The 72089-nt window shown below is 38.3% G+C and overlaps 1 protein-coding gene and 1 long non-coding RNA gene across 3 annotated transcripts; one reads left to right on the top strand and one right to left on the bottom strand.

The window, feature by feature from the left end:
• The first annotated feature begins 12122 nt into the window (after nt 1-12122).
• Nucleotides 12123-13836, top strand: LOC127800455 (uncharacterized). Of its 2 annotated transcripts, none has more exons than XR_008022816.1 (3): nt 12123-12616; nt 12953-13005; nt 13598-13836. It is a non-coding gene; the product is annotated as an uncharacterized LOC127800455 (long non-coding RNA). The 2 variants fall into 2 exon arrangements; XR_008022815.1 differs by having other exon boundaries at nt 12123-12621.
• A 24045-nt stretch (nt 13837-37881) lies between these two features.
• On the bottom strand, nt 37882-65669 carry LOC127799753 (uncharacterized). The gene is given in 3 exon segments (XM_052333983.1): nt 37882-41139; nt 64917-65080; nt 65342-65669. Coding segments are annotated over 3 exon segments (3750 nt in total).
• Between the last annotated feature and the right edge of the window lie 6420 nt (nt 65670-72089).

The raw sequence follows: 72089 nt of genomic DNA, 5'->3' as shown, positions 1-72089 counted from the left end.
GTTAGTAAAGGTGGAGTATGTTCCTCGAGCCATGAATACAAAAGAAGATCTGTTGTCCAGGATTGTTTTGTCCTCTTTTCCTACGAGTTTCAGAGAAATCCAGATTGAATCTTTGCCACAGAAGAGCATCGAGGAGTTAGGTGAACAAATGTGTGTTGAGGCTGAGCCCAGTTGGGTGGATCCCTTGCTCTTATACTTAAAGGAGGGAAAACTTCCCAACGGTGACTCAGAGGCCCAAGAAATTAAAAGAAAGGCCCGAAGTTTCATAATAGTCGATGGGGAGCTTTATAAGAGGTCATTCTCGTAGCCCTTACTCAAGTGTATTCGACCCCGTGAAGAAAACTACATTCTAAGAGAGATCCATGAAGGTGTATGTGGAAGCCACATTGGGGCCCAAACCCTTAGCCAGAAGGCTTTTTGGCAAGGGTATTATTGGCCCACGATGGCAAAGGATTTAGAGCAACTGGTTAGAACTTGTAATAGGTGCCAGCGGACCTCTAACCTGGTTCATGTACCAACTGTCACTTTAACTCATCTGGTTGTACCAGTTAAATCCTTCCTCATTGGGGCATCGACATCTTGGGTCCGTGCCCTCCAGCAGCTAGCTAGGTAAAATACATTATTGCCGCTATAGATTATTTCACGAAGTGGGTCGATGCAGAACCAGTGGCCTCCATTACTGCTCGGCAAGTGAAGCAATTTCTATGGAAGAATGGTGTGCTGTTTTGGAATCCCTCGGGTCCTAGTTTCAGATAATGGCACTCAGTTCACTAACCGATAAGGTGCAGGAATGGTGCCAAGAGCTAAAAATACAATAGCATTTCACTTCGGTGGCTCATCCACAAGCCAATGGCCAGATCGAGCTTGCTAACCGAACCTTATTACATGACTTGAAGGCCCGCATGGATAAAACAAATGTGGGCTGGGTGGATAAGCTACCAAGTATTCTATGGTCTTACTGAACCATGGTAAAGGTATCTACAGGCGAGACTCTGTTCAGCCTATGTTATGGTTCAGAAGCTTTGATCCCAGTTGAAATAGGCGTGCCAACCCTCAGAGTGGAACTCTTCACCCCGGAGTCTAATGAACAAAATCTAAGAGACAACTTAGATTTCCTCGATGAACTTCGTGATCAGATGAAGATTCGACAAGCAACGTACAATTGGCGTATTGAAAGGTACTACAATCGAAGGGTAAAAGCTTGGGGTTTCCTTCTTGGAGATTGGGTATTACGGCGAGCAGATGTTCAAAGTGCTCGAGAAACAAACAAATTGACACCTAAATGGGAAGGTCCCTTTAGAGTAGTGCAAGCCCTTAGTACTGGCGCCTATAAACTCTAAACCGTAGAGGGTATACCCGTTAAAAATACTTGGAATGTGCAAAATTTAAGGAAATTTTATCAGTGATGTTCTTTATTGATTATGATTTCTAAAATAAATCTATTTTTCTCTCCCAATAGTTAAAGCTCCTCACAGCAAAAGATCTCAGGGGACCACCCTTAACCAAAAATAAGGCTAATCTTGAGGGATTAAAACCCCGAGTAAAGAGGAAGGATCAGATGTGATCCTCAGGGGTCCCCAAACCCTCGACCAAAAAGAGGAAGGATCAGATGTGATCCTCGAGGGGCCTCGAATCCTTGACTAAAATGATGAAGGATTAGATGTGATCCTCGGGGCCCCCAGGACCACCACCTAATAGAAAAATGGATCAAATGTAATCCTTGGGGGGGCCCAAATCCCCGATAGAAAAGGATACCAAAGGATCAGATGCGATCCTTGGGAGGCCCTAAGCCTTCCTAAAAAAAAAAAAAAAAAAAAAGAGAAAAAATGGGAAAGAATCAAATCTAATCCCCAGAAGGCTTTTTAAGGGGCAAGGAAAATCCTCCAAGTGTAAGAGGGGTTAGATGTAGCCCCCACCCCAGTAACGGTCCCCATCGAAGAGTTATGGTCTCTTTTAAAGAACAATTAACTAAGATGGGATATGTCCAATATTCGGAAGTGAAGGTGAAAATTTTCTAAGCTCTTGGGAAAGCAAGCAAAGAAAGAACAAGACGTTAAATCAAGAGGTAAAATTTTATTGAAATATTAAATTCAAATACAAAGGCATCTATTCTAAGGAAGATAAAGTTGTCGAGACATCAAAGGGAATGGAGTCCACGTCCAGGTTTGGGAAGCGCTCCTTTGTAAGTTTCTTCATATGCTCAAATCCACCCCAAATGACTGCTTCTAACTCCGCAGCATAAGCCTCAAAGATTCAAAAATCCTCGTGACCATTCTGGAAGGCCACCTAGGCATCCTCGAGGGTAGAATAAAGCTTAGTGTTGGTTATTCAGAAGTTTTCCTTACACCGAGAATAGGACTCCATTGGCTCTACCTTGCCCTTCTTGGCCTCCTTCAACTCCGAGGTGAGTTTTGTTACATTCCCTCAGAGTAGCTCGTTCTTTCCCTCTGTAGCATCTAGCTCCTCCCTGAGCCTGGAGTTGGCCTGATGAGCCTTAAGTATATTCTTCTGAGCCAACTCCAAGTCCTTGCGAGCTTGAGCCTCGGCCTCGTTAGTAAGTTTTGCCTCCTCTTACGCCAACTCAACTGACTTGTTGAGAATATGCACGCTGTGCTTTAGATCTACAAACTTGGAAGAAAGGGCTTCAAGCCCTCGGAGCCTCTCAACTTCAGATTCCAAGAAAGCAATCCAAGCCTGGAACTCTGATTCTCGCCGGGCAACTGAATCTTGAAAGGCTAAAAGGCTCTAGAAAATAACAACAAAATAAAAGTCAAGGCCTGTTCTTATGAAGAGAACTTAAGGGAAAAGTCAAGTGGTAAAGGTTACCCTTAGAATCTCGGCGTAGTAATCTGGTTCGCCGGCAGCCGGCGAGGCATTGGAAATAGCCAAGGTCTTAACAGGGGCCTCGGCTGCTTCAGGAACGAAGGTCGCTTTAGCCGACGACAGAGAGGGGGTAATCTCTACCCTTTGTCACTTCGTCCTTTAGGCCAAAATCTCCTTCGTGGATAGTGTAGAAGCCTCCTCTAACAAAGCTTCTCTTGTTAATCCTGGGTGCCCCTCTAGTGCCAAAGACATTAATATCCGCTTAAAAATAGAAGGGATAGGAATGTTGGAGGTCGTTAGGGTTGACTCCATACCTGCAGGCAGCTGACTTCTCAGAGCCTCCGCCTTAGCCACCTCAAGCGCCTGGGCGATAGTTTCATCATCACCTTCGAACAGATCTTGCAGGGAGGCAGGCGTTGTTGTTGGTCGTTGAGAAGGTTGGGAGTCCCCTTGTTCTTCGGGGTTCGGGATCACGCGGAAGGACTCTTTGAGCAAGCCTCAGGGCCATCCTTGGAGGCCTCCTAGAAGGTCTTGAGGTCCTCCTCGGCCAATTTCTTTGAGCTGGAAGAAGTAAAGGGTCCTTTATTACTAGAGTTCTTTGGAGCTTTCTCGGGTGGCACTGAGAGACCTTTGCCTTCAGGGGGCTTGGGGGCCTTCTCAGATGTTTTCTTGGTTTTGGCTGGGGCCAAAGGTCCTTTGCTCTCAAGAAAATCTAAGATCATCCCCTCGGTGATGGGAGAATAGGTTATCTCCCAGAGATTTTTGACTGTGCAAGAAAAATAATGAAGATCAATATCTGGTAAAAATGAGAAGGTAAGGAAGAAGGTAAAGGGCTAACACTTATAGGTGTCGGATTAAAAAGCCATCCCTCTTCCTAGTTATGGCTGATACCCATGATCCTATTGGTCGATTCTCTGATAGCCTTGACGTTTGGACATTTGTGTTTGGTATCCAAAGTCCACCCATTGCAACACGGACCAAATCTCTTGTGTGGAAAGGGATAGTTTGGGGTTGACAAAGATGAAATGCTCTTTCCAGTCATCTGAGTCTTTAGACCCCCCGAAGAGCATGAGCGTTGAGGCCTTGATCTCAAGTTCAAGACGCTCCTTGGACACGAGGAGGCAGTTATCCTTCATGATTCTGGGTGAGATAGAAATCTAGCCTCTTAGATCGTGGTTGGTGGTAAAGAAGTAATCGAAAAAGATCCCCTAAAGGCTCTACCCAACCAAAACTACAGATAATGAAGAAGCCCATCAGGTATCTCCTCCCAAACGAAGATAGCTGGGCTGGAATGATGGTGAGATGTTGGAGAAGCGACATGACCCTCCCTCGGGGGGGGGGGGGGGGCAGGCGAAATCCCCTATCAAAGGCACACTTATAGACACAGAGATGGCCGATGACAAGCGAAAGCCCCTGTCAAATGCACACTTGGTGTTGAACTTGACCTCCCATTCCTTGGGAATCTTGTATTTTTCCCTAGAACTGATGACACTACGATTCGCTTATCCATTGGCAGGGAATAAAGGAGGCTAAGTGATTCTCCTACTTAACAAGTTTTGCACCAGCCAAGTTAAGCCTTCTAGATCCAATAATCGCCATCGCAGAAAGTTGAGAGAAAAAGAAAGGAAGATGAAGAAAGAGAAGGGAATGCTCACTAACACGACAGTAAGCTAAACAAGAAAAGGGTTGGAAGAAGAAGTAAACGGAAGGATAGGAGTCACCTATTAAAGCCTCGAAGGTGGAGAACCAAAGGGCAGGTAATGATGAGCATTAATTCCCTAGAGATTGCGCAGCTTGAGAGGTGAAAGGTTTGGACAGTGTTTGGGGAACATATATTGACATCAGAACAAATCGGTAGCCACGCCATATGAGTATATGCAAGAAGAAGAAACTCCCTAGCTCCTCAAACCCGATGGATCTTGACCCTCGGGATAAAAGGGAGCATGAACCTTCAAAGACTTCAACACTCCTCGAGCCATTCAAGCTAGGGGGCTTGAGCAGTGGGGGGGGGGGGGGGCGTAAGTGATAAGGGAAAATACCCTCGGGTCCATAATTACTCCAATACCCCAAGAATACAGCTAATGGAAACTATGACACATGCTCATTAAGGAGCCACTCCACCGACGTCATCCTACTCAAGCACAGAGAGGACACGTGGTAGATACGGCTCAACAAACTGGCTAACCTATTACTCAGCGAAGATTTTACAGATTCCTCGAGATCAACCATCGCACCAAGAATCATGGAGATAGGGACAATCCTAAGCCTCTCGGAAGGAATTACCATATCCACATCGTTAGGATCATAACTCCGCAGCGGACGGGATGGGGATCCCGGCGATTTGAAAAGAGAATCCCTATCTCGACAAAAGGATATAAAAGAAAAGCAATAGGGATGGGTAAAGGGTTCTACTTTTTTCTCTAAATTCTAAACTGCATACTTTGAGCTTATGATAAGCCAATGATTTGACTTGAATGTCGAAGTGGTCCCGGGGGAGCAAGTCCCCGACTTCATTGTAGGTACCTAGTCCGAGACAGGGGAAGGTGATCGGCTACCGTATCATCAATACCTTTTCTATGAGGTTAGACAATAGCAGAAAGCAATGTTTCATGTGCTATCGTCGTTATCTTCCAATGAATCACAAATAACGCATTGACAAGAAATCATTTGATGGCACGAAAGAGTATAGATTACAACCAAAACCTCTTATTGGTGAGGATATTCTAAATCTGGTGAAAGATCTTGAAGGAGTCATTTTATCTAAAGATGTTAGTAAAAAGAAAAAAGTTTCACATGATAATAGAGGGGATAATTTGAATAAGAAAAGCTTTTTTTTCAAACTTCCATATTGGAGTAGTCTTTTGTTGCAGCATAATTTGGATGTGATGCATATTGAGAAAAACACATGTGATAATGTGCTTGGAACAATTATGAACATTAAAGGGTAGACCAAAGATACTGTTAAATCTCGTCTTGATTTGGAAGTAATAAATATCAGACCAGAGTTGCACCCAATACAAAAAGGAGACAAGCTTGTGTTGCCAGTTGCAACTTACACATTAACTCTAGAAGAAAAGCATACATTTTGTATGTTTTTAAAGCAATTAAAAGTGTCAGATGGGTTTTCATCTAATATTTCACATTGTGTTAATATTAAAGAACATAAGATTTCTGGCTTGAAGAGTCATGATTGCCATGTTCTCTTATAACACTTACTTCCTCTTGCATTACGTGGTCTTTTTCCCAAGTCAATATGTGAACCACTTTTTGAATTGTCTTTGTTTTTCAAAATTTTGGGTGCAAAGACTTTACGAGTGGATGAGTTGGAGCAGATTGAATCTCAAATTTCCATGACTTTGTAAATTGGAAATGAACTTTCCCCCTTCATTTTTTGATGTGATGGTCCATTTGCCTATTCATTTAGCCCTTGAAGCCAAAATTGCTGGACCTGTCCAATATCGATGGATGTACCCTATTGAGCGAGAGTTGTATGAGTTAAAACAACTCATTCGTAACTTAGCTTGTCTTGAGGGCTCAATTATAGAGGGTTACATTGCAAAAGAATTTATAACACTTTGCTTAAGATACTTCACTAACATTGAGACAAAGTTTAATTGTCTTAATCGAAATCATGATGATGGTTGTCAAGAATAAAAAAGTGAATTATTAATATTTTCACAAGCTAGACGTGCATTGGGATCTGGTATGACTTGGGATCTTCACATGGATGAGTGGGAACAAGCTCATCTTTTTGTTATGAAGAATTGTGATGCAGTTCAACCTTTTTTCGAGTATGTCATCATTAATAAAATAATTTCTTTTATGTATGTTCTTTTATGAAAATATTGTTAATAATTTTGCTTCTTATTGTTCATATGATATAGGGAGTATTTGCAAGTCCAAGCTAGAGCACCACTACAAATGTCAAATGAGGAAAGTGATAGAAGGTTTATTAATTGGTTTAAAATTAGAGTAAGTGAATTCATGTTTATATTTATAATCATCATCAATAAGAATATATTGAAATTGATTTAGTACTTTATTTTGTAATTTGTAGGTTGCAGCGTTACATAAACATGACAATCGTAAAATAACAAAGGAGTTGCTCTCTTTGTCACATGGTCCCTCCTAATCTGTTTGTTGCTTCAATGGTTATGTTGTGAATGGGTATAGGTTTCGTGTAGAATGTCATGACAAAGGATTTAGAACACAAAATTGTGGGGTGGTTGTGAGTGGTGACATTGGGTCTAAAATGGGAAATATAGATTACTATGAAATCTTAACTGAGATTATTGAGTTGCAGTATCTTGGTGGTAGAAGAGTGGTACTCTTTCGTTGTAAATGGTTTGATGTGCATGATAAGGAAAGGGGGGCCAAAGTAGATAAGTATAGTTTCACCACTATAAATTGTGATCGCTTGTTAAAAACAAGTGAGCCATTTATCTTGGCATACCAAGCATTCCAAGTGTTTTATGACATTGACAATATCACTAAAGGTTGGAAGGTTGTTTTGAAAACACAACCACGTGATTCTTATGACTTGCCTTTACAAATGGACGACAATTGTGATGAGATGGATAATGTTAGTGAAACTTATCAATAAGAGGAATCATTCAATTATAAAGAGGCAAACCCCATTTCAACTACAATAAATAATGAAATCAATTGGCTAAGGGAAAATGTGGAGCCAATTGTAATACCCGAGAAATTCTAAAGGACTCAAGCGTAATTTATCTTGGGGTAAAAATAGAATTTAAGGATAAATTGAGGGTATAAGGGAAATTTATTACCGTATGGATGACTTAATCGACTGCCAGGAGCACCCTGGAGCCCAGATGCCAAAGGAAAATGATGTGGTATTAACGAGCACCCCGAGATAGGATTTATGGTGCCGAAAGAAATCAGATCGGGAACAATTTTTGGTACAGCTAAAATACAGCTGCCAATTAGGCTGCAATACCGAATTGTTATAGACGACTTCTTGGAATTCAACGGAAGCTTGAGGAGGCTTTAGTTTTTCATAAGGAACAACCCTTCAGTGGTTTTAGGAATAAATAAAGAGGTTTAGGGCAAAAACGAAGATTTGGGCCTAAGTGTAATTTTTTGAAATTGCTAGAGGGAGGCCGAAATTATATTTTTTCATAATCCTCAGGGGTCAAAATGATGTTTTAGGACTTGAGGGTCTTAAATGCAATTATGGAAAGTTAAGGGGTTAAGTGAAAAGGGTCAAAGTGAGATAGCCCAAAAGTTAAGGGGTTAAACTGTAATTTTTCAAAGTTGGCCAATGACCAGCACATAGTCGGTCAGCCATGGCCGAAATGGACCACGGGGTTGCACGAGGCACTGTCGGGGGAGCATCTTTTGTAAAGGAGGATCCGACAATGGCCATTGGGTTGGCCAGAAAAGCAAGAAAATTCGACCAAAAATTGTCGCGCGATCGAGTGGCTGCAAAATGCTTTTTGTGGTTGGGTAAGGCTCGTTCCAAGGCCATATGAGGGAGGTAGATGCTCTAAGTCTCATGGGCTAACCGATCTGAGGGATTTGAGGCATCGAGGATGCCTATAAATAAGGGTTTCGTGATGGCCGAAAGTTAAGGTTTTTGAGCTTTAAATCGACCCACTTATTGAACGAATTGGCGTTCCATTTTAAGGGGCTTTTGTTGCCCATGAGTAGTAGTGTTATTCTAGAGAATTTTGAGGGTTTTGGGTGAGGTTTGAAGGCCGATCGAGGCTTCACCGGAATCTGGAGCAGATTGCCTGGCCGAGGCTTCGAGCCTCCGGTTGAGGCCCTTCCGCCCATCCTTTCGAGCAACAAGTAGGCCCATCAGGATCAACTCATCAAGAGGAAGAAGGAGGTGGAGAAAACCAGCATCGCCGGCTAACCGGCGCTGGAGAAGACGACTGGTGTGTGAGGTACACGCGCCGGACTTCACTCGTTCTCCCACTCTAGGCGCGTGTGGGCGCATGGCTGGCTGAAAAATTTTGGAAAAGTTTTGTAAAATCTTGATAAATCTAGATCTTGAAGTGTGTGCAATTAGTTTTCAAGTTGGGCTTTCAGTTGCCTCGGTTTTAGCATCAAAGAGCCTCGTTTTGCATGAAAACGCAACATCCGGGTAAGTCCAGTATTTTTCCCTTGAATTTTATAGCCTATAATGAATTGTTTGTTAGAGTTATGCCCCACAAGTCAATTATATTTACATGTAATCGATCATATTTTTTTCATTGTGACTCTTTATCTTCAATCAATTATTATTGTAAGGCATTATGTTTTATTTGTCATTGATGGTTGTCTTTATTATTTCCATTCTTGACAAAGTCCATAGATCAAATAGGCTCATGGAATATGGTCGTGCATAGAGATGACGATCATGAAACATATTCCTTATAAGCCTTGATCTTAAATGTTCCTAGTCATAGAGTTATTAGAATTGGACACTAATAACTCGGATAGACTAGCATATATGATGTATGTATGCTTAATTAGGAGAATGTCTTGTTTCATAGACATTGGTGTGTGGACACTAGTGCATATATGTGGGTGCTTATTACAAGAATAAGTACACTGAACTGACCCGCTACAGAATTCCTAATGGTAATTGTTTATTGTCGAATTGGAATTTCTGTGTTGCAATAGTGTAGATTGGTCCTTAGACTTGAGACATCATGGTAGTCTTATATTTGACTGGTTACGCTTTGGTTCTTTTTTGGATTCCAATGGAGTCATTAACAAATTATCACTGGGCGTAACCTTATCACATATGAAGGCTTGTGGATGTCGAAATAGAATTCATCACTTATCGATAAGATGAGAAGATGTCCTGTGTATTCCGATGATTTCATGACTGAGGAAATCATTGGCCAAGGTGAGGTGGAAATCAAAAGGTGTTTTGATTTCACCTATCAAGTCATAAATCTGGAATGGATACATAGTTATTGAATGATTAGGGTTTCGTCATAAAACCATACCTTAAATTCAATCGGGACAGAGATTGATGAAAGGATTTTACTGCATGGTATTTGCAATTGAAAAGGTCTGTGTTTTTTCATCGTTGGCTAGGTATTCATGGCATGTTGTTAGATGTTAACCATGATATGTAGGGTTTTAGAATTAATTTGATTAATTCTAAAACTATTAATTAAAGAGTTTAATTAAGAAGCCCATAAGATGTGCTAATTAAGAAGCCCATAAGTTTAATTAAAGAGTTTAATTAATCTAATGAGTTGAGCCTTCATATAGCCCAATACAGTTGGCCTACATCTAGCCCAATGGTGGACCTAAGGGGTTACACACTTAGGTCGAGCCCGTTCCATAATTTAAAAGAGAGATACAGCCCAATATGATTATGGGCCAGACCTAAATCGTTTAGGGTTTTTCAAAGGCATAATTAGGGTTTTTACTATATAAAAAGGCCACTTAAGAAGCTGAAAAATAAGAGGAAAAATTCAGATCTCTCTTGGAGGTGCCTAGGGTTTGCTAGTACTACTCGAGGCGTCGTGGAAAAGGGTCGATCGTGTGGACCGACTTGGAGGAGTTTGCGTTTGCAACTCTACGGATCAAAGAAGGCAGAATTGAAGCTACACGGTTGGCCGGTTCCTAACATTGTTGTGAAATTAGATTTGAGAAAATAATCCTGAGGTATTTATTGGAATTTTCGGAGAGGAAAAATGAAAGAAAATGAAGGAAAAATGAAATATTGAGGATATTTAGTGATTAAATATTATTTTATGATTGAGGTGATCGAGATGATGTGATTGGTGCAACTTTTGAGAATTGGCACGAAAATCGAGGTAAGGCACAGAAGGAGTTAAATGATAGCTAGCGACGGTTGATGGAGTTCCTTAAGAACTACGACTGCACTACTTCGTATTATCGGGCGCGTGGCAGAGAGGTGCCCAACACAGGTCCTAGTGGATAGCTGCGAGTGTTAGATAAAGTTAGAGGCTTGTTGGCTTGCCGACTATGATGGTAGTGGGATCGTCTATTTTTATGGCTAGCCTGGTCGTTTAGCTGGATCTGGTGAACAAAATACGGAAGGCGTGTGTGGTTGACAAGTGTACTTGTCTATGGAATGATGATATGGCCAGCCCAAGGTTTATGATTTTTGAAATGCGAGAAGGCATTCTCAAAAGTTTCGGGGGAGAATGTGCGTGCCTAAAATGATTGAAAGATATGTGGTCGTCTGAAAGGAGCCACAACAGGAAATTATGTGAATGACACGGTATGCTTGTAAGCATTAGACGTGTAAGGAACGTAAACCGAGGTGTTTGTAACGGATCAAATAGATGTTTGATTTGAGGTATTCAGGTAATGAGCTATGTTATGTCTTAGTTACCTTAATAGTCTGATAAAAATTTCGAGGATGAAATTTCTTTAAGGAGGGGTGAATGTAATACTCGAGAAATTCTAAAGGACTTAAGGGTAATTTATCTTGGGGCAAAAATGGAATTTAAGGATAAATTGAGGGTATAAGGGAAATTTATTACCATATGGATGATTAAATCGACTGCCGGGAGCACCCTGGAGTCGAGATGCCAAAGGAAAATGATGTGGCATTAACGAGCACCCGAGATAGGATTTATGGTGCCGAAAGAAATCGGATCGGGAACAATTTTTGGTACAGCTAAAATACAGCTGCCAATTAGACTGCAATACCGAATTGTTATAGACAACTTCCCAGAATTCAATGGAAGCTTGAGGGGGCTTCGATTTTTCATAAGGAACAACCCTTTAGTGGTTTCAGGAAGAAACAAAGAGGTTTAGGGCCAAAACGAAGATTCGGGCTTAAGTACAATTTTTTGAAATTGCTAGAGGAAGGCCAAAACGATATTTTTTCAGAATACTCAGGGGTCAAAATGATGTTTTAGGACTTGAGGGTCTTAAATGAAATTATGGAAAGTTAAGGGGTTAAGTGAAAAGGGTCAAAGTGAGATAGCCCAAAAGTTAAGGGGTTAACTGTAATTTTTCAAAGTTGGCCAATGACCAGCACATGGCCGGTCGTATAACACCTTATATTTTCGTGAAATTGCCACGTATTATAAGTGAGTTAAAATACCAAAAAATATGTTTGAAATGGCAACAAGTGACCGAATCAGTCGTAGGGAGTGCCCAAGAGCTTAGATACCTAAGGACAAAGGTATAATTTTAACGAGCGTCTCGAGGTGAGACTTATTGCACTGAAAGAAATCAAATCAGAAATGGTTTTCGGTTAAGCTAAGTTATAACCTAAAAATACTGAATAATGGTAAGGGGCTTCCGAAAAATCGTATATATTGAGTAATTTTGAGTTAATAATTCTGGGATTTTAAGTATCTCGATAAATTTGATGTTTGAGGGTATAATTCTAATTAGAGAAATTATCCAAATGAAAGAATGATGAAATTATGAGCTTAGGTGGTGAAATGTTAAAGTTGAAAACTTGAAATATGGGCCAAAGTGTTATTTGAAAGAAGTTTAGGGTTTTAGCTTGGATTTCAAAAGATGGATTAATTCTAGTTTTGGATTTCAAAAGCCACTCAATTATGGCTTTGAGTCTTTGGAGTCCATGGCTAAGATTGTGACAAGTGGCATAACACCATTGGTTGAAGGATTCTATAAATAGGCACCTTGAGTTGCTCTCAAACCATTCCAAACAAATTTGAGGAGTGAAGCACTCTAAGAGGAGGAGCTTACTCTAGAGAGAGAGAAGGAGGTTCGGCAAGAAGGCGAGAAGAAAGCGGCGAAGAAGCGGCGGAGAACGAGCCTCGTCGGAGTTGCGGGTCTTCGCCGGAATTCGCCAAAATCAGTCAGCAAAAAGGTGAGGTAAGTCCAATTTTTTTTGATAATCTTGTATAGGGGGAAGAGAGGGTTGCGTAGGTTCAAACGGGGGTCGAATCAGAGTTAAAACGAGGGAGATATGGCCGAAATACCAAACCGACACGTTGCTGTTCGGAATCTGGTGCCTGCGCGTGAGTTACACGCGCCGGATAATGGCTGCGCGTGGGGGCGCGTGTCCAGCCTTCTTGGGGCGCGTGATGGCGCGTGAGAGGTCCTTTTTACATGAAAGTTTTCAGTTATACCCCTACTTTAATACCCTTCAACTCTATATAAAAATATTTGAGGTTAGATTTACCAAAACACATATTTTCTGCAGAAACCTAGGCCGTTTGCTGTAAAATTATATCGTCGAAGAGATAACTCAACAAGGTGAGACTCCGTGAGACTCCTATACTCCAAATCCTATTTTTTATTCTCTTATGAGAGACTTCTATTACATGAGACGTGTTTCATGAAGTTCTTACACATAAACGCATGTTATTCTCTTACGTGAAATCATGATGCATATATGAAATGTATTTTTCTAAAAATTATATGCTATTGACTTTTTAACTGTTGCATTTATAAAATTCGTGTGGCCATACTGTTGTACCTATTTGTTGTTGGCTGAGGGCAAAAGTTGGATATCCCCCGAGAGGCGCTATGCGTGCGCCATCGAGAAAGCTCTCGCGGGGAAGACCGTGAGCTTAAGGAACAACGGATGTGGTGCTTGCATGAGTGCTATGAAGTCGGGCCAAAGTGACATGGTTAGGGACCTCCCGAGAGGCGCTATGCGTGCGCCATTGAGAAAGCTCTCGTTGGAGGAGGCTAACGTGTTCACGAGGCACTTCGGAGTAGTTCTCGTTGTTTCCTCATACATTTTATACCTGATCATGCATCGATATAAACTGTTTTTGGAGTTTCTCACTAGAAGATTCATCTTCTAATTGGACTATGTCCCTGGAATATTCAAACATTCCAGGTTCGACGAGCGGCTCTAAAGGAAAGGAGGTAGCTGAAGAATAAGTTTAATTTGCTGTCTATAGCATGTTTAGAATATTTTCATTTATATGCGAACCTATGTATGTCTTGGATATGTTTAAGACGTTCAGTTATATCTTGCGAGAGATGATGTCCATGTAATTCATTTTGTAAACGTCTTGAACAATTTTATGATAAATAAAGTATTATGGTTGTGAACCATATCAGGTTCGATCTATCTTCCGCATTCAAGATTTTAACGCCTGTCTTAGCTATTCGATTATTGCGTTTGTTAAGCTGAGAAGGTGTAAATTTGGATTTTTGGGATATTGTGTGATGTATGACAGCTATTGTTATATGAAAAATTTTTATATTCCTGAAATCCTAAGTTATAACACGCTCAAAAAATTTGGGTTGTTACAGGTCGGCCATGGCCGAAATGGACCACCGGGTTGCATGAGGCACTGTCGGGGGAGCATCTTTTGTAAAGGAGGATCCGACAATGGCCATTGGGTTGGCCAGAAAAGCAAGAAAATCCGATCGAAAATGGTCGCGCGATCGAGTGGCTACAAAACGCTTTTTGTGGTTGATTAAGGCTCGTTCCAGGGCCATATGAGGGAGGTAGATGCTCTAAGGCTCATGGGCTAATCGATCTGAGGCATTTGAGGCATCGGGGATGCCTATAAATAAAGGTTTCGTGATGGTCAAAAGTTAGGGTTTTTGAGCTTCAAATCGACACACTTATTGAACGAATTGGCGTTCCATTTTAAGGGGCTTTTGTTGCCCATGAGTAGTAGTGTTATTCTGGAGAATTTCGAGGGTTTTGGGTGAGGTTTGAAGGCTGATCGAGGCTTCACCAGAATTTGGAGTGGACCGCCTAGTCAAGGCTTCAAGCCTCCGGTTGAGGCCCTTCCGGCCATCCTTTCGAGCAGCAAGTAGGCCCATCAGGATCTACTCATCAAGAGGAAGAAGGAGGTGGAGAAAACCAGCATCGCCGGCTAACCGACGCTGGAGAAGATGACCGGCGCGTGAGGGACACGCGTCGGACTTCACTCGCTCTCCCACTCTCGGCGCATGTGGGTGTGTGGCTGGCTGAAAAATTTTGGAAATATTTTGTAAAATCTTTATAAATCGAGATCTTGAAGTGTGTGCAATTAGTTTTCAAGTTGGGCTTTCGATTACCTCGGTTTTAGCATCAAAGAGCCTCATTTTGCGTGAAAACGCAACATCCAGGTAAGTCCAGTATTTTTCCCTTGAAGTTCATAGCCTATAATGAATTGTTGTGAAATTAGATTTGAGAAAATAATCCCGAGGTATTTATTGGAATTTTCGGAGAGGAAAAATGAAAGAAAATGAAGGAAAAATGAAATATTGAGGATATTTAGTGATTAAATATTATTTTATGATTGAGGTGATCGAGATGATGTGATTGGTGCAACTTTTGAGAATTGGCACAAAAATCGAGGCGATGCACGCTTTTCGAGAAAATGCAAGTTTATCTCAAAAGATGAGTTTTCCTATCGTACATGATATGATTGTTTATTATGCATGATATTCATGAAAGATATGATTGCTTATATATGCATAATATTTACAAAAGATATGATTCATTTTGTCATATTGCATTGAAAGTCGTGTTAATTGCATGGCACGATACTATTGTCACATTGATATTTCTGCATGGGAATGGGATGTTGCCCCCAGAGTGTAGCCGTAATTCTCCAAGGATGTTAAGGGAATAACGTTAGGCTTATCTTGTAGAGGTTCGGAATTTGCCTAGGATTCCTAGCCGAACCTGCGGGCCAGGAAAGTTACACTAAGGGAAAATGTTGTTCATGTTATCGCATCATGCATTCATATATATGTTTTGGATCCTCACTAGAAGTTTCATCTCTTAATGGGTTATGCCCCTGGAACATTCAACGTTCCAGTTTAGACTTGCAGCTTAGGCAAGGAGCAAGTTGAGATATGATGGCACGTGATGGCACGGCCAATGGATTCAGCGAGCTGACTCGGATATGTTTTAGCTGATGCTTTATTGATTATTAGCCTTGTTAGAATATTATGAAATCTCCATGTATTTATGTATTTTAATATTGAGGATATAATATTAACTATGGTACGAATTCTTATGTTATAAATAAAGTGAATTGATTATGTACCATATCAGGTTTCGATTATCGCTTCCACATTTTTAATAATTTGCTAGGGGTTTTGTTTGGATTTTGGTACTTAAGGTTAAGTTATGTACCGAGAAAAAGGAAAAAAAAATAATTTATGTATATTTTGGGCCCCAGCATAGTGACACGCTCAGTAAGAGAAAAGTGAGGTGTTACACCAATGGCGATTGAAGCAGCGACTAAAAGAAAGAAATGAAAAAGAAGATGTTAGAAAATTCATTTTGTCTTTTGTAAAGGTAAGCTATTATATATATATATGCATATATCCTTTAAAATCTCATTTTTTGTTGCACCTTAATCTGTCGTGTGTATTATTTTCAACTGAAAGTTTATTGTTTTCGTCTTACTCCAAGTTTAAGTAAATGATGCAAAAGATCAAAGCTAAAAAAATGTTGTCGTCCATGGCAAACAAGTTTATAGCCCCAGGTGCATTAGGTAAGGGATTCAAATAGGATTAAAACAATTACAGTCAAGAAGACATTTAAATGGTGCTGCAGATTTATGAAGAGGATATTCAAATGGTGCTACTAAAATAAATGCTAGATCAGGTAAATATTATGTAGCTTCTAATTTCTCACAAATGTAAAACTTCTAATGATTGCATTTTATTTTTGTTTTTTTTAGGTGAACTCACATCCCACCATCTTTTTGTTCACTTTGGTGAAATGTATTATTTTGACAATGACTTTCAACGAGATTGTAGCTCTTTCATTGACATTTTGAGTATATGCCAAAAATTCATGGACATATACTCAGTTGGTGTGAAAATCTCCTATGGGGATGGGAAGCAAGTAACTGGGGATCCTGATTATGCTTTGTTTAATGACCATAATGGTATAAGAGACATCCATGTCTATGTTGAGAAAGATACAAAAATGAATGTTGTCCCTTTTAAACTACCACATGATAATCCAAGTTCTGGTATAGTTCTCTATTAATGTCTACATTCTACTATTATATTTACCATGTTATGTAATTTATCAAATGTTTATTGATTGTTTATGTGTTTTATAATTACTAGAACCTCCAAAGGTAACAAATTTGAAGATACAAGGTGATCTCCAAGTGAACAATAAAATAATCATTACTAGCACTATTATTGGAGGGGTTGAAGTTGCTAGTGTAGTTCAGTGGTATAAAACCACTACTACACAATTAAATATTCAGAATGGTTTTGAGGAGATCAGCATATCTAGTACTGAAAAGGCGTGTATATATTATGCAAGGCTATTTATTTTCTAATTCAATTTTGTTGTGCATATATTAACTTGTAATTTTGATCTATAATATTGAACGATATTGCAAAATATTTTAGGAATTTCTCTTAGCAATAGGAGTTGTTGGGTATTACATTGTTACAGAGTATACTCCTATGACTCATGATGGTACATCAGGTGAACTAGTGTTTCTTACCTCATAACAAGTTGTTAAGGGTAAGTATATGCAATTCAAATCTTAATTTGGTTTATATTTAATTATATGTACTTTAATTTTTCTTTATTTTTCAAATTCTTAAAGGTGAATTCATACTCAAAAAAAGAAAGTTCGAGGAAAAAATCAGAACAAGAAAGTAACTGGGCTCAAAAGTGGAGAAAAGCTTCCAATTATATTTTACAATAATCAAGGAGTGGGAGACAATCATCAATTATGGTCAAGGCACTTAGGAAGAATTGTGCGTGATCGAACCATTTGTCCTATATAAGTAAAAGCTTGGAAAGAAATAGGGGAAAATGAAAAAAATCACCTGTGGGAAGTAGTTAAGGTAAATTATCCTTTTTACTCTTATCTTTTAGGGAAATTTATTTTTATGGGAGTAATTTTAACAAGTAGTTGGTGTTTTGACCAGTGGAGTGTGTTGTGACTCGCTATTTTACCTTGACATAGTTGGGGTTCCTTGGCTGTATCTTTGAGGAATTTGAGGAGGCCATTTAGGTCACTTAAAAGCATTGTTGTGGTTATTTTATAATTGTGAGTTGATGTTATTTATTTGTTGTCACTGGACAACATTTGTAGTAGGAATGCTACTTGACAGTGATTTTTGAAAAGAATATTTTATTTAAATTTGATATCATAAGCCTAGCCTTTCTATCAAATTAGTAAATTCTCTAGTTCCCTAATGAAAAGACTGCAATGGCATACAACTCGAATGATATTTGATCTTATGGAAGTTTATTTTTAGTTCCTGATCTACTATAAGAACGTGAATGGTTGCAAAGATGATATTGGTAATTATAGTTTCATTTGTTGTAGATATGTACATGTTATTTATTCTGCTTTACTAATAGATAGTGTAAGGTTTTTAAGCTAAAATCTGATTACAAGACTAATCTTCCTCTAGCTATTGACTTTATTTAGATTCATAAACCAATTTTTCCCTTTTTCTGATGCAAATTGAATGGAATTGTTAGAGAAGTTCTTGGGACTCATAGTAATGGCTGAAATGCACATGTAATTTCAATCCTATAAAGTTGTGCATGATGAATTGGTTAGTTATCTAATTATATTAAATTCTGATTTTAGTGGTTGTGGGTTTTCTTTATGTTTCTTTTTTTTTTTTTTGGGGGGGGGGGGGGGGGGGGATGGTTGGGGTGGGGGGAGTATTTACATGAAACTGTTGAGCATGTTTTAATTTTTATTAGAATACTGATTTGCTTTAACTTACATGAACATAACTTGTATGGTTATCCTAGTATCTAAGGGTGGGCCTTGTGATGAACCATAAACTTAGGTCCATTAGGTTCTGCACTTAGTTTTCTATGGTGACATGGACAACTTATCTCTTGGTTTTTGTATTGTAGATGGGTGAGTGATGGCCCAACCTCATGGGCCATAATAGGCCAACTCAAGTTCCAACTCAGATCACTCTTTCTCTTGCTTACTTTTATCATATATAGCAAATGATGTGGCTTTGTACTTTGATAGAATGAGTTCATCTTATAAAATTAAGATAGTCTTTGATGTCTTATCAATTTTACTAATTATACATCATTTTTAATAGGATAAATTTGATAATCCCGACATAGAGTTGTATCGTGACCACACCTTGGAACATATGAATGTCTTGTGGTCGAATTGGAGATCAAGTTTAAATACTATGTAATGGCCCGCCTCCCGGAGCCCCCATGCACAAGAGGATCCATGAGAGGGTCATTATTTGAATGATATCAAACAATATCACAACCTAACTCACACACAACCCTTATAGATACCACAACCTTTTATCACATAACATTTCATAAGCATTCACAACATGAGCCCACCTGGCTTTCATAAAATACATCCATCTCAAACATATAAAACGTTACTTTAACACAAGCACAATGACACCCAAGACCTAGTCTCGAGAGGACTCTGCATTGGTTATCGTTTGGATCCAAACGCCGCTGAATGAATCTTACAACTCAGACAAATCCCTAACCATGAATGATGGAAAGCAAACGTGAGTCACAAGACTCAGCAAGCTCTAGAAAGGAAGGTTGTAGGTTAAAGATAGAACTATTCCCATAATACTCTATGCAATTCATGTCAATGGAACACCATACCATGCCATGTCCAATACCTGCCCTAACTCTAAATGCATAGCCATAAAGTAAACAGCACATAAGCGATCCTTGGGGCCCATATCAAACACACACTGGTGCCCAAGTCCAATATACAAACCTGTAAGTAGCCCACTATAGGCTATCATAACATCAATCATAACTTGTTGTTACCCCGACATTCCTCCATTGGCTTTTCCTGTCATACCATGCCTTTTCCTATCACTCATCATAACATAACGTCATATCACGCCCTTTTTCCTAATACTCATCATAACATAGCATCATAACCTACTGCGGTTGTGGGCCACTTCCATGGCATACGCTCCGTGGTGGGCCACACCAACCCGTGGGCCACTTGCATGGCATACGTTCCGTGGTGGGTACCACCCATCACCCATACTCATCACTTAAAATCACACCTTCTCACCATGCAATGCAACGACTTTTGTAGCATAAACGTGATGACAAGACCCCATAAACCAAGCACCAGGCCATGCTACGCCCACATAGGAATTCATACGTGCGATATGCCCTAAATGCGTCGGCTCACCTAGGGAACCCAAGTTGGCTCTTAGACCAAGCGAGTCATGGAAATACTCACACATGCCATCACACACGAGGCATGTCCCCCAAATGAATGCAACCCAACCCCCTGCTGCACACATATCATGATATGCACAAAATCAAGGCGGGAATTTAGCAGTACCAGCTCTTCTGGCCTGTCTAGTGCTTATCATAACAGCCAATGACTGGCGCCCATACATCCAGCCATCAACTGCCACGATCCACGGTCGACAGTCAGTGGCTTTGTATCCCATACCATTAAGACACACATAGTTATCATTAAACTCAGCATTTCATAAACTCCCTTTATGACTCATCATGCACTTGCAACACAATTATCAATATACCATTCTTCTTCTCATCTCTTATCATGTTAATGAACCATTCACCTTTCTCATTATATCTCTTAACATAATCCAATAAACCATACCAACTTTTCTAAGAACCTAACCCATTAGGTTTGGCATCATTCCCAAGGAAAGCGAAGCGATACGAAGTTCCATGACGAACGAAATGAACGACACCAAAACATCATTTAATTAACTTATTTAATCACTAATAGACCCATTATTAACATATAAGTTGTGGAATGTTTGCCACGTAGATTACCATTATTAATGCATGGAACCGAGACATGGTAAAGGGGGAATAAAATACGAAAAGCTACGAAGACTTTCACAGGAAACTTAAAACAGGAGGAGAGGGTTAGGAGCTTGCCTGCAAATAGCCGATCCTAGCTTTTCTCGTACTCTCGTTGCGAAGTAATATAGTTAATGTAAAGAATGCATTCTCGGAGCCCAAATAATTAATTTCAACTATGTAAAATTAATATCCCCATGTATACCATGCTCTAATAGTTTATTCAACTTACAGATTAGTGGTCAATTTTGTAAAACTTTTGTTATAATTTCACCCTTATTTTGATCTTAAAATTTGTTTAAATTGATTATTAATATGCATTTTGTGATTGCATGTAGGTTTAAAAATATTAATATAAAAATATATATAAAATATATAAAATAAAAAAAATGAACATAATATATATAATATATGGATTGCATGCTTCAATACAAGGAAGGCCCAAGCCCAACTTATGGAAGCTTCTTAGATATTTTTATTATTAAATTAGATAATTGTATGGTCTCCATTGCATTTTGTGAGCTATAAATAGCTCACTTTGTTGCACTTGTAAATATCCATTTTCCTATAATGAAAGCATAGTTGTGTTCTTAAAATTTCTCTCTCAAATCTTCAACTTTAGTTTCTATATAGTTGTGTTCTTTTATTTTTTCGTCTCTTTATTATCCACTGCCTATATAGCTGGTTAAACATTGTCTTTTAAATACTGTTTTTTAATTTCTGTAATTTTAATTCTCGTCATTTAAATATCAACTGCCTATATGGTCAGTTAAATATTATCTTTTAAATATTGTCTTTTAATTTTTATCATTTAAATTCCTGTCAATTTATTTTCAAATGAAGATGAGTAGCTAAATCTAATCTTGGGTTAAGGCAAGGATAGTGTCCAACACCAATGATTCCCAAAGAAAGCTGCGCTTCAAATGTGTAATATTAATCTGATTTAATTTGAGCAGTGTGCGTATAGTGTATCTTTGAGTTTGGATTGGAGTACAAGCCTAATTTAGAATTTTCATGCCATGTATGGAGATTGCTAGACTTGAAAATGTTTTCATACCCAAACGATTAATCTGTATCTATAAATTCTGTCTGTGGAATAAAATTCAATTTATGGTAATTGCTTAACTTAGAATTTCCATGTCATGTATGGAGATTGCTTAAACAAGAATGATCATTATCTTGAACTAAAATTAGTGACAGATCTGCAAAACTTAATTCAGATGAATATTACTAATCTTTTCTATTAAATCGGGAATTAATTTGTTTTGACACTGAAATTGTCTTGACCCAAACTGCTTAAATTTAGTGTTAGTTTAGTTTTAATTCTTGCCTTTAGATCATCTTAATCACCTCCTAAAATCAAATATTCTGTTATTTTTGTTTTCATCCATAAATAATCTTTCTGTGAACTGACTCAAAGACACCGAAATATAAATTTAAAATTGTACTAGACGCACACTCGCACACTGGAGAGTATAATCGCCCTATACCTGCTTAAATAAGAGGATTAATGTTTGGTGAATTTGAATTGTTGTTTTGATAAATAAATGTGCAGGGTAGCGTAGCAGTCATTTACCTTGTCACTTTAAACACAGATTAAACCAGATTTTTCCCACTTTTTCCTGAACTTTTCTTCTTTCGCGTACTGCTAGCCGAAATATAATAAATTTATTATGCCATTGATATAATATAATAAATTTATATTTGTGACCTAAAGAAATTTATTATATTTCTCCATTCCATTTTTCCTTCTGTTCCTCAGTTGTCGCATGCCTTTTCCTTCTTCTCCCTTATTTCTCTCCTTCCTCCTCTCTTTTCCTCCCTGTTTCACGTGTGCGTTCTAGCCAAAATGGCCTTTAAATTGGCAAGCCAAACCTTGGTGGCCAAGCCATTCCCGGATCCCTAGGCTAATCATCATATTTTGCTTAATTACAAAGAAATTGCATTATGAATTGCAGAAGCTAGACGCGTGGCTCCTCATTTCCCATCTATGAACATATTATATATTATGCCATTGATATAATATATGATAATATTATATATATTTTACCTATTCATATTAAGAGCAAATTATGCACGACAACCTACTCCAGATTGGTATCACTTCTTTTATTTAATTATTTTATTTTATATATAAACATAATAATATTTATAATATTTTATTTACCTTAAACATTTAATAATCTAAGTCCTAGGAATTCTACAAACTTTCGATCACTTTCTCATTCAGAAATATAATAAATTTATTATTCTCTTTTAAACTTCTTTAGGTCACAAATATTCCATAAATCACCAATCACTCTAAAACGTCGAACTTAATAATTATTATTTATCTCCAAAATTCTGGATGTTACATACTATGTATGTTAAACCTTGCAAAACTGTAGCTGAGGCTTTGAAAAATAAGCCACAAAGTATGGATAAGGAGGACTAGGAATGGCTTCTGACTAAGTATTTTTTAACTGAAGATTTTCAGGTATGATCTAATTTTAAAATTCAAATGCAAAATGGTTTTAATGTTGTGATTCTTTATTCTTACATGTCTTTGATGATGTTTATTGTTCAATATAATTTTCCTGATGATTTTATATATAATTTTCAAAAGGGAGGAAAATAAGGTAATCCACTTGATATGGGAAAGATCTTTTTCGAAACTTGAAAGAATAATGGAAAGTTTGTTGGGCTTGAAACTGAAGAAAAACATGTATGTTCTACTAATTTAACTTTGACTAAAGTTTCCTTGAGTAGTATTATCCTATTCTATTTGAAGTCTTTAAATTTTACAGGATCAAATTGTAAAGACCATTCAAGCAGAGCTAACACTTTCTAATATTGAGGTAATTGAAAAATGTTTTGGAGTGCAACGTCACAGGCATGTGTTTGGCTTTGGGGGTGGAATTAAACAGAAGAACTTTAAAGATCGAGGATGGAAAAGCTTCAAACTAAACTTAATGACAAGGATGAATAAAATCGCATCCTAAAGAGGTGCATTGTAGAGTTTGAAGAGAGATTGCGAAGGATTGAATCTGTTATACAACAAAACCCAAATGCTTTAATTGAATTTTCCCCATCTTCTCTTGATAAAGATGTTCATGAGGTTCTATTCTTTTGAAGTCATTGATACATTTTTCCCAGTTTGCATGTTTCCTTGGTTGTGTGCCTTTTTTCACATGAGGTTCTATTCACTTCATGTAGGGATGTATTTATTTTATTATTATTTTATGATGTAAGTTTATTTTAAGAGACATGATTACTTTTGATCCTAAAGTTTTTTTTTCTTTACTGAATGATTTAAATATTTACAGGACAATGTTCAAAGCTAGACCATCTGAAATTTTTTTTGCAACTTCTTATTAAATAGGTATGACATTCTTAAACCTCTTACATGAGATTAATGGTGAACTTAATTAATCACAAAAAATATTGATTATTGAGTAGAGATAGTATTAATCATGGGATTAATGTATTCATGTTTTTATGGAGCTTATTGAGTAGAGATAATGTTTGAAATTTAGTACTACTATTTTGGAGGATGATGAGTAATATGATTTTTTCTTCTCAATTTGTAGGTACTTGAATATACAAGTGTTAATGTAGGTGCTCTAGACCCAATCAGATTGGGCATGTTGTACACTGACAATTGTAATCATGTTTATTATTTGAATAAGGAGTTCTTCAAATTCATAAGAAGTCATTCTATTAGTTTATTATTATTATTATTGTAATAACCGAATGAAACTAGATAGAAGTCCATATTGTAACACCCCAAATTTCTCGAGCGTGTTATAACTTAGGATTTCAAGAATATAAAAAATTTTCATATCACAATAGCTGTCATACATCACACAATATCCCAAAAATCCTAATTTTCACCTTCTCAGCTTAACAAACCCAATAATCAAATAGCTAAGACAGACGTTAAAATCTCGAATGCAGAAGCTAGATCGAACCTGATATGGTTCACAACCATAACACTTTATTTATCATAAAATTGTTCAAGATGTCTACAAAATATATTACATGGACATCATCAAGTCATAACTGAACATCTTAAACAAATCCAAAATTACATACACATAAACAAAAATATGCTAAACATGATACAGACAGAAGATTAAACTTATTCTTCAACTACCTCCTTTCCCTTAGAGCCGCTCGTCGAACCTGGAACGTTTGAATATTCCAGGGACATAGTCAAATTAGAAGATGAATCTTCTAGTGAGAAACTCCAAAAACAGTTTGTATAGATGCATGATCAGGTATAAAATGTATGAGAAGACAACGAGAACTACTACGAAGTGCCTCGTGAACATGTCAGCCTCCTCCAATGAGAGCTTTCTCAATGGCACACGCATAGCACCTCTCGGGAGGTCCCTAACCATGTCACTTCAGCCCGACCTCATAGAACTCATGCAAGCACCACATCCGTTGTTCCTTAGACTCACGGTCTTCCCCACAAGAGCTTTCTCGATGGTGCATGCATAGCCCATCTCGGGAGATATTCGACTTTTGCCCTTGGCAACAACAAATAGGTACAATAGTATGACCACACGAATTTTATAAGTGCAACAGTTAAAAAGCCAATAGCATATAATTTTCAGAAAAATATATTTCATATATGCATCATGATTTCACGTAAGAGAATAACAAGCGTTTATGTGTAAGAACTTCACGAAACACATCTCATGCAATAGAAGTCTCTCATGAGAGAATAAAAATTAGGATTTGGAGTATAGGAGTCTCACCTTATTTGTTTATCTCTTCGACGGTATAATTTCACAGTAAACGACCTAGGTTTCTGCAGAAAACACGCGTTTTGATAAACCTAAGCTCAAATATTTTTATATGGGGTTGAGGGGCATTAAAGTAGGGGAATAATTGGAAAATTTGAAGGAAAATGGGCCCCTCAGGTGCCCCTGGAAGGTGGCTCACGTGCCTTCACGCGCAGCCATTTCTGGCGCGTGTATCTCACGCGTTGCTACCAAATTTCGGACAGCATTGCATCATTTTCGTATTTTGGCCATATCTCCATAGTTTTAACTCCGATTCAACCCTCGTTTGAACCTATGCGACCCTCTCTTACCCCTCTATAGGATTATCAAAAAAAATTGGACTTACCTTGCTTTTTTGCTAACTAATTTTGGCAAATTCCGGCGACAGCTCATAACTTCGACGAGGCTCGTTCTCCCCTGCTTCTCCTTCGATTCCTTCCCGCCTTCTTGCCGAACTTCCTACTCTCTCTCTAGAGCAAGCTCCTCCTCTTAGAGTGCCTCAACTCTCAAGCTTGTTTGGAATGATTTGAGAACAACCCATGGTGCCTATTTATAGATTTCTTCAACCAATCACATTATGCCACTTGTCACAATCTTAGCCATGGACTCCAAAGACTCAAACCTATAATTGAATGTCTTTTGAAATCCAAAGCTAGAATGAATTTAACTTTTGAAATCCAAGCTAACACCCCAAACTTCTTTCAAATAACACTTTGGCCCTTATTTCAAGTCCTCAACTTTAATATTTTACCACATAAGCTCTTAATTTTATCCTTATTTCGTTTGGATAATTTTTTAATTACAATTACACCCTCAAACATCAAATTTATTGAGATACTTAAAATCTCAAAATTAATAAATCAAAATTACTCGATATGTATGATTTCCCGAAGCCCCTTACCATTATTAAGCTATTTTAGGCTACAACTTAGCTTAACCAAAAAACCATCTCTGATTTAATTTCTTTCAGCATCATAAATCTTGCCTTGGGACGCTTATAAAAAATATACCTTTATCCTCAGGTATCTAAGTCTAGGGCACTCCCTGCGACTGATTTGGTCACTCGTTCCCATTTCAATCATATTTTTCGATATTTTAAACTCACTTAAAATACGTGGCATCTTCACTAAAATATGGGGTATTATACATATGATGTATACTGTGATTAATCTATAAAGTTGTGAGATGATGCATCTTAGTTTCTAGACATCATTAAATGTCCCAAGTCGTAGCAATGTCAAGAATGGACATTGACAATTGTGGTAAGACTTGTATGTGCCTAGCAATGGGGTCTCACACCCATAGGCATGGGGTACATAGGTGACCAATATTGGAGAACGTGTCACTGGACATGACTCGCCATGAGAATTCATTTTGGTTATATGTTGATGGTATTCTCATCGAGATGGGTGTAACTAATCTTTGGACTTGAGGTTTTCACAGTCATCTCATAAGAAGACTGATATGCTTTGACATCGTTTCAATGGGCCTAGATAAAGGCTGCATGTGGGTGATCGTTGGGCATATCATGAGGCTTATGGAGATGGGTGTATAACCAAGATGGGGCTCGTCTATCCCTTGATAGAGGATGATGTATCTAAGGCGCATTCGGTGGATATTCAGTTTAAATCCATGGCCATGGTGAATGTAACGACCCATTAGAGGGCCCAGTATTTATTCAGGAATTATTTAATTAATTATTGAAGCATTGATTAAGAGATTTTGCCAATTAATTATTTAATGTGGCAATTTAGAGATTTTAAAGGAAAAGAATAGCATTTATTTATTTTTAATGTTGGAGTTAAAGGAATTTGCCAAGGTGGCAATTTAGATTCTTAATTGAGAGAATAGTATTTAAATGACATTTATTTTGTAGAAATTAAATGCAAGGGCATGAAGGTAATTTTGGAGTTTTATTATTATTGAGAGTTTTAATAATAATTTTTGTATTATTATTAATTAAGTGGGACTATGTATTTAAAGAAGAATGAGAATCCATGTATGAGATGGAATTGGATTAAGAGTCTCCTAGTCCCAATATGAGAAGGTTTTGAGAGTCTCAAAGTTCAATTGGGAGAGGGATTCCAAGTTATAAAAGGAAAGGGATCTAGGACTTTATGTCTATATATAGAGCCCATAGCTTAGCTTTTCTTCACATTATGTGAAGAACAGAAAGGCCAAGAGATAGCAGAGGCTTGCTAGAGTCTTCAGGATCGCTCTAGGGTTCGATCAGAGAGTTCTATCAGGCAAGTATTCTTCCTGTAATCCCTTCCATTACAGGTTTATATCAGTTTTTCAGATTATTCCAGTTCTTCATTGAGTTCTTAGATTTTATATCAGTAAGCAGAGACGTGTATATATATATATATGCGTATAACAGTGAAGTTATGAGCAAGTTTCATTAATCCTTATCCATTTTGGATTGCAAGTTCCATTAATCCTTATCCATTTTGGATTGCAAGTTCCAGTAATCCTAATCCATTTTGGATTGCAAGTTCTATTAATCCTCATCCATTTTGGATTGCAAGTTCCAATAATCCTAATCCATTTTGGATTGCAAGTTCTATTAATCCTTATCCATTTTGGATTGCAAGTTCCATTAATCCTTATCCATTTTGGATTGCAAGTTCCAGTAATCCTAATCCATTTTGGATTGCAAGTTCCTGTAATCCTAATCCATTTTGGATTGCAAGTTCTATTAATCCTCATCCATTTTGGATTGCAAGTTCCAGTAATCCTTATCCATTTTGGATTGCAAGTTCCATTAATCCTTATCCATTTTGGATTGCAAGTTCCATTAATCCTTATCCATTTTGGATTGTAAGTTCCAGTAATCCTAATCGATTTTGGATTGCAAGTTCTATTAATCCTCATCCATTTTGGATTGCAAGTTCCAGTAATCCTTATCCATTTTGGATTGCAAGTTCTATTACTCTAAGTTCTAATATCCGAATACCTTGTATCGTATCCGGATGTATCTAAAGTTCTTCAAGTATGATATCCGAATGGTTTGTTTATACATCCGAAAAGGTCAAGATAATATCCAGATGTCTCGCCTGATATCCGGATGCCTCCCTCAAAAGTTGAATTTTTCATTCGAATAGTCCCCAGTTATATCTGAATGCATCAGTGAGATATCCGGAGGACCAAAATCATATCCGGATGTCCTAGTTCATATCCGAATACTTCCCAGCATATCCGAATAGCTTCTTCTTTGAATGCCAGTGTATCCGGATGAGCCTTCTTCATATCTGGATGTCTTTCTTCTTATCCTGATATCCTTTCTGATATCCGGATGACTTTTCCAGAAATCTAATTTAGCTTCCAGTGAGTCCTAATTCAAGTTTAATTCAATCAATGTATTCAATACCTTCCAACATTGAATTCATAAGCCAGAACATGACAAGTTAATCATACTCATACCATAAATCATAATTCATAGAATCTTTATATTCCAATATATAGATAAAGATCATATCATGTTCAGCATTATTTTATTTTGACATGATCAGCATTATTTTGTGAGATTATGTGCATACATTTTGGTATGAGCATTGAGCATGACTTTATATGGAGCACTACATATCGTGTGCCAGCATTTATGTGAGCATTGCATTGCATTATGCGCGCCAGGCGGCTTGTCCGCGGGGATCCCGTCAGTTTCAGTTTCAGCTCAGTTTATGAGTTGCTCGCCTGGTGGCAACCAGGGGGCTAGGGGCTTTGCCCACAGTATGTGCTTACAGTTTTTATGTATGCAGGTTTCAGATCAGACAGGTATGTATTATCAGATTATGTGGGCCTATGAGCCAAAGTTGCATACCTGCATTTAGTTTACAGTTTATGTGCACTACATTTTTATGAATGCAATCAGACAGTGATTATACAGTACAAGTTTAGTCAGTTATTTATCAGTATCGATATTCTTCGATTCAGCTTCAGTATTCTTTCTAGCTTATTACTTGCTGAGCTTTTGTAGCTCACCTTGTACTCTTCACCCCTCCAGGTTCTAGCAGGGGAGTACCAGATGTGGGGCCTAGCAGCAGTGGTTTATAGTGTGTGTACGTGGAGCCGCTCAAGATAAAAGATGTCTGGGAGTCTGTTGAGTTTTATAGTATTTTCTCAGTTTAGATCTATTTTATATTTCAGTTGAGGGATTGTCCCTTAGACAGAGTTTATGCTTTTCAGTATGTATTGACTCAGAGTTTTTATTCCAGTTGATTGAGATGTTCAGTCATGGTATCAGATTGCAGTTTATCAGTTAGTTTATTTTATTTTCCCCGTAGCACCTCTTCTCGGGCAGTTCTAGGAGAGGGGGTGTTACAGTATTGGTATCAGAGCAGTGTTTTGAGGAGTCTCCCGTACACACATAGGATGTTGGGTAGAGTTAGGACTTGTGTTTGTCAGTTAGACGTGTTGGCCTAATTAGCAGTATTCTAACCCTAAGTGGTGATGCAAAAAGATGAGTAATAGAGGTGGATGACCTCGTACTCGTAGTCAGGTTACTTCTATTCCAGATGAGGTTCCAATAACCATGCCTAATTTGCCAGGAGAGTCCAGTCGTGATCTACGGCAGGGAATGGCCGAGATGTGAAGTATGTTAGCAAAATTGATGAGGGTAATAAATACCCTAGTTACTAATCAGGTAAGGGAATCACAAGTTCCCCAAGAAGTAGGAGGTAGTAGAGGAGATAAGCCAGTCGCTCCAGCAGCTCTAGTTGTGGAGGCAAATACAGGGAGCCAGCTATTAAAGGATTTCATGGCCTTTCGACCACCAGCGTTCTAAGGAGGCACATATGCAGTAGCAGTTGAGAATTGGATGCTATCGATGATACAGATGATCGCCGAGTGCGACGTAACACATTCTTATTTAGAGGCGATGCTGAGAGGTGGTGGAAGACTGTCCGCCAAAGGTTTGCTAATCAAGAACCCACATGGGTCGAATTTTAACAAGTGTTCAATGACGCTTATTACCCAGCATGGGTCAAGGACTAGAAAGTTTTTGAGTTCGTTGAGTTAGTTTAAGGTACCAAGACAGTGGCCCAAGGTGAGGGAGAGTTTATAGCCTTGACTAGATAGACCTCAAAGTTGGTGTCCACTAAAGCTAAGAAGGCTGCTAAATTTCAGAGAGAATTGTGTGTTGATATTTTCCATGCTTTTGGAGGAGCTTAGAGTGTGGATTATACCACGGTAGTTCAGCAAGCATATGCTGTCAAGAGAAATGTTTGAGAATTGTGAGATCGAGGTGCATGATAAGAAGTTATTTGGAGACTTAGAAATTCTTGATGTTAGGGATTTTGATTTGATCCTAGGCATGGATTGATTGTCATGGCATTATGCAAGAGTTGACCATCGATGGAAGATTATAGACTTTGATCTAGCTCGACAGCCAGTCTAGATATATAGAGGAGTTAAGCCTATGGCTATGATTCCTATAATCTCAGTAATGAAAGTAGAGAAGCTAATGTGTAATGGATGTGAAGCTTACCTAGTTTTGTTACCCTATATGAGGGAAGCAAGATGAAGTTGTTTAAGGTGCCAGTAGTACGAGATTTCTTAGATGTTTTCCTTGATTAATTACCAGGATTACCTCATTGGAGAGGAGTAGAGTTTTCTATTGAGTTAAAGGAGTTGAAAACCTATTTCTAATGCTCCGTATCGAATGGCACCTAATGAGCTAAAGGAGTTGAAGGCCCAGTTAGAAGAATTAATAGAAAAAGGTTTTATCCGACCCAGTGCATCCCTGTGAGGGTGAACCAGTATTGTTCATGAGAAAGAAAGATGGATCTTTGAGGTTATGCATAGATTATCGCTAGTTGAATCAAGTGACAGTGAAGAATAAGTATCATTTACCTCGAGTGGATAACTTATTATACCAGTTGTGAGGAGCTAAGGTATTCTCGAAGATAGATTTGAGATCGAGATACCATCAGGTGTGAGTTAGAGATAATGATATTCAGAAGATTGCTTTCAGGACTCACTATGGACACTATGAGTTTGTGGTGATGCCATTTGGGTTAACAAATGCTCCAGCTGTTTTCATGGATTTGATGAATTGAGTTCTAATTACTCACCTAATATAGAAGAGCATACAGAGCATCTTACTTTAATACTATAGAAGCTCAGAGAAGAGCAATTGTATGCCGAGTTCAGTAAATGTGAGTTTTGGCTCACTCAAATTGGATTTCTAGGCCATGTGGTGTTTGGAGATGGTATTTTACTGGATCTAGATATGACTAGAGCAGTTATGGATTGGCCAAGGCCGATGACAGTGACAGAGATACGTAGTTTTCAAGGTCTTGCAGGTTATTATAGGCGATTTATTGAGGGGTTTGTTCGTTTATCTTCCCCTATGACTAAGATAACAAGGAAATGAGAGAAGTTGGAATGGAATGACGCGTGTGAAGGAATGACGCGTGTGAACGTGCTTTCAAAGAATTAAAGTAGAAGTTAACTACTACACCAGTTTTAGCTATACCAAGAAGTGGAGAGAAATTTTCCACCTATAATAATGCTTCCCATTCAGGTTTGGGTTACGTATTGATGCAATAAGGTTGAGTTAATGCTTACGCCTCAAGACAATTGAAGAAACACGAGGTGAATTACCCTACTCATGATTTGGTGTTGGCAACGGTAGTACTTGCATTAAAGATATGGCAACACTATTTATATGGTGAGAAGGTTGAGATTTATAGAGATCATAAGAGTCTACATTATCTCTTATCCCAGAAAGAATTGAACATGAGAAAAAGATGTTGTGTCGAGTTATTTAAAGACTTCGACTATGAGATTCTATATCATCCAGGAAGGGTTAATGTAGTAGCCGATGCCTTGAGTAGGCGATGAGCTTTTATAGCTACAATGATGGTTCAAGAATGGAAGTTATTTGAAAAAAAAAATTTGAATGCTCTATCTATTTCAGCCCCAGAGGATAGTACAGTGATGAGTTGTGCTTACATGAGAATACAACCCAAGTTATTTGTTTTACTCAAGAACCAACAATCAAAAGATGAGAAGTTGGCGTAGATTTTAGCAGATATTAAGAAATTTTCTCCTTTGGGATATACTCTACGAAGTGATGGTATACTCTTATTTCAAGGACGTATTTGTATACCCGATGATGGGAATCTTAAAAAAGAGATTTTGAATGAAGCACACAAGAGTTGTTACACTATTCATCCAGGTATTGCGAAGATATACCACGACCTAATGCAGCAGTATTGGTGGAGTGGTATGAAGAAAGATGTAGCCAATTATGTTTCACAGTGTTCAGTATGCCAACAAGTTAAAGCGGAATATTAGAAACCTGTAGGTTTATTAGTTCCATTACCTATTCTAGAGTGGAAATGGGATAATTTGCTATGGATTTTATGATGAGTTACCCAGGATGACTAGAGGCTACGATGCTATATGGGTGATTGTTGATCGTTTGACTAAATCAGCTCATTTTCTGCCTATCAAGAAGACTTATCCATTGAATAGATTTGCAAGAATTTATATTGAGGAGATCGTGAAGTGACACGGTGTTTCATCCAGCATTGTATCAGATCAAGATCCTCATTTTAATTCTCATTTTTGGGGAGCTTTGCATGAGGCATTGGGATCTCAGTTGAAGTTTATACAGTATTTCATCCGCAGACAAATAGCCAGTCAGAGAGGACTATTAGGACTCTTGAAGACATGTTGAAAACTTATGTTCTAGACTTTCAAGGTAGTTGGGATGAGTATCTACCTTTGGTAAAATTTGCCTATAATAATAGTTTCTATTCAAGTATTGGAATGTCCGTAAGAGGCTTTGTATGGGCAACCATGTCGATCACCAATATGTTGGGAAGAGATTGGTGATAGGGCTTTATTATGTCCTGAAATTATTGAGCAGGCATCAGAAAAGATTCGAGTTATCAAAGCTATAATGAAAATAGCCCAAGACAGACAGAAGAGCTATGCAGATAAGTGACATCAAGACCTCAAGTTTAAGGTAGGTGACCATGCTTGGTTAAGGGTCATGCCTATTAAAGGAGTTTGCAGATTTGGCGTAACAAGGAAGCTTAGTCCTCGTTACATTGGTCCGTTTGAGATTTTGAGACTGATAGGGACTTTGGCATATGAGTTAGCTTTGCCACCTCAGTTGTCCCATGTTCATAACATGTTTCATGTTTCGATGTTGAGGAAGTATGTGCCAGATCCTCAGCTTGTAATTGATTTTCAGACTCTTGAAGTTAGAGAAGATGTGTCTTATGAAGAGATGCCTATCAGTATTCTAGAGTGAAGAGAAAGGATTTTGAGGGATTGATCAATTCCTCTTGTAAAAGTGCAATGGCAACGTCACTTGTCAGAAGAGGTAACGTGAGAATTAGAAGAAGAGATAAGGAGCTTTACCCCTCATTGTTTGAGTAACCAGGTACGAATTTGGAGGACCAAATTCTTTTAAGGAGGGGAGAAATTGTAACGACCCATTAGAGGGCCCAGTATTTATTCAGGAATTATTTAATTAATTATTGAAGCATTGATTAAGAGATTTTGCCAATTAATTATTTAATGTGGCAATTTAGAGATTTTAAAGGAAAAGAATAGCATTTATTTATTTTTAATGTTGGAGTTAAAGGAATTTGCCAAGGTGGCAATTTAGATTCTTAATTGAGAGAATAGTATTTAAATGACATTTATTTTGTAGAAATTAAATGCAAGGGCATGAAGGTAATTTTGGAGTTTTATTATTATTGAGAGTTTTAATAATAATTTTTGTATTATTATTAATTAAGTGGGACTATGTATTTAAAGAAGAATGAGAATCCATGTATGAGATGGAATTGGATTAAGAGTCTCCTAGTCCCAATATGAGAAGGTTTTGAGAGTCTCAAAGTTCAATTGGGAGAGGGATTCCAAGTTATAAAAGGAAAGGGATCTAGGACTTTATGTCTATATATAGAGCCCATAGCTTAGCTTTTCTTCACATTATGTGAAGAACAGAAAGGCCAAGAGATAGCAGAGGCTTGCTAGAGTCTTCAGGATCGCTCTAGGGTTCGATCAGAGAGTTCTATCAGGCAAGTATTCTTCCTGTAATCCCTTCCATTACAGGTTTATATCAGTTTTTCAGATTATTCCAGTTCTTCATTGAGTTCTTAGATTTTATATCAGTAAGCAGAGACGTGTATATATATATATATATGCGTATAACAGTGAAGTTATGAGCAAGTTTCATTAATCCTTATCCATTTTGGATTGCAAGTTCCATTAATCCTTATCCATTTTGGATTGCAAGTTCCAGTAATCCTAATCCATTTTGGATTGCAAGTTCTATTAATCCTCATCCATTTTGGATTGCAAGTTCCAATAATCCTAATCCATTTTGGATTGCAAGTTCTATTAATCCTTATCCATTTTGGATTGCAAGTTCCATTAATCCTTATCCATTTTGGATTGCAAGTTCCAGTAATCCTAATCCATTTTGGATTGCAAGTTCCTGTAATCCTAATCCATTTTGGATTGCAAGTTCTATTAATCCTCATCCATTTTGGATTGCAAGTTCCAGTAATCCTTATCCATTTTGGATTGCAAGTTCCATTAATCCTTATCCATTTTGGATTGCAAGTTCCATTAATCCTTATCCATTTTGGATTGTAAGTTCCAGTAATCCTAATCGATTTTGGATTGCAAGTTCTATTAATCCTCATCCATTTTGGATTGCAAGTTCCAGTAATCCTTATCCATTTTGGATTGCAAGTTCTATTACTCTAAGTTCTAATATCCGAATACCTTGTATCGTATCCGGATGTATCTAAAGTTCTTCAAGTATGATATCCGAATGGTTTGTTTATACATCCGAAAAGGTCAAGATAATATCCAGATGTCTCGCCTGATATCCGGATGCCTCCCTCAAAAGTTGAATTTTTCATTCGAATAGTCCCCAGTTATATCTGAATGCATCAGTGAGATATCCGGAGGACCAAAATCATATCCGGATGTCCTAGTTCATATCCGAATACTTCCCAGCATATCCGAATAGCTTCTTCTTTGAATGCCAGTGTATCCGGATGAGCCTTCTTCATATCTGGATGTCTTTCTTCTTATCCTGATATCCTTTCTGATATCCGGATGACTTTTCCAGAAATCTAATTTAGCTTCCAGTGAGTCCTAATTCAAGTTTAATTCAATCAATGTATTCAATACCTTCCAACATTGAATTCATAAGCCAGAACATGACAAGTTAATCATACTCATACCATAAATCATAATTCATAGAATCTTTATATTCCAATATATAGATAAAGATCATATCATGTTCAGCATTATTTTATTTTGACATGATCAGCATTATTTTGTGAGATTATGTGCATACATTTTGGTATGAGCATTGAGCATGACTTTATATGGAGCACTACATATCGTGTGCCAGCATTTATGTGAGCATTGCATTGCATTATGCGCGCCAGGCGGCTTGTCCGCGGGGATCCCGTCAGTTTCAGTTTCAGCTCAGTTTATGAGTTGCTCGCCTGGTGGCAACCAGGGGGCTAGGGGCTTTGCCCACAGTATGTGCTTACAGTTTTTATGTATGCAGGTTTCAGATCAGACAGGTATGTATTATCAGATTATGTGGGCCTATGAGCCAAAGTTGCATACCTGCATTTAGTTTACAGTTTATGTGCACTACATTTTTATGAATGCAATCAGACAGTGATTATACAGTACAAGTTTAGTCAGTTATTTATCAGTATCGATATTCTTCGATTCAGCTTCAGTATTCTTTCTAGCTTATTACTTGCTGAGCTTTTGTAGCTCACCTTGTACTCTTCACCCCTCCAGGTTCTAGCAGGGGAGTACCAGATGTGGGGCCTAGCAGCAGTGGTTTATAGTGTGTGTACGTGGAGCCGCTCAAGATAAAAGATGTCTGGGAGTCTGTTGAGTTTTATAGTATTTTCTCAGTTTAGATCTATTTTATATTTCAGTTGAGGGATTGTCCCTTAGACAGAGTTTATGCTTTTCAGTATGTATTGACTCAGAGTTTTTATTCCAGTTGATTGAGATGTTCAGTCATGGTATCAGATTGCAGTTTATCAGTTAGTTTATTTTATTTTCCCCGTAGCACCTCTTCTCGGGCAGTTCTAGGAGAGGGGGTGTTACAGTGAAAGAGATCAATAAGGAGTTATTGATTCACTTTCTATTAAGTGAGGATATCCGGAAGAATGAAGAAAAATTATGTTAACGTAATCAAGAAACACATCGCCAACTTGAGATCACATAGGGATACATTGACGAGAGTATCGAATTACACGGTAACCATGCTCATGAAAGGTTATTTGCGGATTATGAATCCTTTTGAATAATTGGGTAGGCATAATGCCTTGCTAGAGGCCAATCTTGTCTTATGTGTTCTTACCGATACATTGCCAACATATTTGAAAGTCTAATGAGTCATACGTAATAGGCACGGTCCCTGCCTTAAACCAGGAAAGTGGACATATGGTTAAGTGGGACACTTCGGCAAGAAGTTGTGCCGTCGTAGGTTCTCACAGAAAAAGAACAAATAGACGTAATGACGTCGATATGACGATGGGTCGTTATAAAGGAAGGAGTTTCCTAAAATAGCAATTGATTAAATTATGAAGGAGTTTCTAATTTAATAATTTTCTATTTATTGGAGTGGCAAATAGGAAATAAAATATATTTGGGCTTAAATTAATATTTGGACTAAATAAAGTATTTGGGCTAAATATTAAATTAAATATTATATTTGGGCTAAATTAGATTTGGACCAAATATTAAAGCTGCATCGTGCTTCTTCAAGAGATATTTCAAAGCTACATGATCAGAAAACACGACAACATTAGAACCCAGGAGATAAGAGCGAAATTTATCCAAAGCAAACACAATGGCAAGAAGCTCCTTTTCAGTAGTGGTGTAGTTTGCTTGGGCGTTGTCCAGAGTGCGCGAGGCATAAGCAATGACGTGTGACTTCTTCTCCACTCGTTGTGAAAGGACGACACCAACTGCATAATTGGAAGCATCACACATGAGCTCGAATGGCAAGTCCCAGTTGGGTGGCTGGATGATGGGGGGAGAAGTCAAGCGCCTCTTGAGCTCCTCAAAGGCCATCTTGCAAGACTCATCAAATTTGAATTCCACATCCTTCTGAAGCAGGTTGGACATTGGAAGGGCAATCTTGCTGAAGTCTTGGATGAATCTCCTGTAGAATCCTGCATGTCCAAGGAAAGAACGTACCTCCCGCACAGACGCGGGGTAAGGCAAAGAAGAAATGATATCGACCTTGGACTTATCAACCTCTATACCCCTCTTGGACACAACATGACCCAAAACAATCCCTTGCTCAACCATGAAATGACATTTTTTAAAATTTAGGACAAGATTCTTCTCAACACATCTCTCTAGGACTCTACCCAAACTGATTAGACACTCATCAAAGGAGGTCCCATAAACAGAAAAATCATCCACGAAAACTTCCATGCAATGCTCAAGTAAATCTGAAAATATACTCACCATGCATCGCTGGAACGTACCTGGGGCATTACATAGACCAAATGGCATCCTCTGGTATGCAAAAGTGCCAAAGGGGCAGGTGAAGGTGGTCTTCTCCTAATCCTCCAGTGCTATGCAAATCTGAAAATAACTAGAAAAACCATCAAGAAAGCAGTAATGGGACTTTCCAGCTAACCTCTCTAGCATCTGATCAATGAATGGGAGTGGGAAATGATCCTTCCTGGTAGCTTGGTTGAGCCTCCTATAGTCAATGCAGACTCTCCAGCTGTTCTGCACTCGCATGGGCACTAGCTCATTCCTCTCATTGGCTACCACTGTGAATCCTGTCTTCTTCGGAACTACCTGCACTGGACTCACCCACTTGCTATCAGAGATAGGATAAATAATGCCAGCCGAAAGTAGTTTACTTACCTCTTTCTTGACCACATCTAGAATGGTGGGATTGAGTCTCCTTTGGGGCTGTCTCACTGGTCGAGCTCCTTCCTCTAAATGAATCCTGTGCATGCATAAGGAAGGGGATATACCGGGAATGTCTGTAAGTGACCAACCTATTGCTCTCTTATGTTGCTTCAACAGATTCAGCAACTTCTCCTCTTGGTCAGGCTGAAGGTTGTCGGCGATGATCACGAGTAGCTTATCTCCATCCACCAAGTAGGCGTACTTCAGATTCTCGGGCAGGGGCTTACACTCCAAGGTGGGTGGCTGTTGAATTGAAGGCACCAGTCTGCTTATGTTGCCACCTACTTGCACTACATTGTCAACAACAGAAACTTCCTCTATGGGAGGCACATGAGAATCGGATATAGTATGAGAAGGTGCACTCTCAACAATACTCAAAAACTCATCTATTTCAGAACAAACACTACACTTACTGAGTCCGTTATGACTCTGAGGGCAATGCATATCATCAGGAAAATTATGGATGGTGGGGAATTCAGACTCAAGATTATACAACTCAACACATGCTTTCTCCACCATTAAGTCAATAAAGTTAACATGCAAGGCAGAATGATCTTCTAAGGGATACTTCATGGCATCAATGATATTGAATTGAATGGTGTTACCAGCGAACTCCATAGATAAAGTACCCTCATGCACATTAATTATTGTCCTTGTAGTTTTCAAGAAGGGTCTACCTAGAATAAGTGGTGCGTGTCCGGGTGTGTGATCATCCTCCATATTCAAAACATAGAAGTCAGCAGGGAATATGAAATCCTTTACCTTTACTAATACATCCTCTAATACTCCCTCAGGGTATGCTGTGCTCCTATTTGCCAACTGGACCACCACTCCTGTAGATGTCAATGTGCCTGGGCCTGCCTGCAAAGAAGAATACACAGATTTAGGCATCACATTAATAGAGGCTCCTAAATCCAACATAGCATTATGAAATTGCAAATTTCCAATAGTGCAAGGAATGGTGAAAGTCCCTGGATCTTTGCATTTCTGAGGCATGGCAGGTTGAATCAATGCTGACACATTTCTTCCCATGTTGATTTTTTCATTTCCTTTCAGCTTCCTTTTGTGGGTGCACAAGTCTTTGAGAAACTTGGCATACTTGGGAATCTGTCTGATGGCCTCCAAGAGTGGTATGTTCACCTCAACTTTTTTGAAAGTTTCCATGATCTCCTTGTCCAACTCAGCTTCTACCCTCTTTTTATTTTGAGTGGCTCGGTGAGGAAATGGCAGTGGATGGTTGTGAGAAGTCTCTCCTCTATCTTGATCAATGGTGGTGGGCTACTTGTCCTTTTGAATGGGAGGAGGCTGATCTTCCTTTTGGCTTTCTTGTTGCTGCCCAAATTCTGGTTGTGGAGAGGGTGGGCTGCTTAACTCCTTGCCACTGCGGAGAACGATAGCACTTACATTGCCCCTTGGATTTGAAACTGGCTGTGACGGCAACTGACCTGAACCTTGACTTCGTAGCTCACTGATGTTGGTTGCCAGCTGTCCAATCTGTGTCTCCAAATTTTGTATGGCAGTGTCGGTCCTTTGCTGAAACTGGAGATTGTTGGCAACGAGCTGCTTCATGATATCTTCCAAGCTTGATTCGGATTTAGGTACTGGTTGCGGTTGCTGCATTGATTGACTTGGTCTTTGTGCATTGAATCTGTGCTGCTGAGGTTGCAGCTGCTGTGGCTGGAATGGCTGGTTGGAAGGACCTCCATACCTCAAGTTCGGATGATCTCTCCACCCTGGATTATAGGTGGCAGCATATGGATCATATCTTTGTTGCTGTGGCTGGAAGGGTCTTCCTGGAAAAATGCCAGCACAGGCTTTTATATTCTTCTGCAGTTGAGGACATTGGTCAGTACCATGGGAGGATAATGAACAAATACCACATACCTGCTGAGATTTGGACTGTCCTTTATCAAGGGCTAGCTGTCTGACCATGGAGGCCAATTCTTCCAGTTTGTTCTCTATTCTCTGTTGGTCATTGATGGCAGCAACACCAATCTCATTGGCCTGTCTCATGGGAGTGGCTGACCTGGTACCAAGCTGTTGGGCATTCTGTGCCATCTTGGAGATTAGCTCTTGAGCAGCTGCTGGTGTCTTTTCAGAGAGGGCTCCTCCACTAGCTGCATCCACCAAATCCCTATCCATTGGAATAAGACCTTCATAGAAGTATTGGACCAGCAGCTGGTCACTGATTTGATGGTGTGGACAACTAGAACAGAGTTTCTTGAATCGCTCCCAATACTCATGTAATGTCTCCCCATGATTCTGCCTTATCCCACAAATTTCTTTCCGAATGGCGGCTGTTCGGGATGCTGGAAAGAACTTCTCCAAAAAGATTCTTTTTAGCCCATCCCAACTTGTGATGGCAGCAGGTGGTAGGTAGTATAACCAATCCTTTGCAGCTCCATCCAATGAAAATGGGAAGGCCCTAAGTTTTATCTTCTCCTCATCAACTCCTTGTGGCCTCATTGTGGAGCAGACAACATGGAATTCCTTGAGGTGCTTGTGCGGATCTTCACCTACAAGGCCATGAAACTTGGGGAGCAAATGGATTAGCCCAGATTTCAATTCAAAGGTTGCATCCAATTGGGGATATTGAATGCATAAAGACTGGTAGTGCACATCAGGGGCAGCTAATTCTCTAATGGTTCTACCATCCAAATGACCATGATTTATATTATTTCCATTCCGATTGTGTTCATTCCCATTACCCGCCATTGTGTTTAAGTCAGGGGTAGGTATAGAAACAGAAGGAATATCAGATGCAGTGGCAGAAGAGGTAAGAGGATTATCAGCTATCTGAAGCTCTAACTCTCTAGCCTTTCTTTGCTTCCTAAGGGTCCTTTCTATTTCTAGGTCTAGGTCAATTGGTATGTCCTTAGAGGACCTGGTCATGCACTAAAGATCAGCACAAAAACACACTCAAAATGACTCACAAAAAAACAGCACACAAACTGGCCTGGCCTATGCACACCAAAAATGCAAAAACGTAAGGCACATAAAATCTATCAATCAAGAAGACCTAAGATGATTTTTTTAAGCATTTTTTTCACAAAATTTCACCACACCCACATTAAGGACCCTAAAAGGACCAAAACCAGCCACTGAAAATCACAAAAGTGGCCAAAAAGTGGTCCACACGTTGGAATTTGGCCAAAAAATGCTCTTGTCACAACAAAGTAGTGAGTATTGCTCACCACACCCCCATTTCTTTGGACACCAAGTTTCAGATCAATCAGAGAAAGTGGGAAGTAGTGAACAGTAACTGTCAAAATCGTTTTTTTTTTTATCAAATCAGCTCCTATTTTGCCTCAAAGACCACTCTAAATGCAAGAAAACATCAAGGGAGGCATAAAGACATGAAATAACATCAAGTAAGGATGAGAAAGGAAGAGGATAGAACCGGTATCTTGTTCTCAATCCTTAAATTTTGCTATCTGTCATGGAGGCTGTCAAAACTGCTGAATAAGAAGTTTCTGTCTTGCACTTGCTGAGTTTGCTGTCAAAACTGCTGAATTTTGCTATCTCTTGCACTTGGATGAAGCTTGCTGGTCTCACTACAAAATAGAGAATAAGAGTTTTCTGTCAGCAGCTATTCCTGAAGGCATGTTCACTTCTTGATTTATGGCATAAACTTGGTACGTGGCGTTGTATCTAGCAGTGCCGAGTATGGTTAACTCGCTTTGGACCGGTAGCCCGCAACCAGCTAGTTTCCAACCTATATACCAAGTAGCAACCACAATTTCTTCTATTAGATTATCAAAGAATATTTTTTTTTTTTTTGAATCAGTCTTCTTTTGACAGAAACGAGATTGGTTCCCCGGCAACGGCGCCAAAATCTGATCGGGGCTGTCGAACACCGATAGATTAGATGAATGATGATTCAGATTTGCAATAGGGGTGCAACCCAAAGTCGTCTCCCAACTAACCTCTAACGGATCTGTCAAAACAAGGCTAAACGGGGGGGGGGGGGGAAGTTTTTGATGAAAAATAGAAAACAAGATATGCAAGAACACAATGAATCAAGATGCAATCAGTTGCAAACCAACCTTCTATCCCAGTTTTCATCGCCTTCTCAATAAACAATTTGTTTAGTTTTAATCCTCAAATCGAAAATCAGAAAAATCCTTTAACAACCGCCAAAGATTGGAAAGAAAACCAATAAAAAGATTTCAAAAACCTCTTAGTTCAATCTATCAATTTTGATTCCCCTTTTTGCACAGATTCGAGACTGATTGAAATACCCTCCAAACAGGTTGTTCTTGCTTCTAGTTAAAGCCTCAACCGAGCACAAAAACTTTGGATTCTCAAACAAAGACAATGCATGCATTCATCCAACCGGTATCAACACATACACAGATTTAAGAGAGAATAGAAACAAGAGAACAATAAAGTTAAAACTAAAAAATAGATTTCCATTAAAACCAAAGACTCAAACTGGGAACAAGGATGGTATTGCAACTGATTACAGAATCCTTAGCCCTCTATCTTGACAAGAACAATGGGGAGAAGAAATCCGGCTCCTGTTTATGCCCTTCAAAAGAATGCTCTTTTTTAATGGCCTCTTAAGGTGCTTAAGAAGAGCTTAAGGAGGAAACCCTAGGTTACTGCCACTTCACAGCCGATTTCGGATAGGTTAACGTGCGTTCTGGGATTCGGCCTCTTCATAATAATTGTCGATCAGGAAGATTAGATAAATTTGGACTTTTGAATCACTTGATTTGGATATTGGACGCCCAAGATATGGCCTTTTGAAGAATCAGCATCTGTGTAGCTTTCCTAATTTGACCCAACTTCCTAGCCCCGACTTTGAAGTGCTGTTTGAAGGCCCAAACGAACTCAGATTTGGACAAACCATACCATTCCAGAAATCCAAAGAAGTCCTCTACAGTATCTATGAAGACATCATCTTCATTTTGGAATTTTATCTTGGCCAAAATACTGAAGGAAGTGCAGGAGGTTAAATCTGCTAAAATTGCCCTTACTTCTCTATCTCCAATTTCCAAGATATCTCATTGCCATCAAGATGTCTCATGCCCCATCTCATGCTCCCATAGCCCTAAACCTGGAAAAATAAAGTAAAATAGTGTGAAGCCCAATTCCTATAAAATGAAATGAAATAAAATCAAGATGAATAAAATGACACAACTAATGTGCAAAAAGACTAAATATGAGGGCTAAATAATATGAAAATATGTGCTCTATCAGCAGGCTCATTTGAGAAGGTAGGGTCGAGCCCCATTTCTTCCATGTCACTCCTTCGAGTTCGTCTGACACAAGGAATCTAGGTTAGACTCATGACCTTTCTTTGAATTACCACTAGTCGTTCCAAGTTTGTCGGGAGGCTTAGTGCCGGATCGACCAAGGAGTCAAGGTTAGCTCGTAATCTTAGCGCCATACTCAGGTAAGGGATCCAGGTTAGCCTGCCAGCATAGCATCAGAACACATCTAAGAATTTAGGCGAGTTCGGGGTCTTAGCACCAGATTGCAATTCGTCGAGCCGAACCTCTTAGGATGTGGGCTTACCTTTACCCTTAGCCTATCACCACTATACTAGGTAGCTCTGTCATTTTTCTGCATTGTGCTCTGGTTGTGACACCTGCACTAGATCTTATAGCAAACACACGAAAAGTATTATCCATGAAACAATTTATAGGGTTTGGAGTACCTCACTTATGTTCACAACAAGAATTCCTTGATGGGAATATCAGAGGCATGCATATGCATTGGAGGGGATAGTTGTATCAATATTTTGTTTTGGCGGTTTGGCATGCCTTGCCTACGTCCGCGACAAGAGAATATTGATGTCGATATTTTGTTGTGGCGGTTTGGCATGCCTAGTCTACGTCCACAACAAGAGAATACTTGTATTGATATTTTGTTTCGACGGTTCGGCATGCTTAGCCTATGTTCGTGACTTGAGAATGCTCATATCAATATTTTGTTCCGCGGTTCGGCATGCTTGGCCTACTTCCGCGACTTGAGGATACTCATGCTAACATTTTGCTTTTGGGCCCCATTCTTATTTGGGCCCCTTCGGGGCCGTCTGACGCGAGGGATCTAGGTTAGACCCGGCGTTACCCTCTGAATTACTACCGGTCATTCCAAGTTTGCTAGGAGGCTTTGCTCCGGATCCACCAAGGAATCAAGGTTAGCACCTTAACTTAGCACCGAACTTAAGCAAGGGATCTAGATTAGCTTGTCAGTGTGGCATCGGAACGCATGTAAGAATCTGGGGAGGTCTGTGGTCTTAGTGTCAGATAGCAATTAGTCTGGCCGAACCTTTTAGGACTTGAACTTTTCCTCACCTTAACTGATATGCCTCCATTGAGTTTGGGTATATCACTATCCATCCTATCTTCTTACCATAGTTCCTGCATCACATTTCATGATAGTTATATACATATATGAATGATGCACAGGGGATTTACGGGGTTCGGCTTATAAGATCGCCTTCATCCACAGGAATACAAGAGGGTGTATTCTTTTATTCCTTTCAGGAAGGTTACAATATATGACAAAACTTAAAAAGGAAAAACATTCTTTACAGGATTGCGAGGTACTCCTTGAGATGTACCGCCTCTGACATTTTGTTTGTTATTCCTCCTAACAACGTCTCTGATAAGAATAGCTGAGGAGAATCTTTTTGAATGCTTCATTTTTTATTTCCTCAAGCTCATTTATTTGAAGCTTTTTGTTGAGGCATGCTTTAATCAAATTTACTAGGAGGATCGCTTGCCCAAAGTGAGTTTATCATTTTGACCCGTAGATTGGGAACTTCCATAGTAGCATTTTTGGAGTGACTAATATATTGTCTCGTGCAAAGCAACTCTTCTAAAAACTACCCTTTGTGCGACTTCTGTCACGTGTTATGGCTAGGCTGCAATCTGCGATGGCACCAGCAATCTGGTCTAGAGCTTAACATGCAGCAGCACGGTTGCCAAAGCAAATAGCTACAAGAGGTCGGGATTCAACATTGATTGATACAACGGCACCATAATGCTTCTCCACCTCTTCAAGCTTTCCATACTAAGAGACTTCATTCCCTTTATTCTTGTGCTGTAAGAGTTCACGATTGTTTATAGCCAATGGAATTGACGACCCCACCCTCACTGCTTCCATGCTTTACTTCATGAGATCTCAATAACTCTAACTCCTCCAAAAAATCAAGAGCCACCTCAAGCTTTTCCAATGGGAGGTAGGATTTGGACACTAGACATCACCCCCACAGCCTTATCAACGATTAATTGTTCTTAGGTCCATAATCAACTTTATTGTTATCACTAACTATCATAGGAAAATTCTTTTCAACATAGATCAGGGTCCGCTCATAGAGTTGAATTACCTCTTCCCCTTCCCTTCAAAGGCTCAATACTGGGTCGTCCTTAGTGCCCTAGTTGCGATGATCATACGCCATAGACTTTAAGTTGGCTTCTCACTCCTTCTTGGGGTCATATTCTTGACATGTCCTGTAATGAATGATTATCTTTCGTGTCCATCTGAGTTTCTTAACTATCTCGTCCTCAGTTTCATGCTCGTAGGGGAACACTCAAATAACACCACCTCGTGTTTCTTAAAGACCCTCAATGGGCTGGTCTAGGTAATGGTGGCGTAACGCCCCACTTTTCTTTCCTCCAAAACACATATACAAGGATGCATGATGATGTTAGCGACCATAAGATAATCGAAGGGCGTTTATGGAAGCCTTTGCTAACGAAAGCAAAGGATTGAACCTGAAAACTTTTAAAAATCCATAAGCTAAACAATTAAGGCTCCCACTATATGCTTCTAATGTAAAAACAACCTGACATCCCTTTAAACAAAATGGGGATCAAAGGATCATTTAGACTCTCTTTTTACAATAATTAAAAGTCACACTAAAGCCACAGTACAACGCTTTTACAGTCAAAATGTAAAGAAACTAGCTATCCGACGACCATTTCCTTTCCTTTCCTTTGGCTTGATTATGGGGCACTGTCACAACTAACCCACCTGGAACGTTGAATGTTCCAGGGGTATGAGACACCCAAGTTAGAACATTATATCTAAGTGAGTGCATCAATAAGAGAAAGCATGCATGTAAATGAGTTATGCAAATGTCATGAAACTGCCCGTGTGGGAGAGACACTGAGGTGTTGCAATCACCCCCGCTGATCCATCATGTTCTCACATCTCCATGACTTTTCACCAGTCTAACATAAGGCCCTGACATCAACTAGCCACACACTCCATGATGATGCATAACACGATAAAGGAAAATGCTCGATTTAAAGGAAAAGCATGCTATGTAAATTAATACCCTTACCCATATGAAGCCAAAATGACCAGGATGTAGCACAAATATGCAAGAAACACTCACCTTGATGGTTTGGATGCGTTAGGGCACTGTTCATAGGGTTTAGGAATAGTTTTCTATACAAATCACATATTTTCGTAACTCAAACTTAGAATATTTTTATATCGGGCCCTAGGAATAAAATTAAGGACCAAAACTACAAAATTTTTGGGTAGGGGACCCCACACACACTGGGGGAAGGACCCCTACGCGCTTGCACAAGCAGCAGGTAGTGGCGTGTGGGCTGCATGTGTTGCCCCCCCTCCCCGATTTGACCCCCATTTGAACCCACACGACCCTTATTCAATCCTTTACGACAACGAGGAAAGAAATTAGACTTATAGCACTGTTTTGGTGCTATTTGTCTCCTTTTATCATAGAGACCCTACTTTTCCAGCGAAGTGTTTTTCCACCTCCTTTTTTGGCAAAGTTTCTCCTCTCAAACTCACCTCCTAGCCCTCTTGTTTAATGGTAATAATGACCCTTCCTAAGGCTTGGTATTTATATATATCCTATGCTAATTCGGGCGCACCACATGTCACTTGGATAAGAGAGGTCATTATGACTTTCATAGGATTGCGCCACGTGTCCCTAGAGATTTGTGCCTTTTCATGCCCTTGCGACAACTGTCCCTTGAGATGTGTGCCTCCACATGTTTATTTGGGGTTTAATCGTTACTCATGATTACATTTCCAACAACTAGTTAGCTCATTTGGTTTCCTTAACTACTTAGTTAGTAGATATTTTAAGTTTCTCACAAATAACTCCTTAGCCCAAAAGTTCTTTGTATTTATAACACTTGAGCCCTAGAATTCCTTAAACTTTCCAAAATCCCTTAAGATGATGATCCCCTACATTAGTCTCCATGATCTTTCAGAAAATCCTTCACGCATTCCTTCAAAATTACCCAGGAACTACACATGTGCCAACCGAATCTTTCGACTTCAAGGAAATGCTTTATTTCAATGCCTTAAAAACCTTAGGTATTACAGGTGGTTCGGAAGAAGCAATCGTGATTCTCTTGCTTGCAATGCAGATGAGTTCCCTCTAACAATCTTGTTACGCGCTGAACGCATCGTGATCTTTTCTCGATCTTTCATATTTAATAAGAAAAACAATTGTTGATGCTTGATTGAGGACTATGGGGTGAACGCAATCACTGGAGGACCTCATCTTAGGGAAGTTGAAGGTTTTTTGGAAGTCCGTACGCAACCCCTAACAGCTTCATACTGGGGAGCCCAATCGGTAAGAAAACCCTCCAGCCCCCCAGATGGGGTGTGTTGGTTCTTCTTATATTACCCAACTGATTTCTGACACTGGCAGACTTGGTTGTCTTCCTCGTAGATTTTAGATTCTTGTCTATTTCCCACAGAAGGCGTCAATTGTTGTAGCCTGAAAACTACGACAATAGAATTTGTAGTGAGGGAATATTGGAGTAGAGGCAAAGCGAGGTGAGCAGAGGCAAAGTGAGGTAGACAGCTAGCTAGAGTCTACTAGTAGAGATGTGCGTTGAGTAGCTTCGGTCCTCGATGTACTGGCTGGGGTGGTAGGTGAACCTCCTAGGGAACTTTCGGTAGTGGGTTTCTTTATTAGACAATGATCTCCCAGGCACCTAGGGCGTAACTGCGCTCACAAGAACATGTTAGAAGGCACGCGGGGATTCCTCACCCCTGTATGCCTTCTGATGCTTAAGTCAGTTCAAGTAGGAAAAGAAGTGTAATAGACAGGTAAAGCATGCTGGCATTGAATATAGAACAGCCGTACCTTCCCGATGAGAAAGGGTGAATCTCTGTACTATTGTAGGGAACCGGGGATGGACCTGCATGTTAGTAGCATTTGGATGGGCTTAAGAGGAATCCCCCCCCAGAGGACCGGACTGCCTAGGGGGGCCTACCCGGGCACAGCTCCGGGCTTAGCGAGAAATGCCTCAAGACATTACCTGCTTAATCATGCGTATTATTTAAGAAATATGAATAATGTATTGCATTGGTACGCTGCAAGGTATCATGCAGTATGTATGTATTCAAACAGCATGCCTTGCGCGCTTCCTTCCATACGCAACGTATGTATATGCAGACCATAAGCTTAACATTGGGAACTTTGTTGGTTCCTAATGATGGCAAATATATCCCAAGAGGGGGGTGAATTGGGATTTGTATAGATTTTCGATAATTTAAAACTTTGATGGATGGCAAAACACTATGTTTCAAAATATATGGGATATGTTTCGAAATAAGACTTTCTGCTAAGTAGGTTTCGAAACCTACTATGTATGTTTCGAAATACACTTCTCTGTTTTGCTTGATTTGAGATCTTTTATCTTGTATTTCAAACTAATGATCTTTGGCAATGATGATTTACATAAGTAAAGAGTATACCAAAGATGTTTGTATATCAAAGATAGGTTTTCTATGTATATGTATAAACTTGTTCTCAAGAAAACTATTTTAGACTTTGATAACAAAACTTATGCAAGCATGTGCAATAGGCAATAATGATACATGAAAGCTAAAGAACACTTTGCACACAAGATATATAGTGGTTCGGCACCCGCCTACTCCACTACCTTCAAGCTTACCCACTTGAAGGATTTGTAATCCCAATCACTTTTACTAGTGATCACCACAATAAGGGTTTTACCACGGTTCACCCCAAAATCTTACAATGTGAGTTTTTACAGGCTCAACTCAAACCTAGCACCAAGTGAGTTTTTATGGGCTAAACTCAAACCTTACGCCAAGTGAGTTTTGAGGCTAAACTCAAACCACAATAAGTTTTAGGCTAAACTCAAACCTTACAATATTCAAGATAAATGAAGTTTATCTTTACAGCCCAAAGAGCAACAAATGCCTTACTGGAGGATGTACAAACCTTTGTACCGGCTTGAGATGAGAAGAGCTAGAGAGGATATAACTTATTGTTTCAGCTTGCTTTTCCTTCTTACTTTCACACCACAATGCACATCTATGGATGAATAGATCTTCTTTGAAAGCTTGTCAAACGAATTTAGATCATTTGTGCTTGTGTGTGTGTCTCTAGTGTGTGCTCACTTGTTCTTGCTTGTTGTCTCTCAATCAATCTCTATCAATCTGTTCTTGTCTTCAAATACCTGCTATTTATACCAAGATATAGAAATCTGGCCGTTTATAGCCATTAGAGACAAGACAGGAAAGTAGGTTTCGAAACATACAAAGTGTGTTTCGAAACATCACATAAATAGACCAAGGTTTCGAAACATAGACAACAGGTTTCGAAACATACAAGCTTCCAGCTAGACAAAGCACTTAGAGACAGCAGACAAGTGGGAGACAAAGTCTTATACCCACTTTGAATATTTAATAAATGATAGAGAAGCATTTTGATAAATACAAAATTGTAAAACAAATGCATCTCGATTTTCAAATGATCTGCTGACAGAATGTCAGAGGTTTCGAAACATGACATGATAGGCTTCGAAACATACCTCTCTGGAAATGAGGTTTCGAAACATGATGCATATAGGTTTCGAAACATAGACATATAGGTTTCGAAACATGGTTCAAAACCTAAATTGAAAACACATACATTGCATAGATGTTTCGAAATAGCATACACTGAAAACATTGAAAACCATTTCAAAGGGGTTTCGAAACATGCATGGAAACATGACAGATATTCAGAAGAATATACTTGAAAGCACAATCCACAGCATGAATACATCACAAGTTATTTACATTTCTTTAGTTGAAGTAAATGTCCACATTTTCTTTTATTTATATTTTACCTCCATTTACTTTAATACATAAATGTAAATAATGAAGTACCCCCTATTTGGATTCAATAAAAATACTTAGAAAATCAAAATCCAAATAAATAAGAAAGTAGATTTTGGGTTTTAGTATAAACTCAAGTTTTAACAGTAATATCACCTCCAAAACATATACTTTATATTTAATGAAAAATTCATTAAAAATCGTTTTAGCACTAATGAATGATAGATATCAAATTACCGGGAGATAATTTTCTAAAAAGAAAACTCTTTCTTGTATGTCTACTTATAAGGTGCTAACCTTCCAGACTTAGTCAAAACAGGGTTTTCATTTTCACAAAGTGATACATGATATTGAAATTGATATATATTGAAAACCACATACTTGACTCATGACTTAGGGATTAAACCAATATATGTTTTTCATCATTAAAACTATTGTACAAAAAGTACAACAACAAACTTATAATGGAAGGCTATGAGGGGACAAAGTCATGGAGATGGGGCCCACTATGCACTTGGAAGACCCATCACACTACATAAACATGTGAGGGTATTGCAAGGTATTAAACAATAAGCATGTCTCCAGCCACCACGTTTATGCATACTATATATATATTATATGCTACAGAGAGAGAGAGAGAAACAGCGAGAGGGAGAGCTTGAGATCGGTCTTCTCGAAAGGCCTCAGAGAGCACCTCGCCGATAGGTCCCTGGAAGAATCTTTCCAAGAGACTAAAGGGTAAAGGTCTCTTAGAGAGGCCTCAGTGAGACCTCTTGCCGTGGTCTCTTCAAGAGACATGGCCGAGAGGGAGATGCTGAGAGAAAATGAGGTCGAGAAGGTGCTTGCGGAGGGACCAGGCAGCCGAGAGCCATGGTCAATTATTGGGCTTTTCGAGAGATAAACACCATCGAGAGAAGAGAAACGCCTCCCAGAAAGACCAACGGCCAACCCTCAGCCCTTGTTGAGAGGATGCGCCGTGACCGCCGAGAGGCGAGCAGCCCCTTGCCGAGAGAGAATGGTAGGGAGCATTCTCCCTACTGCTGGCCTCTCCGAAAGAGGCAGGTACTCTCTGAGAGGACCTGCACTGCTATCTCTTTTCCAAGAGAGAGAGAGAGAGTAAGAGAGAGAGAGAGAGAGAAAGAGACCCCATGCCTTCTTCATTTGAGTTGGCTTTTATACCCTTATTTATCTTGGATCATTTTGCCCCTCAAACCTTGCCTATTCACCTTTTTGCCATTGCTCATGCTTCTTTAGCCAGTTGCTCGCAGATTCTTCTTGGGAAACGTATCCCTGCTCGAGACCACTTTTGGATTTTCCATCCTAGGTGGATGCTGAAAGTAAAGCAAGATCGTTACGGGGCAAACAACGTAGTTCAAAAATTTTTTAACTTACCCCGACCCCGGCGATTGGATCAACATCGAAATCAAACCATTCACATACAAATAAATAAATCTAACATTTAGATTATCGAGTCGTTTGCGAATTCGAGCCGTCCAAGCGTCCAGTCTCTAACTCGTGATACGCGGCATGCGTCCATTGGAAAGTAAAGCGGAATAGGAGTGCTAGCTCCTTCTCCTTTGCGTGGCTTGTGTATGGACGGAAAAAGAACGCCCTCGTTTCATATTGATGCGAAAAGAAATGGGGAAGAGTAAGCAGCAATACATTTTTCAACTCTTAAAAAACGACACCAAAAACCCCTGTGGTTTGGGCAACCCATAAATGGGTATTTATAATTAGGAGCTCTAAGGTTTCTTAAACCCTAATGGATATGGGCTGACCCATTTAATTTAGTCCAATTAGGAACTTAAATTAAATGGATTTATTCTAATACAACTAGGATTATAATTAAATGGCCCAATCTTTTTATAGGTTTAAATATAATATTTTGGCCCAAATCTAATTCAAGCCCAAATATAATATTTAATATTTGGCCCAAATCTAATTTAGTCCAAATATAATATTTATTTTAACATTTGGCCCAAATCCAATTTAGTCCAAATATAATATTTAATTTAATATTTGGCCCAAATCAAATTTAGTCCAAATATTAACTTAAACCCAAATATATTTTATTTCCTATTTGCCACTCCAACAAATAGAAAATTATTAAATTAGAAAATCCTTCCTAATTTAATCAATTGCCATTTTAGGAAACTCTTTCTATTATGATGACTCCTCGTCATATCGACGTCATTACGTCTATTTGTTCTTTTTTCATGAGAACCTACGACGGCACAACTTCTTGCCGAAGTGTCTCACTTAACTATACATCCACTCTCCTAGTTTAAACCAGGGACCGTGCCTATTGCATATGACTTATTAGGCTTTCAAATATGTTGGCAATGTGTCGGTACGAACACATAAGACAAGATTGGCCTCTAGGAAGGCGTCATGCCTACCCAATTATTCAAGAGGATTCATAATCCGCAAATAACCTTTCATGAGCATGGTTTCCGTGTAATTTGATCCTCTCGTCAATGTATCCTATGTGATCTCAAGTTGGCAATGCGTTGCTTGATTATGATCACATAAGTTTTTCTTCTGTCATCTGGATATCTTCACTTAATAGAAAGTGAATCAATAACTCCTTATTGATCTCTTTCACCATGGCCATTGATTTAAAGTGAATATCCACCGAAGGCGCCTTAGATACATCATCCTCTATCAAGGGATAGACGAGTCCCATCTTGGCTATGCACCCATCTCCATAAGCCTCACGATATGCCCAACGATCGCCCACGTGCAGCCTTTATCTAGGCCCATCGAAACGATGTCAAAGTATACCGGTCTTCTTATGAGACGACTGTGATAACCTCAGGTCCAAGGATTAGTTACACCCATCTCGTATGAGAATACAATTAACATTGGTCACTTATGTACTTGTCTAGGCATCCCCATGCCTATGGGTGTGAGACCCCCATTGCTATCACATTGCAAAAACATAGCACATACAAGTCTTACCGCAATTGTCAATGCCCATTCTTGACATTGTTACGACTTGGGACGTTTAATGATGTCTGGAAACTGTGATGCATCATCTCACATCTTTATAGATTAATCACAATATACATCATATGGACTTCTAATTAGTTTCATTCGGTTATTACAATAATAACAAGAAACTAATAGAATGATTTCTTGTGAAATCGAATAACTCCTTATTCAATAATAAATATGATTACAATTGTCAGTGTACAACATGGCCAATCTGATTGGGTCTAGAGCACCTACACTAACAGATTCTCGAGAATTCTATGGCATAATAGGTGATGTACCCGGGAAGGCGAAGCGGATATCTGATCAAGTGTGGGCCCCAATTGATTAATGCTCAAAAATGCCAAAAATTTGTTATATTTATACCCCTAGTTTAATCTTAACATTGGTTTTAATTGAATATTTATATTCAATTTGTGGTTATATGCAGGTTTAAAAAATTAATATAAAAATATATATAATATCTATAATATAAAAAATAGTAAAAATAAAATAAATATAATATAATATAATATATAATATATGATATATAATATATAATATATAAATAACATATATTCTTTGTATGTAGCGTGAACCAGTGGACGTGAAGTAAGGCTAATTGCAATTTAACTTGGAGATTAAATTAAGAAGTCCAAACTGGGACCCACGCATGTGCACATTGAAAGCGAAACTGAAGCCCAGCTCGTGAAATCAGCAGGCGCACAGCAGCTTCACCATGTGATCTTCTGTCAGAGCATGCGCAAATGACCATGGTGGCCCGCGATGTAATTTCTTCTTTGACCAGGGCCATTTGCAGAATATGTACATATATATATTCATCGTCGACTTCAGCACAAAGGGAGACCCCATCCGCCATTTCTGCAAGAATAAGGGGAAGAGAGCATTATTTACGTTCTGTTTTTCTTTCATTCCAATAGTGTTGTTCATTTACTTTGTTTCATCAATACAGTGTTCTTCATTTTCAGTTACTTATATTCTGCAATTTCTTTTCATGCTTGTTTACATTCTGTAATGTTCTTTAACTGTTTATTTACGTTTCTGTATTATATTCTAGCATTTTACTTCCTGTCTCTTTAATTTTTAGTTGGAGATGTGTGGCTAAGTTTAAGCTTGGGCCAAGGCAAGGAATGTGTCCAGTGCCACTGTTTGCCCAAGAGAGCTGAACTCCGATTGAATTAACAGAATGCTTATTTGAATTGAGAAATGTGTGTGTATTGAATCTTTGGGTTGAGTTGAAACATAAGCCTAACTTAGAGTCTCCATGCCATGTATGGAGGTTACTTAAACTGGAAATGGTTTCATACTCAAGCTGGAATGATTAATCTGCAATCCAATTTATGGTGGTTTCTTAATTTAGACTCTCTCATGCCATGTATGGAGAGTGCTTAACCTAGAACTACCATGACCTGGAGTTGTGGTTACTTATCGGATCTCAAATGTGTGTTAATCTGTATTTCAATTTATGATAGTTACTTAATCCAGACTCTCTCATGCCATGTATGGAGAGTGCTTAACTTAGAACTATTATCATCTTGGGATACAGTTAACTGCATAACCTCAATTTAAATCAGTCGATGTTAATATTTCGATATCTCTTTGGTAAATCAGTGGGCCGGCACATAAATTGCTTTGTCCCAAGATTGCTTCCATACACAAACATCATCTTATTTTTAATCTTGAAAAACAAATCATTTAGCTGAATTGGTCTGACAAACTCATTCAGCGCATAAAAATCTTTCGCCGCATTTCATTTCTGTTTTGATCTCCCAGTGAATCGACCTGGACTTTCCCAGAAAATTAAATTGTGCTACAGCGCACACTCGTACACTGGCGAGTATAAACGCCTTGTGCCTGCATGCTTGTTTCTTCTTTGTTTATTTTGTATGTGTTTGTTTGAAATAAATGCACAAGGTTAAGCGCAGCCAATTTTGGCGCCGTTGCCGGGGAGATCGGTGATGGAATTAGTGCTGCGAAAAAAAAATACAGTAACTTAGTTTCTGTTAATTCTGTTATTATGTTATTAATACATGAGACATAGGTTAGGTAAGATTCATTGTTAGAATTCTTATCTGCATTTTCATGTTCAGATTCCATTATGTCTCAGTATGTTGATTACATGTCTGTGTTTGGAAATTCTTTTGGTTATCATGATCCCATTGAGCAAACTGTTTCTAGACCCTTTGAGGATTACCCAAACCTTCCTAGGCAACCAACTCCATCCTACACCACACTTCCTGTTATTCCCCATGATTTTAATGACGACCCTAGTGCAACATTGGATTATTTAACTCGGAAGGTGGAGTGGTTAGAGTTTCAAAATTTTCAAAATTTAAGTGAGGTTAGATGCTCAGTGTGCGAGTCTTCAAATCATCAAACAGATGATTGTCCTACCATACCTGTTCTCAAGAAATTTTTGAATAGGCAGCCATCTGATTTTCAATCACACCACAGTGAGGAGAGGTTTTCTTTTAACCATTTGAATCATCCATGGAACAATGACTCTGTGTTCCAATCTCATGAACTTTTTCCTCCATCACCTCACCAATTTGAATTAGAGCAAGGGTTTGCATCCGATGTTTATCAGTCTCCATATGAGAAATCTTTAGAGGATACCCTTCAGGAGTTCATGGAAGGTCAAAATTTTTTTGAGCAAATGGCCAAACTTCAAGAACAAACCATTAGGGCCACAAGTGACATTTTAGAACAATTGACCTTGTTAACACAGTCCTTGAGCATGAGTGATCCGGGTGAGTTTCCAACCCAACCTAATCAAGATTCTATAGGTCAATGTGTTTGGGAGGAACTTTCATCCAGTGATACCATTTTAGAAGAAGAAGTCTGGGAGGAGGATGAGGATAAGATCCAGAACTTGAAATTTCAAGATGACATAGGTCTATCCACATTTGAGCCTAACTTTTTGTCCTTTAGGTTGGTCTATGTAGGGGATCAAATTAAACCAGACATGTGTGAGGTGTTTGTGCAAATTAATATGCCATATTCTGATGTAATAGATCCAACACCTCTGAATGAAACATTTTCAAAAGATGGTCGTGCTTTTATAAGAAAAATCCAATTGCATCATTTTGAAAATAATGTTATAAGTGGTTTAAAGCATGTAATGATTGCTGTGATTCGAAGTGCAACCACTTATTTGATCCTTAACTGGAAGAAGAGGAAAAAGCAATAGAAAAAAAATAATAAGAATAAAAGGCTATTAATTCTGCCTTCATGTAGTTGTTTTTAATTTTGAATGTGTTTTTTTAGTTCTTCTATAAGTTTGGCATTTCTCTTTAACGTTCACCAGTTTATGTTTCCTTTTTAGTTCAGATTTTGAAATCCACAATGAGCATATGGATTTTTTTTTCTGCATTGAAGACACCAGGTACTCCTAAATCTCAACTTCTTACTGTGTCTAAAGGTATTTCACCATCCAGGTATTTCTAATTTTTTTTTATTAAGTGTTATTGTGTTTAAGGACAATACATAATTCAAGTTGGGGGGTGAGGTACAATTGATTCATGCTTAATTGTGGTTGTTTGTTTGATTTGTTTTTGAAAAAAAAAAAAAAAAGAAAGAAGGGATTTTGATGTTTGAATAATATATTCTAAAGACCTTTGCAACATTCGAATGACCCATAGTCCTTAGTGCGCATATTGCCAAAACCATTCGAATACTCTCAAAGAAATTCGAATGTTCATGAAATTCATTCGAATGAAAGTACTGTTGCATTCGAATGACCGGCCAAATTCCTTCACAAATGAGATTACTGTTTAAAATTCATTCGAATGAAGGTAAAATTCATTTGAATTCATTCGAATGAATTTGTCATTTCTTTTAAAAGCTACAACCGGCATTCGAATACCCTCAAGGTCATTCGAATAACCTGACTTTCATTCGAATCCATCTCAAGCATCCGAATGTGACTTTGTTTGTTTGATTTGTTCGATTTGTTTTTGTTATCAGAATTAAAAAAATAAAAAAATAAAAAATATATATATAAAAAAAAATAATATATATATATTTGCTATTTACTGTTTGTTTGATTTGTTTATTTTGCTTAATATTATGAGTCTCTGTTAATTGGGCTTCAACAGTTCCAATATTTAAAAAAAAAAAAAAATGCGACCCTATTTCATGTTTACCCATGAACATGCTTGACTCTATTTTGATTTTGTTTAATTGTGTGGTCGTGTTATTTTAAAAAAAAAAATGTATAATAATAATAATAATTAAAAAAAATAGTTTTTCTTTAATTTTGTTTGTGTGACTTTCTGTTTGTGTTATAAAAACATTCGAATGCAAGTTTTTATTTATGTGTTTTTGTTTTTATTTGAGTTTTTGTTTGTGTTATATAATAATAATAAAAAAAAAAAAAAATTTCCGTTGTGTTTTAGTGTCTCAATTTGAGTGTTTAATTTTATTTGTTTATGTGTTTTTTTCGTTTGTGTTATGTAAAAAAAAAAAAAATTTTGGCTGACATTCGAATGAGTTGCTGCTACATTCGAATGACTCAAGGAAACCAAGAAGGAAATGTACAGAAAAAAGAAAAATCATTCGAATGTCTCCATTTTCATTCGAATATGCATGAAATTCATTCGAATGAAAACACTGCTACATTCGAATGAATCACTTAAAAAATTAAAAAATAAAAAAAAATATTTATAAAAAAATAATTAAAAAAAATTAATAAATTCATTCAAACGTTATTTATGTAACATTCGAATGAATCCTTTAAAAAATTAAAAAAATATATATATATATAAAAAAAAGAAAAAAAAATGAAGAATTGATTCGGATGAGCTTCATGTAGCATCCGAATGTATTAATAAAAAATAAAAAATTAATTAAAAATCTTTAAAAAAAAATAATAAATAATAAAAAGAAAGAAAAAAAAATGGGATTCTTTTGCTCCTTTTTACTCCTACAATTATCCTGCATACGTATATATTTTTTCTGTTTGAGGATTAATATACTTTCATTGATGCTTATTCTATCGCATTAGATTTTTATGCTGTTAGCTAATTTGAGTTTGTAATTTGAGGCATGAGTGTGATGATTTTTTTATTTGAACACATGAATGTATAGGATTTAGAATGAGTGATCTATATGCATAGATTGTTCTTTGATTGGAAATTTGTCTGTCGGGTATGAAAATCTATTGAAATAGTAATTAATTGGTTAATGCACTGCATGACTCCTCAACTTAAGTGGAGACTGTTACCTAGTGTGAGAAATTGAGCCTATTAAATGTTCTTTCTGAGTGAATAAATGCTTACTCTAGTTGTAGTTTTTCTTGCCTCTCATGTTTTTCAGTAGCTTCATTACACTACTTTGCTTTGAATGCCAAAAATGTCAATGAAAGAATTAAACTAGTTTCAAATTCTAAATTTGATGATTGAGTGAAAGTGTGTCGTAGGAGGTGTCAGTGGGATTCCTTTGTTGAAATGTTGAGCCTGTTAACCAATTTCCTTTTTCTATTATTTTCTCTTATTAGCCTCATTGAGCCCATTAAATTATTTCTTTTCTTATTACCCTCATTTTATCCTAAACCATGTAAATATTTGCCCCACCTAATGTGTACGAGAAATAGTCTATCTTAGTACTGAAAATTGAAAAGAAAAAAAAAATGATGAAAAAAAAAAGAACTCGTAGCTATTCAATAAAAAGCTGATGAGAAGATGTATGCTTTCATTGTGTTGATTCATTTTTTTTGTTAACATCAAATTCAAAAAAAAAAAAAATAGAAAGAAAAAAAAAGAAAAAAAAAAAAGAAGAAAAAGAAAAAAAATGAGTATCTGCTTAGATAGGAATATTTCCCGGGGCACATTTCTTTGAATTCTTTACCCTTTTCTTTGTTTACCCATCCACCCCTAAGCCCCGTTACAATTCTTATGCAATCCCTCTACATCCTATGACACATGGAAGCTTGAGATTTGAATTTTAGAATTGAAATTTTGTTTAATATCTGAAGTTGTGCATTTGTGCATTATTCCGATCATGAAGTTATGTCAAAATCCCTTTTCTTTCATTGAAGTCCATTTTTCACTTTAGGATGACACCGATTTGAATTTGTTTTGCATTTACTCTTATTACGGTGTATCCCAGAAAGTAGCCATGAGAGATCATTTTTCTTGGAGTGTACACCTGAGAGAGTTTGAAGTCAAAGCTTAGAGGTTGTAATGCAGGTGTGCTAATTTATTTGATTTGCTTTTTCTATGATTGAGTGTCCTATGACGAAAATCTGACAAAGAATGGTCAATTGCGTGTTAAGAGTAGCTTATTCTTGTTTTATACATTTTGGTTTCAGATTTGAAATTTAAACATTAATGTTGATATTGTGAATAAAAATTGGCCAGTATAAAATCTGATTGCTATGGGACTAGCAATGTTTAAGTTGGGGGGTGTGATTAATGCTCAAAAATGCCAAAAATTTGTTATATTTATACCCCTAGTTTAATCTTAACATTGGTTTTAATTGAATATTTATATTCAATTTGTGGTTATATGTAGGTTTAAAAAATTAATATAAAAATATATATAATATCTATAATATAAAAAAATAGTAAAAATAAAATAAATATAATATAATATAATATATAATATATGATATATAATATATAATATATAAATATAATACATATATATATATTCTATATTCATGCGTGACATACATATATATAATATATAATATATCAATAACATATATTCTTTGTATGTAGCGTGAACCAGTGGACGTGAAGTAAGGCTAATTGCAATTTAACTTGGAGATTAAATTAAGAAGTCCAAACTGGGACCCACGCATGTGCACATTGAAAGCGAAACTGAAGCCCAGCTCGTGAAATCAGCAGGCGCACAACAGCTTCACCATGTGATCTTCTGTCAGAGCATGCGCAAATGACCATGGTGGCCCGCGATGTAATTTCTTCTTTGACCAGGGCCATTTGCAGAATATGTACATATATATATTCATCGTCGACTTCAGCACAAAGGGAGACCCCATCCGCCATTTCTGCAAGAATAAGGGGAAGAGAGCATTGTTTACGTTCTGTTTTTCTTTCATTCCAATAGTGTTGTTCATTTACTTTGTTTCATCAATACAGTGTTCTTCATTTTCAGTTACTTACATTCTGCAATTTCTTTTCATGCTTGTTTACATTCTGTAATGTTCTTTAACTGTTTATTTACGTTTCTGTATTACATTCTAGCATTTTACTTCCTGTCTCTTTAATTTTTAGTTGGAGATGTGTGGCTAAGTTTAAGCTTGGGCCAAGGCAAGGAATGTGTCCAGTGCCACTGTTTGCCCAAGAGAGCTGAACTCCGATTGAATTAACAGAATGCTTATTTGAATTGAGAAATGTGTGTGTATTGAATCTTTGGGTTGAGTTGAAACATAAGCCTAACTTAGAGTCTCCATGCCATGTATGGAGGTTACTTAAACTAGAAATGGTTTCATACTCAAGCTGGAATGATTAATCTGCAATCCAATTTATGGTGGTTTCTTAATTTAGACTCTCTCATGCCATGTATGGAGAGTGCTTAACCTAGAACTACCATGACCTTGAGTTGTGGTTACTTATCGGATCTCAAATGTGTGTTAATCTGTATTTCAATTTATGATAGTTACTTAATCCAGACTCTCTCATGCCATGTATGGAGAGTGCTTAACTTAGAACTATTATCATCTTGGGATACAGTTAACTGCATAACCTCAATTTAAATCAGTCGATGTTAATATTTTGATATCTCTTTGGTAAATCAGTGGGCCGGCACATAAATTGCTTTGTCCCAAGATTGCTTCCATACACAAACATCATCTTATTTTTAATCTTGAAAAACAAATAATTTAGCTGAATTGGTCTGATAAACTCATTCAGCGCATAAAAATCTTTCGCCGCATTTCATTTCTGTTTTGATCTCCCAGTGAATCGACCTGGACTTTCCCAGAAAATTAAATTGTGCTACAGCGCACACTCGTACACTGGCGAGTATAAACGCCTTGTGCCTGCATGCTTGTTTCTTCTTTGTTTATTTTGTATGTGTTTGTTTGAAATAAATGCACAAGGTTAAGCGCAGCCACCAATTCAATGAGATGAAGCGAAGCCAAGGGGTCAAGGAAGACCCACTCGGCATAGCTGAGTGGGTGCCCACTTAGTTGGGCCGAGTGGACACCCCCACTTGGCATAACTGAGTGGGGTGCCACTCGGTTGCCCGAGTGGCTGAGCCCTCGCTCAGTGCAACCGAGTGGGGGACCACTCGGTTGTGCTGAGTGACCCCTCATCCCTAGCTCAACCTAGCCGAGTGGGGTCCACTCGATTAGGCCGAGGGATCCCACTCGGGGGAGCAACCGAGTGAGGGGTCACTCGGTCATACCGAGTGACCCTCTGGGGTTGCTAATTTTTGATCAAATCTCCCGATCCAATCGAGTGGCCCCCTCTCTCGTCAGTTGAATGACCTCCGGAATCCTCGGAATGGGTCAAGAAATCTCTGGAATCGGCCACGAGATTTTCGTCGAGAATATTGCTAGGCCTCCCTCGCCCACCACTATAAATACAAAGACCCCTCTTCCTTACGAGGTACACAATTTTGAGTAATTGAAGTACAATTTTCTCATTTTCTCTCAAGATCTAACTTAAGCATTGGAGGGTTTATGCGAGGATCCCTACCTGCGTCCTAACAGTGCTCTCATTTTGTAGGCCACTCGTTGCCCTCAGGTCACTCGGTCAGCGAGGCCACTCGTCACCCTCAGGTCACTCGGTCACCTTGGCCACTCGTCACCCTCAGGTTACTCGGTCAGCTTGGCTACTCGTCACCCTCAGGTCACTCGATCATTTTGGGCCACCAGATCATTTTGGGTGTAACACCCCCTCTCCTAGAATTGCCCGTGAAGAGGTGCTATTGGAGATAATAAAATAAACTGACTGATAAACTGAAATCTGATACCAAAATGAACATCTCAATCAACTGAAATAAAACTCTGAGTCAATAACTGAAAACCATAAATTACATCTAAGGGAAAATCCCTAAACTGCAATATAAAATAAATCTAAACTGATCAAGCACTAACTAATAAACTAACAACTCCCAGACATCTTTGGTCTTGAGTGGCTCCACGTACACACACTATTGGACACTGCTGCTAGGCCCCACATCTGGTACTCCCCCACTAGGACCTAGAATGGTGAAGAGTACAAGGTGAGCTACAAAGCTCAGCAAGTAATAAACTGGAAAGAATAACTGAAGCTGAATCGAAGAATATCGATACTGATAAAAATACTTACTGAACTTGTACTGAGAGATATAATAATCACTGGATAGCATTTATAAGATGTAATGCACATAAGCTGTAAACTAAATGCAGGTATGCAACTTTGGCTCATAGGCCCACATAACTGTAACACATACCTGACTGATCTGAGTCCTACAAACATAAAAACTGTAAGCACATACTTTGGGCAATATGCCCCTAGCTCCCTGGTCGACATCAGGCGAGCAACTCATAACTGAGATATAATTGAACTGGTACTAGTGGGATCCCCGTAGACGAGTCGCCTGGCGCGCATAATGCAATGCTCATATAAATGCTGGCACACGATATGTAGTGCTCCACATAAAGTCATGCTCAATGCTCATACAAATATGTATGCACATAATCTCACAAAATAATGTTGGTTATGTCATAATTAATTACTAAACATGGTATATGATTTTTATCAACTATATTGAGATTCAAATATTCTGAAATTTCTGAGTATAGGCATGGCATATTGGATTTTATCATATCTTGGCATAAAAATTCAATATTTGAATAATTGAATATTTATATTAAATTTAAGACTTGAATCAAGAATTTATTGGAAGCTATTTGGATGTTGTATGATACTGTTTGGGATGATCGAGAAAGTCTAAGGAGCTATTGGAATGGGAAACAGCTCATCCGAATGAAGAAAATGAATTATAGCATAGTCATTCGAATGGCAGAAGGCTCATTCGAATGACAAAGGCTCATTCGAATGACAGAGGCATTATTTGAATGATATACGATGTATAACAAAGGCTATTCGGATCCGATCAAGGACTCATTCGAATGACTTCCAAATTCATTCGAATCAATTTTGGAATTTTCCAACTTTTGAACTGGCAAAAACTGACTCATTCGAATGCAACAGTAACTTTATTCGAATCAATTTATGGATCATTCGAATGACAAGAAGGCTCATTCGAATGCTAGACTATACAAAGCAATAGCTTACTCTCATCTTCAAGGACTCATTCGAATGACAAGGAAGCTCATTCGGATGACAAACCAAAAACACATACGAATGATATGATATCACATGACTCATTCGAATGACCAATAAACTCATTCGAATGACTGGAATATTATAAGAGAAAAGCTTACGATAACACTAAAACTTATTCAGATGCTTTGGAACTCATTCGAATGACACAAGACTCATTCGAATGACTGGAATCTTATCAAACATAACTCACGAACAGAGATGATATCTCGATTTACAAACTTAACATTACTACACCATTCCGAAAGAAAACTTGAGAAAACAAATCCCAACTGATTCCAAACAAACTTGAGAATGATTCAACAACAATATTGAGGAGAATCGTTGAAAGAAATTATGCATGCCTGCTGTGAACTCACTGTACGCATGTAAATATATATATATATATAACATGCACTGAACTGATATAACTCACTGTAACGCACATATATATATACATGCACTGGAACTGATTCAATTCTGGAGATCTGATATCCAACTCAATGAAGACCTGTAAGAAAGGATTACAGGGGAAGGATACTTGCCTTATGATCTTCTTGATTGACTCAATAATCTCCCGAGAGCCTCCTATGCAAACCTTGAACTCATTGATTGCTTCTTGGCTCTCTGTTCTTGCGGTGTGAAGAACATATGGCTTATGAAACTATATATACACTGATCTAAGAAGCCCTAACACCATAACTCATTCTCCTATTATAACTAGGAGTCTTCTAACCCAATCGTCTCATGGCTGGATTCTTCAATCCCTTAATCACAATAATTCTATTTACTAATAAAACACTAACATCAAATCCTTAAATGACCCTCAAGTCCTTGCATTTAATTTCTCATAAATAAAAAGAATTAATGCTATTTAAAAGCTATTTTCTCAACTAAAATCTCTAGATTGCCATATTAACAATTAATTGGCAAAGATCCTCCAAACAATACTAATTAAGAAATTTAGTAATTTCTAAATAAAATCTAAACTCGATAATCTAAAGGTTAGATTTATTTATTTGTTTGTGAATGATTTGATTTTGACGTTGATCCAATCACCGAGATCGGGGTAAGTTCAAAATTTTGAACTACGTTGTTTACCCCGTAGCGATCTTGCTTTCCTTTCACTCCGTGCTTCCTTCCACACTGACCACACTGTGGATTATTCTCTGCCTTATTTCCTTGTCTGGCTGTCCACTTCCTCTTCTTATTATTATTGGACAAACCCTGAGATGTACCTGTGCCCTTCTTGGCTGCTTGTGTTGCTCTCCATTCATTACGATCTCGCTCGATAGCATATGCTCGCTGGACCACCGTGGCATAATCCACGCTTAGAGCTCCTCCAAACGCATGTCGGATATCTGCACGCAATCCTCTCTGGAATTTGGTGGCCTTCTTTGCTTCACTAGACACCAACTCCGGAGCATATCGTGACAATGCTGTAAACTCCGCCTCGTACAGAGCCACCGTGTTAGTACCTTGTACCAACTCAACGAACTCATAGACTTTTTTCTCCTTGACCCATGTTGGGCAATAAGCATCGTTGAACATTTGTTGAAACTCAACCCATGTGGGCTCTCGATCACCAAACCTCTGGCGGGCAATCTCCCACCATCTCTCGGCATCGCCTCTGAATATGAACGTGCTAAGTCGAACTCGTCGGTCGTCTGCACAACCAATAGATCGAAGATGCTTCTCTATTGATAGCATCCAATTCTCTGCTATTGATGCATCTGTACCTCCATGAAATGCTGGTGGTCGGAATGCCATGAAGTCCTTCAATAATTGACTCCCAGTGTCTGCCGCTACAACTGGAGTTATTGGGGCGACTAGCGGTTCGCCTCCACTGCCTTCTGCTTCTTGGTGTACTTGCGATTGCCTCACCTGATTCATCACTAGGGTATCAACTAACCTCATCAAACCTGTCAACATGCCTCGCATCTCGACCATACCCTGTAGTAAGTCACTACCAGAATCCCCTGGTGAGCCTGGTGTGGGAACTGGGACCTCGCCTGGCGTAGAAGTAGCCTGGCTGCAAGTATGGGGTCGTCCTCTTTGATTACTCATTTTCTTGCATCACCACTTAGGGTTAGAATACTGTAAATTGGGCTAACGTATCTAACTAACGGACACAAGTCCTAACTCTACCCAACATCCTATGTGTGTACTGGAGACTCTGATACTAATACTGTAACACCCCCTCTCCTAGAACTGCCCGAGAAGAGGTGCTACTGGAGATAATAAAATAAACTTACTGATAAACTGAAATTTGATACCAAAATGAACATCTCAATCAACTGAAATAAAACTCTGAGTCAATAACTGAAAACCATAAATTACATCTAAAGGAAAATCCCTAAATCTAAACTAATCAAGCACTAACTAATAAACTAACAGCTCCCAAACATCTTTGGTGTTGAGTGGCTCCACGTACACACACTACTGGACACTGCTGCTAGGCCCCACATCTGGTAATCCCCCACTAGGACCTGGAATGGTGAAGAGTACAAGGTGAGCTACAAAGCTCAGCAAGTAATAAACTAGAAAGAATAACTGAAGCTGAATCGAAGAATATCGATACTGATAAAAATACTTACTGAACTTGTACTGAGAGATATAATAATCACTGGATAGCATTTATAAGATGTAATGCACATAAGCTGTAAACTAAATGCAGGTATGCAACTATAGCTCATAGGCCCACATAACTGTAACACATACATGACTGATCTGAGTCCTGCAAACATAAAAACTGTAAGCATATACTTTGGACAATATGCCCCTAGCTCCCTGGTCGACATCAGGCGAGCAACTCATAACTGAGATATAATTGAACTGGTACTAGTGGGTGTTAGAGTTATGCCCCACAAGCTAATTATATTTACATGCAATTGATCATATTTTTCCATTGTGACTCTTTATCTTCAATCAATTATTATTATAAGGCATTATGTTTTATTTGTCATTGATGGTTGACTTTATTATTTCCACTCTTGACAAAGTCCATAGATCAAATAGGCTCATGGAATATGGTCGTGCATAGAGATGACGATCATGAAACATATTCCTTATAAGCCTTGATCTTAAATGTTCCTAGTCATAGAGTTATTAGGATTGGACACTAATAACTCGAATAGACTAGCATATATGATGCATGCTCAATTAGGAGAATGTCTTGTTTCATAGACATTGGTGTGTGGACACTAGTTCATATATGTGGGTGCTTATTATAAGAATAAGTACATTGAACTGACCCGCTACAGAATTCCTAATGGTAATTGTTTATTGTCGAATTGGAATTTCTGTGTTGCAATAGTGCAGATTGGTCCTTAGACTTGAGACATCATGGTGGTCTTATATTTGACTGGTTACGCTTTGGTTCTTTTTTGGATTCTAATGGAGTCATTAACAAATTATTATTGGCCGTAACTTTATCACATATGAAGGCTTGTGGATGTCGAAATAGAATTCATCACTTATCAATAAGATTAGAAGATGTCCTGTGTATTCCGATGATTTCATGACTGAGGAAATCCTTGGCCAAGGTGAGGTGGAAATCAAAAGGTGTTTTGATTTCACCTATCAAATCATAAATCTGGAATGGATACATAGTTATTGAATGACTAGGGTTTCGTCATAAAACCATACCCTAAATTCAATCGGGACATAGATTGATGAAAGGATTTTACTGTACGGTAATTGCAATTGAAAAGGTCCGTGTTTTTCCATCGTTGGCTAGGTATTTATGGCATGTTGCTAGACGTTAACCATGATATGTAGGGTTTTAGAATTAATTTGATTAATTCTAAAACTATTAATTAAAGAGTTTAATTAAGAAGCCCATGAGATGAGTTAATTATGAAGCCCATAAGTTTAATTAAAAGAGTTTAATTATTCTAAGGAGTTGGGCCTTCATATAGCCCAATAGAATTGGCCCTACATCTAGCCCAATGGTGGACCTAAGGGGTCACACACTTGGGTCGAGTCCGTTCCACAAATTAAAAGAGAGATACGGCCCAATATGATTATGGGCCAGACCAAAATCGTTTAGGGTTTTTCCAAAGGCATAATTAGGGTTTTTACTCTATAAATAGGCCACTTAAGAAGCTGGAAAAACAAGGAGAAATTCGGATCTCTCATTGGAGGCGCCTAGGGTTACTAGCATTACTCAAGGCGTTCGTGGAAACAGCCGATCGTGTGGACCGACTTGGAGGAGTTCGTGTTTGCGGCTCTACGGATCAATCAAGGCAGAATCATATCTTCACGGTTGCCCGGTTCCTAACAGTGGGATCCCCGCGGAAGAGCCACCTGGCACGCATAATGCAATGCTCATATAAATGCTGGCACACGATATGTAGTGCTCCACATAAAGTCATGCTCAATGCTCATACAAATATGTATGCACATAATCTCACAAAATACTGCTGGTTGTGTCATAATTAACTGCTAAACATGGTATTTGATTTTTATCAACTATATTGAGATTCAAATATTCTGAAATTTTTGAGTATAGGTATGGCATATTGGATTTTATCATATCTTGGCATAAAAATTCAATATTTGAATAATTGAATATTTATATTAAATTTAAGACTTGAATCAAGAATTTATTGGAAGCTATTTGGATGCTGTATGTGAAGGATCATCACGAGGATACATAGCATGCAACGGAAGCGTTTTTAAATAAAAACTTTCCTCGTATTGATTAAAATCTAGGAAACTTACTTTTCCTTCTGATTATTGGACGGAATGAAGCGACAGGAGAAGGATGGGCGGGAGCTTCTTCTCGTGGTGGAGATGACGGCTGTCCTGCAATCCTTCGGCTCCTTCGCATCAGAGCTTGAACGTTCTCTTGATCTTCCAAAGGTATGACTCAAACTCGTGGCCTCTCTTTTGGTGAAGAAGAGTAAAAAAACCTTAGATGAAAAACAACCAAGGAGAGAATATATATAGGGAGAACCCTAGTGGGCCAAGTTCATTTAATTAATTTTCTAATTGGGTTAGCCCAATTAATTAATTAAAAAACTAATGAACTATTATTTTATTCTAGCCCAATTAATTATGGACCATTCTGAATAAAATAATTCTCTCTCAATGTAATTCACCCAACAAGCCAAATGTATTAAATAATACATGAGTTATATCGAGCTATCCCGGGGACCAAAAGACAAATTATTCACGGCTACTAAAATGACCAAAATATCCTTGCTACCTAGTAGCTATATTTTGTCATTCTAAGTGTTCCAACTATCACCATATGGTAACACTGACCCCACAAATAATTTTGCATATGCAATGTCTTTGACCTACTAGTGTAATGACGAAAATACCCCTCTGCGTAACACCCATCATTTAGAAAGGAATAATGTACTAACACCTCTCTAAATGATTTCTACCATCCTTAGATCACTAGTCCAATAATCCGTGACTACTTGAATGTACTTGCTTATCACTGGGAGCTACCCAGAAGCACACACTCTTAAGTCACGTTCCCAGGGCCTTGGATTATTTGATTATTCTTGGACAATCACAAGGGGGTGAATCACAGAAACTATCTTGTATTAGTCTGTCTTAGCTAATTAGAAACCATACTCCCAACTCAAAAGGTTATTGATCTTTGATAGACCTCACCTACAGTGAATCTAAGAATATAGCTCTAGGTTCACTAGACCACCAACTAATACTCAAGTATTAGAGTACTTGTCCACGTAGTAGCAGTGATAGACTAGCTCCATGATAATTAGTACTTTGTCATTAGCTTCTATCGTAGGTCCACTCTACGCATTCCAAATGCGCTTGTACAATTAGAGTAAACGGACTATTTATTGGCTAAGACAAGCCATCCTCCATTAGGATCTATTGCACAATGATCTTATCATGATAGAATGCCCAGTTCTATCAAAAGATCAAGAGTAATATTTTCTTGCTTATTAAGTACCCATGATTCATGCCTAACTGTGAAGAACGACCCATCACATGAATCACTTACTTAATAGCATGGACACTTTTCCAACAATTAAATGCAAATAATATATGTGCCATAAACTGACTAAAAGAAACATCATTACCATAAATTAAACAAAACGTGTCTTTAGGGCATACATTTCCAACAGTATGATACTGTTTGGGATGATCGAGAAAGTCTAAGGAGCTATTGGAATGGGAAACAGCTCATCTGAATGAAGAAAATGAATTACAACATGGTCATTCGAATGGCAGAAGGCTCATTTGAATGACAAAGGCTCATTCGAATGACAGAGGCATTATTCGAATGATATATGATGTATAACAAAGGCTATTCGGATCTGATCAAGGACTCATTCGAATGACTTCCAAATTCATTCGAATCGATTTTGGAATTTTCCAACTTTTGAACTGGCAAAAACTGACTCATTCGAATGCAACAGTAACTTTATTCGAATCAATTTATGGATCATTCGAATGCTAGACTATACAAAGCAACAGCTTACTCACATCTTCAAGGACTCATTCGAATGACAAGGAAGCTCATTCGAATGACAAACCAAAAACACATGAATGATATGATATCACATGACTCATTCGAATGACCAATAAACTCATTTGAATGACTGGAATATTATAAGGGAAAAGCTTACGATAACACTAAAACTTATTCGGATGCTATGGAACTCATTTGAATAACACAAGACTCATTCGAATGACTGGAATCTTATCAGACATAACTCACGAACAGAGATGATATCTCGATTTACAAACTTAACATTACTAAACCATTCCGAAAGAAAACTTGAGAAAACAAATCCCAACTGATTCCAAACAAACTTGAGAATGATTCAACAACAATATTGAGGAGAATCGCTAAAATAAATTATGCATGCCTGCTGTGAACTCACTGTACGCATGTAAATATATATATATATAACATGCACTGAACTGATATAACTCACTGTAACGCACATATATATATATACATGCACTGGAACTGATTCAATTCTGGAAATCTGATATCAAACTCAATCAAGACCTGTAAGAAAGGATTACAGGGGAAGGATACTTGCCTTATGATCTTCTTGATTGACTCAATAATCTCCTTAGAGCCTCCTATGCAAACCTTGAACTCACTGATTGCTTCTTGGCTCTCTGTTCTTGCGGCGTGAAGAACATATGGCTTATGAAACTATATATACACTGATCTAAGAAGCCCTAACGCCATAACTCATTCTCCTATTATAACTAGGAGTCTTTTAACCCAATCGTCTCACGGATGGATTCTTCAATCCCTTAATCACAATAATTCTATTTACTAATTAAACACTAACATCAAATCCTTAAATGACCCTCAAGTCCTTGCATTTAATTTCTCATAAATAAAAAGAATTAATGCTATTTAAAAGCTATTTTCTCAACAAAAATCTCTAGATTGCCATATTAACAATTAATTGGCAAAGATCCTCCAAACAATACTAATTAAGAAATTCAGTAATTTCTAAATAAAATCTAAACCCTCTAATGGGTCGTTACATTGGGCCACTAGATCATTTTAGGCCACCAGATCATCAGCCTTATTAAACCATCAGCTCTATCGGATTACCAGATCTGGACCTCTACCAGATCCAATTGCTCATCAAGATTCTCATCAGTAAAGACACGACTCCCAAGACTCTTGCGTCTGTCTACAATTAAAAATAGATTATTTTATTTTGGAAACAACAATTGGCCCCATCTGTGGGAAACGCAAGACAAAAAGTCAACTTAAGAATGGCAAACACCTGTGGACATCGACGAACTCTCTCTCAAGGCGTTGAAACATGCCCGCCACCACGGAACACTCAACAACAAGGAGCTCCTCTACCCCCTCATAATGCTCAAACCCAAGGAGTTAATCGCTCCATTTCTCCAAACCAGCAGATGGGGAGCCAACCAGTCCCACCTCCACTTAACATCGGCTTAGGATCACTCCCTACTGATCAAGCTGGGACCTCATGACAGCCACCACGTATGGTCCCGTGGGAAGAGTATGAAGCATTGAGACAACAACACGTTGAGGGCATGCAGGCACTTCGAGACATGGCTGGTATACTCCAAAGTATGATTCCTAGAGGAACGTTGCCTGATACTTTGAAAAAGTTTATGCCACCCCCTAAGCCTCAGCCAGAGGTGGGGGCTGATTCCTATCAAGAGGCCACTCCTGATTCTCATTCCCGATCTACTCCTCGACGGGAGGATAGGCCCAGATCACCACCACTAAGAAGGAACCCTCATTCCGTGCCCCAAAGAAATGAAAACCCAAGAATGGAAAACAGGACCAGAAGCCCTCAAAGGCGGAGGTATCATGAAACAATAGCCAGTACACCAACAAGACATGACAATCAAACAACAGTTAGTATGCGTGATGAAATGAAAAGAGTAGTAGACGAGGTGCTTGAGCGGAAAAAGTTAATCCCTGCAACAGAAAAGCACCAGTGTAGAAAATGTCCTTTTACTGCAAATATATTGGAGAGGCCT

Source organism: Diospyros lotus, chromosome 4 (genome assembly GCF_014633365.1).
Source record: "Diospyros lotus cultivar Yz01 chromosome 4, ASM1463336v1, whole genome shotgun sequence".
Classification (NCBI taxonomy): domain Eukaryota; kingdom Viridiplantae; phylum Streptophyta; class Magnoliopsida; order Ericales; family Ebenaceae; genus Diospyros; species Diospyros lotus.
This window is presented reverse-complemented; position numbering and strand designations above follow the sequence as displayed.